At 39.6% G+C, this 53,692-nt stretch overlaps 1 protein-coding gene across 3 annotated transcripts; it reads right to left on the reverse strand.

Moving 5' to 3' along the window:
* Positions 1-4,382: 4,382 nt before the first annotated feature.
* On the reverse strand, positions 4,383-29,250 carry ACTR2 (actin related protein 2). Of its 3 annotated transcripts, XM_050893252.1 has the most exons (10): positions 29,194-29,250; positions 22,751-22,861; positions 19,187-19,201; positions 16,976-17,191; positions 12,808-12,880; positions 10,318-10,454; positions 9,359-9,508; positions 8,497-8,642; positions 7,953-8,085; positions 4,383-6,697 (listed from the first exon to the last, which is right to left on the reverse strand). In XM_050893252.1, the coding sequence occupies exons 1-10, from the start codon at positions 29,239-29,241 to the stop codon at positions 6,527-6,529; spliced, it is 1,200 nt and encodes a 399-aa protein (XP_050749209.1). In that variant the 5' UTR covers positions 29,242-29,250; the 3' UTR covers positions 4,383-6,526. The 3 variants fall into 3 exon arrangements, with proteins under 3 accessions (XP_050749209.1, XP_050749208.1, XP_050749210.1); XM_050893251.1 differs by lacking the exon at positions 19,187-19,201; XM_050893253.1 differs by lacking the exons at positions 19,187-19,201; positions 29,194-29,250 and adding an exon at positions 28,938-28,955.
* Positions 29,251-53,692: the final 24,442 nt, after the last annotated feature.

The following is a 53,692-nucleotide window of genomic DNA, read 5'->3' on the forward strand; positions in this document are numbered from 1 at the left end:
TATAGCCTACAGGCTGCGTTTTGAGAATGCCTACAGTATTGGGTTTCATCGGCAGGACAGGCAGAGGAACACTTCGTTTCCAAATCCCACAGAAGCTTAGCACCGGTTGCTTGCTGGAGCACCACGGTGACACAAGGAGATGTGTGTTGTCCTGCTGATACCTGCTGAGCCACGCTTACTGCCTGCCTTCATCCCACAACAGTGAAGAACAGTAGGTCAGGGGTGTTTGCTCTGCTCTGAAAAGGCTGGCACGTCCCTCGTATTTGGGGGGCCCTGGTTTAAGCAGTGAGGTGCTTGGTATTTTTGCAAGTGGGGCAATAGTGTACAAATGCTGAGAGGCAGGAATGAAGGCTGTGAAGGAAGGCATGTGCCTCAAGATGAGGTAGAACCTGTCTGGTACTTTTTGGAAAGTTAAATTAGAGTCTACGGCACTAATCGCCGGTGGATTCAGCACTGCGGATAAGAGTTTTACAGAAGTCTGCTACCGCTGGTGCAAAAGCTGCAGGGTCTTTAATCACACAAAGGCTGCTGCTTTTTTTTGACAGGCAGCTCTTTTCCTAGGTGGTAACAGCATGCCCCACTATGGGGTAAAACCAAGGCCTGTCCCCAGCACTTTGCATCCACACCAAGGGACCAAGTGCTCCACATATATATTTTTAAAACTCTGCACAAGCAAATCCTTGAATGTAAAAGGTGACCCATACTGCTCTGAAGGCCAGCATCAGCTGCCTTCCTGGATAACCTGGGTCAGTGAATCCTCCTTAATTTTGAGTTACAGCTCAAAAGTTGAGTTGCTTTTGAGTAAGCAGTTTACTGTCCTAAAAGCAAGTTCCCTGCCTCAATAACACCCTACGGCATTCAGAGCATCAGGATGGGGAGCGGTCTGTCCGTCCTGGACTGCCTCATTCACCTTTTGAGGAACACGTGACTTTGTTGACAGTATTGGAACAAGAGCCAAAAGAATGAATATTCCTCATTTCTTTGTTGCCGTTTTAAAAGCGGATAACCATTTAATTAGTTGTTCACCCTCTGGGGCTGTAAGTTCTTGTATAATTAGATAATGAGCAATTATCATTGCAGCATTTTGTTCTCACATGGTACTACATGGATTCCAGGACTGACCACGTTTCAAAGGCTCGTGTTCCCGGTTACTACCCAGTAACACTACGGGAAGCACTAGCACCCCCTTTACAAGAAGACTTTCTTAGAGGGGACAATCTACCAGTATTATAGGTGCTAATATAAATCCCACCTGCTCTTACTGGACTTGCCCCATGGTAGGTTGAAGTAGTGTTGATACCCACTACAATGGGAAAACCCTAAAATATTCCAAGGAGATTATGTGGTTGGGTGCTTCCCGAAATACTGCCTTTCATGTCCTTAATGCCACCCTTGCCTTTTCTGCTTTGGCAGGGAAAGCCAACATCAGGGTTACACGGAGTGGTTTAGAACAGCAAGTTATTGGACAACACAAAGATTTAGATTTGGAGTAGCCCCCAGAAGGGCTGCTGTGCTAAGAAAAGCGCCTGATGCAAGTCAGGACTTACAGGATGTACTTGTGTTGAGGTCAGCAACTGGCAATTAATTAATTCGTTAAAATACCTGGAGAGATTTAAAATGGGCACATGGTAAGAACATGCGTGCAAGAGGAGGATCTTGAAACCACTTAAGCTTTAGGGCAAGCAAAAACCAGATGGGAGATGGGCGCAGTGATGAAAAGGTGTAGGCAAGGGGCCCATATCTGTCATTATTCCTGCAGCTACAATTTAATTACCATTCCTAGGCTTTGGGGAACAGAGATTTAAAAAAAAAAAAAAAAAGGTATGGGAAGGAACACAAGTTCTGCGGTTGGAAGATGCCCCTTAGCATCATCCCAAGTCTCTGTTAAGACTCTTAATATGCTTTACTCATCACTCAGAGTAGAAACTGTTTCCCTAATCTTCAATGTTAAGGAATTGCTTTCAAAGGGGAAAAAAAAAACCCCAACCATAAAATTGAGAAGCAAAGCCCCACGTTTCCTCTCCTCCTTGAACTTCTCCGCCTTGTTTCAGCAGCACCAGAGCAGAACTCGGCACGAGGCACACGGAAGGCAAGAAGCCCTTCTCCAGCTGTCTGGGCGACAAGCAGATGTGCACCGCAACCTTAGTTTGTGCAGTTGTTAGTTGGGACAATAAGCTGCCACAACAGGTTACAGAAAGGTAAGTTATTTACCTGGAGGATGTTACTTAAAGCTGATCTTAATGTTGTAATGCAGTGAAGGTAAGAGGCAAAATTAGCAGCCCACTCTGAATGGAAGATTTTTTTTTTTCTTGAGGCCTATAATGGCAAAGTGAAAGTGACTTATACCACCAGGACAACAAACCAACCCATTAGAGAGGAAGAAGTATCACATGGCAGGGCTCAAATAAAGCAAAATTTTAGTTTAGACTTTAATACTTGTTGAAAAGGTCCAAATCAATTTTTTCTAACACCATTCTCCTGGTTGCTAGAACACAGGAAGATATATATTTGGATTTAAAAAAAAAAAAAAACAACAAAACCAAAACAACAAACAACAAAAAAAACCCCAAAACTTGATTTTTCACAGTATTGAAATAGCTAATGAAGCTTGTTTGTGGAAAATAGATGAAGTGCCTGCAGGGAGGAATTCACTATTGAAAAAGTTGACTAGCAAATGTCGACTGAGCTGTATTTAGTCCTTTCCACACAAAAGCCATGTCAGCCAAAGCAAGCCAAAGGGGAGGAGTAGGGAACATGAATTATTACTGAGCAGAGGTAAAGCCTGATTTATTTATTTTTTCCCCAAGAATGCAGTGATGGAATAAAGATTTGAGTTTGGGGGGCTTTTTTTTTTTTTTCCTAGTAAAATCCTGTCTGCCTGTATCTAAGATGGCATGTGTTTGACCTAGCCACTGAGACAGATGGACCCAGAGCCAAACCGCACATACTGGTTCACTCTAAGAAAACGAAAGCCATTATCCTACTGGGGACACGATGCCTGGGGAACATGCATACAGAACAGCATGTACAATGAGCTGGGGTGAAGAGGCTGGTTGAGCTCGCTTCAAAAGCCGGATAAATGCATCGTGATGAATGGGCCAGCCACTAACCCACACAGCAAGCTGAGAACTACAAAATTTCGGGTGCAAGAGCTGCTTGAAACCAGTGCATCTTTCTAAATGCTACATGTTAACCCCTGATACAGTTCTTCTATCAGTTAAAATGAGGGATGCAGGTGAAGTAGCACATGAGGTCACAATGCCAAGGAGATTCTTCCTAAACAGAGCATCATTATGTGGCTTCTGAGCTTAGCGAGAGATGCTGAAGTCAATACAAGTTGAGGGCTCTTCCCATTTTGCAGTACCGAGCATAGAGCTTGAACTAGAAAAGATTCCAAGGATAAGGATTTTATTTTCTTTTTAAAGAAACTAGGGTGGAAGGAGTGGAGTCTTGGCTAGAGAATAGAGCAGGGATGCTTTTCTCACTCTACGACAGCAATCAATAGGGAATGTGTTATTTTGTCATGTCAGATTTCCTCAGCATAAGCAGCTCATGATAGTTTTGTGATGGAAGTTAGAAAAAAACTGACAGAACTGTGATTTCCCAAAGGAAACAAAGCAAACATAATCTACTTTGAAAAAAATCTGATTTTATTTTTGTATTGAAAAGACCTGTCAATTTAAATAGATGTTTATTTCCATTCATGGTCTCAACCAGTGTTGTGTGTTAACATTATTCAGAACTGTATAAAAAGCCATTTGTGTTACATCAGTTAACATCCTAGAACACTGGGGGGGTGAGGTTTGAAGCAGCTTAACATTAAAAATAGGATGTTCCCAAAAAACTTACAACTGATGCGGCATCTTCTATTCTAATTTTATAGGAGCTGAAGCATATTGCAAATACAACTCAAGTTATTTGGTCTTCAAAAAAAAAAAAAAAAAAAAACAACAACTAACTTTAAAACCAAATTGCTTTCATAGCAATATTGAAGCTGTCAGCTGAGAGAACACACACATACGCTCTCGTGTGTGCAAACACACACATGGAGAACCACACTGAGCACAACTGGAACACCCCATTCACTATTTGGATTACGTATGCGTTCTTCTGAATCCATGATAGCTGTAATTTAAAATGCTAGTTGCCCTTTTTTTTTTTTAAATATATACACAGTTTCCATGGAAACCTAAGATTCTGCACAATCAACTGACATTTATTACTCGTGGTGCTGTGAAGTTCTCTAGTGAAAGGGCCACATTCCAAGACCTTTACTCAAAACACGCACATACCTAACCGAAGCCAATGAACAGGGGAGAAGATGGTTTAGAAAAGGGGTTGCAGGGTCAGGGTCTAGATTTGAAAAAAAATCACGTGACAGATTGTCATTCAAAAAAGGTTTTTAAGTCATTCTTTGGTTTATTTCCATGATTCTCAACACTGTCCGAAAAGCCCAGAGACAGTCACATGAGAAACCATAGCTCTAAAGCAAGCCCACAGCATTTTTAAATCTTGTGTATTAAATGTTCAGAAGACTACAGGAATTCAGAGTACCCCTTACATTCATGTCCCCAAAAATCTAGTAACTGCTTAAGTGCATGCACTGAGGCATGACCGGCATGCCTGTAAATTCATATTGTTCAAGTTAAGAGTAAATATAGCTGCAAAAAACCCCACCCACCTATAATTAAATGGTCATTACTAGCAATACTATAGCGACTGTCTTGTTATTAAAGAAACGCAGACACTGTTTCTGCCTGTTTGGCTTGCTCAGCCAAAAGGAAGCTGTCTGCTCGATTTAGAAAGAAAGCAAATTTTAAGAATCCAAAGGAGTTTAATATTTCCATGTTCCTGGGGTCAATTATTAATGTAAAGATGTAGACAAATGGCCAGTATGTGAAAGCATATCTTGTACATTCCAAGGTTTGGAAGTCAAAAGCAGATCTTAACTTCCTTATGCTTAAATGTTATGGTAGGCTTGGAAAACCAGTAAGAAGTGATACAATATTTCCATGAAAAGCAAAGCAGAACTAAGTCTAACTGGCATTCATATGCAAGTAGTTTTTGCTGTGCTTTATGTAAGGCAGATTTTATTGCAAAGATAGTTACCAGTCTGCTAGTAGGAAGAAAATACAGGCAACTATACTCAGAGAAGATGGCTGATAATTACTAGTGACAACTTCTATTTTTCAGAACAACTCAGCTTTAATGTACTTTCTGGAAACAGCATTTTCATCACTGGTTTTCACTTCCTTTCCCATCCCATGTTAAGTATCAAAAATCAAGACTGGACAAAATGAATTGTGGATATTTACCAACTAACAACATCTCATATTCCAATGTTATTTTTAAGTGGAACAAATATAGGTCATTCTTTATAACCTACTGCCAGTGGTTGTTTATAAATATCTGCTTGCTGCAATAAACACTGGTCATTGAAATATTCATTTGCAGTAACTACTTGGCACTAGGTTAATATACTTGTTTAATGGAAGTGCTTCTGACGTACATACAAGCACTTAAAACATCAGACTTTTAAAACTTAGTTTTGGGAGTTTTAATATCTATAGTTACAGTTTTCACAAGCATTTCTGAAAGCATTAAATCTCTTCAGAAGTTTAGAGGCTCCTGTCTCAGCATATCTAAGTTTCTCAACAATTACAGAATAGCTAATTTAACATTCTTGCTCCCCATGCTGAGACAACACGGTACCAAAATTTAGCTATAAAGAGAGGCATTTTTGGTCAGACTGACCCCCGGCTGTCCCTTAACAGAAAAGCAACACAGCTCAAACCTGTCTCCTCCCTCCAGAAAAAGACACCTAAGGCCACAAATTTACATTTGCCAGAAAATCAGGTGTTTCTCCGTTTGTGGCAACTGTGTACATGCCCACTTAGAGAAATACAGTATGAAAGCCCCACCGCCACCTTTAAGGATAAACCACCTCAGAAACCAGTTTAGGCAGCAGTGCGTATGGAACCACATTACATCGAAACAGTGTGTTAAAGCCATTCCAGCTAGTTAAACTAGTTTTTAACAATGTTTAATCAAAATTCCTAATTGCAGGAAAGAAAAAAAATAATCTTAATGTAGAGAGAGGCAAAAAGATGCAAAGATAACCACCACAATGATCCAATAGCAAAAACTCTTGTTTAAAGGTTTTCTTATGCTAAAAAAGGCACACAACCCCTTGTGAACTAGAGACAAAAGCTAGCAGTACTACAGCAATAAACCCAGAAGAAAAAGCCTACCAGAATTACCCAATTGCCTACTGGGAAGGAACAATGAAGTAGACAGGCTGCTCTTGCTCTGTTTTGTTTGCAGGGAAGTGGTCAAATTTAATAGTCAAATTTAGCCACATTAAGAAACATTTAACAAAAGCTACCCCAAGAAACCAGAACAAAACCTGACCTTTGGGTCAAAAGGCCACAGACAGGCCTTTCCATAGCATGTAGCTGAGTGAGTTCAGAGATTGGCAATGAAAGAAAAAAAGCTTTAGACATGTGATGGGAACAAGCTTTGGGATTTATCGAACAGTCACACCAAGCTTCTCCAGCACACGCACTCCCTTTTCTTGGTATTCTTGTCGGGTCATCCAGAAGTTGTCTTTGTCTTTCATGATGTCTGCTAGAACCGCGCCACCCAAAAACACCATGTGCTTTCGACGAGGTGGATCTTCAATTCGGATCTTAAATTTCTAAGAAAAAGAAACGAAACTGTTACTAGGATTCTTGAAACAAAGCCTTTCAAAATAAAATGGTGCTTTCCACCAGAACAATGAAATGGAAACTGTTTAGTGAGAAAAATGCAACCAAAAAACTGAAATGCTAGCACAGGGCACTCTGCGTGAGCTTCCAGCTTGTGCAACCAAAGTAAAATAACTACTTTGCACTGGAAATGAGAGACAGCTATTGACACTTTCCCCAAAATTATACTTTCAGTGTATCCACAAAAAGCCCAGGAGTCAGAATACAAAATTAAAGACCATATTTTTGCATTTCCTGAACACGGTAAAGAGTGAAATACTTCCTAAGCTTTGATGGCTAAAATTATCAGAAGTTACCAGATCATCAAATCACAAAATATTTTAGAATTATACCAAGTTTTAGAAGGGCAGATGGAACAGATTTTAAATTTACCCAATCTAGATCAGCTTAACTAATTAATATTCCCTTAAATTCTTTGATGCTAAAGCTCTAACTTCAAGAGCAAAAATGAGTACAGTCAAAGCTATGTGTGAAATACTGTCTTAGACTTAAAACATTCTGTACAATTGAGTCATTCCATTTAGCTGCAAAAGATCTTTAGAGAACACTGTATTAAGAACCAGGGAAGTTCAATTCAGTTCAACATAAGAAACTCCACTCAAAGGAATTTTCTCTGTAAATATCTCCTCCTTGAAAAGCAGATCGCATTACAATGCAGTGTTACCTCTGTAACGTGTGTGTGGCTGTTGTCTGCTTATCACAGTAACCAACGAACAAGGGAAATTTATTCCACTTGAAGGTGCGTCACAACTCTAGCCTCTTACTTTTGAGTATTTCACTTACAGCATGAACTAAAACTTCACAGATTAAAAAAAAAAATCATTTTTGCTCAATGATGACTTTAAGGCACAAAACCTCATTAGTTTCGTTTAACCTACATTGCAAGTTGTGCCCTAGCATTTATCAGCCCATTTTACACGCAAACTAACCCAAGACTTCAGGAATTACTTGCTATTAGCACGGACTAGAAGGCGGCTTTATTGCAAGCATATACACACAAGCCACCTATACGAAACGCAGAGGTGTGAAGAACCGAGAGGCGTGAAGAACCGAGAGGGAGCAATTTTGCGAGTTGCATGGAGAGCCACCCGCAGCTTCTGTCATTTCTGACTACTTGGTTCCCTCTAGTGGGGATTCAGGATAAACCTCTGCCCCACACAAATAAAGCGGCCACTTGGTACCTACCGAGAGTTTTTCCACGTCTCCTTTCAGAACTCGTTCCAGGTAGAGCTGTTTAAGTTCCCGCTCCAGTCGCGACGGCAGCCCGGGGTACATGGTGGACCCTCCAGACAGCACAATGTGCTTGTAGAATTCAGACCTGACCAAAAAAAATTAGTCTTTCTAGTGTCGTATAGTATACTCTGCAGTACAAGTAGGTACCTGTACGTACAGGGGAGTAAATATAAACCTAAAAAATGGTTACTACACAAAGACAGACTTTGCACGAGTTTGGCAGACTTGCTCACGCTTTTCCAGGCATCCCAGAAAGCAGCAATAAAAAAAATATTGTGCTTTCAAGATTTTATCCTTGCTCATTCATACCAAAATAGTCAAGTTTCCAGACAACCCCTTAAGCTCCAAGATCTCAGACTGAGCCCCACTCCCAGTATACACCCTCCCCCAGCAGTGTATATGTTAGTGTCTAAAGCAAAAGACGTTATTTTGTTTGAATGCAGTTCTCACGTCACCCCTGCACCCTGATGAAGGATTTTAAGTGTTCTGCTCTTACCTGGTATCAATGTCAGCAGCCTGGATGGTGTTAAACAGCAATTCAGCCACACCGACCCCCTCTACATTGATTAAGTGAGGCTGGAAGAGAGCCTCCGGTGCCTCAAACCGTTCTCCACCGACTTTGATAATCCTGCCATCTGGGAGCTAGTGAAGAAAACCCACCATTTAGAAGACTACTTTTAGCCACTTGGATACTAAACAAACCAAGAGGAAATGACCTACATTGTTCCCTAATGTTTTATAACAGGAAATTGTTGATAATTGTCACCACTGCAAGAAGTCATTCAGTACTACTGAAAGAAGATACAAATTCTTCAATCATTATGCAATTCACTTAGAGACATCAGGGACCAGATACATCGATACTGACGTATCAAACACTTCCTTGCAATACAGCTCCTAATATTGATTTAGAAGATGATCTTACAGCAAGAGTAACGCTTTCCTGCAAGTTCTTTTCTTCCGTGTATGATCACAGGAAGTTTCCACTAAAAGCAAATTTACCATTCTTGTCACCAGATATCAGTCTCATACGTGTCACTGCTAGATGGATGAAGCTGAAACAATGTGACATGCTAGAGTAAGTCCACTTTCTCTACAAGTTCCTGTACTGTAATATTCAAATTTCAAGGATCTACAATGACAAAAATGAGTACAAAGTCTTATGGAAAATCTGAAAAGAGAAAAAAAAAAAAAGCTTTTAAAAGTTTTCCCAGAACCAAGTAATCTGATTCTACAGACTCCTATGCCTGGAAGTGAGCTACTGCCAAGAAAAATTTAGAAGGAATAACAAAGCTAAATGCTACCTGAATTTAAACCTATGAAGTTTAGGACAAGAAAAGCTGTCTCAAAACACTCACCGTGTAGGATTCAACTAGTACTGTGGTCTCTAATGCCAGTTTCTGCTCCTGTTCAATGTTGTATCCCACGTAACATAGCTTTTCCTTGATCATGCGAACAGTCTCAAAATCAGCAGAATGGTTGAAAGCATACCCTCGCAGTAAGAGGAGCTAGAGGGAACATATAAGGTTAGCAGTAAATGAGAGGAACAGTCCAGATCTCTTTGTCAGTAGATGGGTACATTCAAACATGTATCTTCAAAAGTCTGTCTCCCTTTTTTAACTGCAAATTTAGTATTAAGTCAAATCTGTCACAGTGTATCCATTATTACCAGAAAAGTAGAATAGCAGCAGCATTACTCCAAGTGGGAAGTTTTCTTCATCATTACAACTTTCAGTACAACCATTACACAGACAAGTGAAAGATAACCAAAATAATTCCTGTATTTAGGACTTCACTTCAGAACACTCCAGTATTCCAGTTTAACCATAAGATTTGTCAATCCAGAATGTTGCTTATATTTAAAAAACCCAACCAAACAAATAGCCTATAAAACATACTGTCTTATTTAATAATCAGGGAAGAATCACTACACTATTTGCCACCCTGTAAGGAAAAGTCTTTCTGAAAACAGATGAGCAGAACTGATACAATACAATTTTGTTTTCATTTTGTGTATCAAGAAAGCCAACTTTTGAGTTTTTCCTTCTCAAATATGGAAGGAAATCCCTTCCTACAAGATTGCCACTAAGAAAATGTGAAGTCTCTGAATACTATCAATAATATCACATCTGATTTAGATGAGGAAACATGATAAGGATAGACTGAAGCAATACAGAGAATACAAGAGTTCTTTATGTAATTAACATCTGAATAATAAAGGGAAAATGTATAGTGGATTCTTGCTATCAAGGGATTTTACCTTGAACCAATGTACCACAGATACCAGCCTCAACCTTAAAAATTCTTTCCAGCTTACCTTAATGAGGTACCTAGTGATATCCCTCCCAGCGATATCTAACCGTCTGGTGAGATGAGGGAGAGAGAAACCTTCATAAACTGGGCAAATATGAGTTACTCCATCTCCAGAGTCCACAACAACACCGGTCAACAAACCTAAAAGAGGGGGGGGGGGGGGAGGTACAACTTCTGTTAGCACCTTCATAAATAGAGCAGAATAGTAGCGAGTTTAAGATAGGATTTTTCATTGTAATCTTAACACAACCTCTGTTCCCCCAGACATCATTCTGGGAAAAGTAGTCACAATTTAAAATTCAGTTATTTCCATTCAGCTGGATTTTAAACTCAAGGTTTTCACAGTAACAAATGCTTTCATATATGTGTTTTAAAAGTATTACCTCTACTTTTTCCTAGATGCTTATAACTACCATTCGCAATTTTACCTGGTGTTTTGACATCTTAAATTGCACTCTAATTAAAGAGAATATCTAAGATCATTAAATGCTTGTTGGGGCACAAATTCCTCCTCAGATTCAGCTGTATATGTGCAACCTTATATTAATTTCTCAAATATGAAGAAACCTAGAGGTATTCAGGCCACAAGTTTACCTTGTTACAATTATCAGGACTTGTTGATTTTGACCGGTATTCAAAAAACAAAACAATGCTTTCATAAGGTAGAAAATATTTGGACTATACAGCACACATCTAATTTTTTTTCCCCCACAGAAACAGCGTTAGGCTGAGTCAGATCCACTTTTATAGACAAAAGAAATGAACTCGGTGAAAAAAGTTTACCATAAAACCATTAAATTCTAAGGTGTACAAAACTGAGATATCATAAGCACGTAGCAACAGAAGTTTCTATACTTAACTAACAAAATAAATAAGAAGCAGAATTAATGGTGAAAGTTGATCAGAAAACAGTTCTATAGTTTCTCACAAGCTACCTAAAGCAAGAAAATATATTTTAAGGGGAGATCTTAAAATAACGAAGGAACATTTAATATGTAATGGCAAGGTGCATTTGTTTGGCTACTGTAATTTGCTCAAGCTTTGTTAACAGAAGGCAAACAAATTGGTTATTTGTCTCAAGTGAACCAAAGAACACACCTTGGTTCAGTTGTGTGATCAGATCTTCGGATTTACTAGTGAACTGGAATAACCGCTATGCAAACACAACAAGTCTTGCAATCGGACACACACAGTAAGGAAGGAAATAGTCAGTCACAAGGGACTACACCTAAGTCTAAAAGGCTGTTGTGAGGAATTGCTAAAGAATTTCCTAATTAGAACTAGGTTTTGATATATAAACCTCTTTGCCTTTAAAAGGCACAGGAGCACACAGAATTCCAGGTAAAAGCAACAATTAGTCTTAAGAGAGTTTTAACAGCAGCAACAGAATGTGGTGCACTGAAATGAGGCATATCTCTGTATGTAATTTTAGCCACTACTTTGATCTTTAACATAATATAAGTAAGTAGGATGTTTTAAAGGGCTTTTTTTTATTTTTCAAAAGCAAATGTTCTGTTTATGTGCCACTTGGTTTTTGTATCTTAGAAGGTCTTCAACTTTGTTTTAGATGATAGTATGTAGAAACACTGTGGACTGCTTTAAGTTGTTTCACATTTTGTTAATCACAAAGTAATTGAGCACTGTATGGTAAAATACATGTATTTTGTACAATTGTACAAATGTACAATTACAGCAGAATTTAAGACTGTATATGTTAGTCAATTACATACTTATAAGGAATCAAACCAAAGAAAAAACAAGGGGGGCGGGGAAGAGTAATAGCACAGATCACAGCAACTAAAATGAATATCCAGGTCTACAAAAGTGGTTTTGGTTGAACTAGTCTTAATGACCTGCATAACAGAAACACCCTTCCAGTACCCCATTACTTTTGCTCTTGGACATAGAAACGATGGTGACATGTTAATGGACAAGGATATTTATGTCCTGCTATGTGACAGCTAAATACACCAAGCCACTAGTAAACAGATGTAAGGAGTCATGTTATTAGAACTGATGTGCTTGAGTAACTTCTGAAAATCCTAGATGGATTGCAGTCAATGGTAGAATTTCTATCGAATTCAGTGAATCTGTAATTTTCTCCTGAGGCTGAGGATCATTTATTCTAGTTTATCTACAGCAAAAGAATCAACTTTTTTTTTTTTAACTGAAAATAGTGCGAAAGTCACCCGGTCATCTTCTTGAAATTCACTTATGGTAATAAATTTTTCCTTTATCAGAAAATCAAAAGCATGTCATTAAGACTTGATGCCAAAGGCTAAATGACTACATGTCTCCACAGTTGGTTCATGAAAATAACACCAACGGTGGTACCTATCACTAGTTCCTCAAAACAAAAAGCAAGCCCATACGTCAGAGCTGAGCTTACTTACAACAGCATTGAATTAAGCCCAAGACCCATTAATACCGTATTAGTACTTTGGCTCAGCAACACATTTATAAACTAAACAGATTTTAAGTTATCTTTGCCTACCTTGAGCATACAAAGTAAGAACAGCCTGAATGGCTACATACACCCCAGAAAACTGGTATGTCTCAAACATAACCTGTAAGATGAAGGCAAAAATTAACATCCAAAACAGGCCAAATACTTAAAAGAAATTGCATAGATGTTTGAAAACTTTATTTCTAGAATTCTGTATTTTTACTAATCAAAACCACTTTGCAAGAAATTTCATCGTACAGATTCTACACAAACACTAGAAACCTACTTGCTTTACGGCAATAAGTAGTTCATTCGGTTCTATACCTTACCTGTTCATACAAGATGAGCCATATGAAATATTCCACATCCGTTTAGGAATGAAAGTGAATACTTCCAAGAAACCCACACACCAATTTCTGCAGCTTTACTAAGCCATTTTCCAAAGTGCTTAATGAGTGGGAGGCAGTACTTGTAGACCAGCCAAGTACTTCATTACTGAAGTGTGACTTGGGAACGAAATGTTTGTTAAAGGTGTATGCTCTAAATCTAATGAAGTTCAGGGGTTTTTTTTCTTCTTCATATCAAGCCCTACAGACTTTGTACAACTGCAGACTATGTCAAGTAAAGACCAAACAGACTGCTACACAAATAGGTCTAGAATCAGTGCGGTGTCACAGGTTGTTCTCTGCATCTGGGCCACCTTCTTCCCTTCTTTAAAGCATAACTGATGACAAACTTCTAGAATTAGTGCAAAAACCACTACAATTGAAATAGTACAGGTAGGGCTAACTCTGTTACTACATACAGAAAACCACAGGTTTGCAGAACTCTTATTGAAACATGAAAAGCAACTGCCTGTCTTGTAGACTAGGCTCCCCTAACCACTAAACTAGTTTCAGTGAAGAAACAGAGTCTAAGATTAAAGGATGTAGAGTTTATAGGATCTTGTCGTCTTTATAAACACAAAAAAGGCCAAGTAAACAAATCATACTGTACAGCAGTTTTCCCCTCAAAATGCTTTACCAGGAAAAAGACGAACTCTGATTATTCCAGCACATACATAAGTTTTGCTTTTGCTATTCTGCAGCCTCCTGAGCACTTCTGCAACTTCTAGGATTAGAAACTGATTAAATCCTAAGTACTCCCACAGCTCAAGTAAAAGATACCTAAATATTTTTAAAGAAAAAAAGCTGATGCCTGACAATTTTAGAATTCTGAACTATTTAAAGAACCTCCCCTGTTAGAATAGCGTGATTTTAAACGGCTAGCCCATATCAAAAACGTGATCCTTGCAAAGTCAAGTTAATTATTTCATAGCTGTATCGAGAACACTGCAAAACCCCTGGGAAGACTGATGTTGCCTTTCTCAGATATTTGCTGTGAGCGCTCAGCATAGCAGAAGTCAAGCAGAAAAGAACACAGAGGGGGTGAGCTGCAGAGCACCCTGCCATGAGAACATCACGCTTCGGGTTTTTATAAACCCCCAATGTGAACTGGGTAATATAAAAGAAAATTCAATACAGTAGTCAGGTGCATGGGCTAAGCACGAGCAAGACGTTTCAAGGCTGGATAGTAACTTCCGTACCGGCCACAATTTAGCACATACGCAACACCTTCAGAAACAAGAAGCAGAAGTGTCTGCCAGAAAAGGAACAGTTGAAAGGGTAGCGACTCAAAAAGAGATCCCGTTTGAGTAGTCATTGTCTAAAACCAGCACTATTCCAGTGGATGACTCTTTCAAACAACCTGAGTGCTTACAAAATGAAAAACTAATTTAAGAAAAATCTAAATTTTTATCTTCATACAACAAAATGAATATTCAAATGGCATTAGTTCCTGCCTTCACACATTGTACTAAACCTTAGAAACCACTGCAAAACCCTTTTATAACCTATATGCAGGCCTTTGGGGGGTTACTCTCTCTTTCAAGACATCTAGGTCTGTTCTATTTGACGTGAAAAATGCCTTGACACGGGACATGTATGTTAACAAATCTTAAGATGTAAACACTGAGCAGGATGTTCTCCTGAAAAGATCCTTCTTGTGACAGCAGCTTTTGGATTACCTACAAAGTGATGTTCTAATTGGGCATAGAAAGGAAAAACTAAAAATTGGGAAAAAAGAATACTAGATTGGGCTTAGGAGAAGTGACTGTGCTAGAGTATCCCTACAGCTACATGATACGCCCTTACAGTCTGGCTGCTCCTGAGGGTACTACAGAATGAGAATGCAGCAGATAACTAGAGACAAACAAACAGCAAACACGCAGTTAAGCTGAGGAGCAACCAGTGTCTTGTACATGCTGTGAAAGAAACAGCACTTTTAAAATATATATTTTATAATATAGCTGTTGTGAACACTTGCTGCTGTCACTATGTAGCTGAGTTTGATGGAGCGATGGGGTGAGGAGAGAGAATTACTGGAAGTAGAATGAAGTACAGCGCATATAATTATCCATCATCTTGATATGGTCCAGATGACTAAGCTTTTCTTTTAAAATGCTACTGCACTGTATCACAAAATGCAGAGACATTATTATATTTACTGCAGGCTTTAGGAAAAAATGTTAATTCAGTCCTCTGCTTCATACTGGACTAGCATCCCTGAAAAGGAGGAGTCCGTGTCAAGAACGGAAGGAGTATAAATATGTTGTAGTTAAAAGCTAAATATTGCTAGTCTTCATAACACTGTGATCCATTCAAAATATTAATAGAAACAATGAGCTTCTGTTTAACTCAAATTTAAATTTACAAAAATTGATTCTAGGTCTTTCTAATCCTCTGGATCATGATTAAGTATCTACAGTCTCTGGAGTGGTTTAAAAAAAAGCAAATGGAGCAATACAAACATTTTATCAGACTTCAGAAGCCATACAAGACTTTTCAATTTATGGTATAAAATTACTCAGTCCCAGAATAACTAAAACCCAGCCTTTTGTGTTTAGCAGGAAAACAGAAACAAGAACACTATTGTAGAGAGCTGAAAAGCAAAGAAGCCTAAACAGGAAATTCAACCATTCCTGCTACATGGAGGCCACCCAGAATAATCTGCTATGTCTATCACACCACAGCTGACTGATATACAATAGACTAATGTTGCATTACATAATACTTAGGTAATAGGTCCCTAATGTCCACAATTGCTAAGAAATGCTGAATTTAGATTGTACAGTTTGATTTTTTTCACTTAGGTTTTTCCAACTTTGCTATACTTCACTTGCTCTCGAGTCACTGAAAGAAAAGATTAGCGCATATATATTCACTGCCACATTGCAGAAAGCACTACTGTAGCTGTGACAACAAAAGGATTTTAAAGGAAAGGTCAACAGGTAATGATAAAGGTAAATTCTTAGACTAAGCAACGGATTTGGAAAAAAAATATACACACAAGCTTTCATATTTGAAGTTCTGATAAATGGATAAGGTTTCAGACTTAGAACCCACTTTTCCTGTCCTATCGGCTACCCTAACAACAAATTTCTTTAATGACATTTTTGTTACAGTGAATACTTCCATTAATTGAAAATATCTATGATGCTTGAGAAAAAAACCAAAATGGGAAACTAAACTTTTTGTTCTCGTTAAACATTACTGCTCTTCAAAGTCGAGTCTTTATCACGTGGTACTACAGCTAAACAATATACATCTGACAACGTACATTAATGCAAGGTTCAGATGGAGCTTAGGTCGCCCAGAGCAGCACTGTGAGATCGAGGATCCAAGAACCAGGCTTTCCTTCCTAGAAGGCTTTCATTGATAATCCCTAGCATTAATCAAAGATCAGTGAATTGGTTGTCATCACACCTTTGTCTCAGCTACCTCCAACAACACTGGTCCATCTGGTAAGCATCACCTTGCTCAAGCCTGAATCTCCTCTGAAGCATTACTGGCTTACAGAAGTCTAAGCCATTTAAAGTAATTAACATTCATCCAATAGCTAGTAATCAATATATCTTGGATACATGAAGATAAACATGTATTTCCAATTCTGTGTCTTACTGGCAATATGACTTGAGACAAGAAGCCTGCATCAGCTTTTGAATGAGGTCGGCTTGTTTGAATTTAACCACAGTAGCCTTCATGACTATGGCTGAGGACAAGTTTTGGTTAGAAAACAACTGCTTTGCCTCAGACAGTTACCAAGTGTTCCAAGAAGTTAAAATCTCTTAGCGATGCTTCAATGACAGTATATATCAGTTTCTACTAGACAGACATACCTCCACGATCTTCTCCCTATTTTTAGTTGGATTCATGGGAGGTTCTGTGAGTAGTATTTTACAATTTTTTGTGTCAATATTAAGTTTTTCTGGTCCAAACGTGTAATCCCAGAGGTGCTTCATATCATCCCAGTTCCGAACTATGCCATTCTCCATTGGATAATTCACTTCCAGCATTGAGCGTAATTCACTTGCTTCATCACCAACCATGAGATCCTGTAAAATTTTAATATAGAAACACGTCAGTCCTTGCAAAGTTTTCCAAACACCAAAATCCTCAAGAATGACAGTGAACTGCTCCAGCCTGTGTCCAACTGTGTTCTTAAACAATGCCCACATTTTAGAATCATTTTCAGGTACTTAGGAGAAAAGTAGAATATATTTCATGTAGTATTTAAATTTGGTTGTTACCCATCCCAAACCTTTTCCAAAATAAACTTTGTTAATTCCATTCTCCAATTAACCTTAAACAAACCAATAAACCCTGCTACAGCTAGATACCGCAAAGACCTTTGTAAGTACAGATGTTTCTCCACTGACACCTCCAAAATTCTTTTATCAAATACTAATTTCAAAAGGCTGAGATGCAAAATAGCACATAAGGGTAGTAGGTGGGATTGGCAGAATATTTTTCCATGCATGTTGCAAATTTCTGTGCACAATACCAAAACAGGAGTAATGAGTGGTGAATAAGCATACCGAACAGTAGCAAAAGCAAATAAGAGATTAGTTCCACACTAGACATTAAAAGAAACAATGGTTTACATATTGCCTATGTCAGTAGGGTGTGATGAGACACATCTAAATATAAAATATACCCTCGTCTGTTCCATGCCAAAAGTCCCAAGCCAAAAACCCCAGTAATGCATTCTTACACAAATACAACCAACTAATGCATAGTTTGTATAGTCATTTCAAACTGATTAAGCAATCTGTTCATTATAGTTAGTTATGCAAACATTGCACATTCAAATTAGTAGCATATCTTCTCCTTTCCCACGTATTTCCCAGAGGAAGTATGCACAGTAACATGTTACCTTTGCTCCCTATTATATCCCATACTTTTCTAAAGAAGCCTCAGCTGACTTGCTCGTATTTAGCCTATAAAAACACATTTCTAGGTACCAATAGCACTGTTTCCATACTAGTATTATATTCATTTCATTGCAAAAAACCCAGCTGCTTCATACAAAAATATGCCACCGCAGTTTGCAGTTACTGTGGCACAGAAAGCTTCGAAGTGAGGGCTACTCAACCTACTATTCAATGCTAGGGAAAAAAGATGCACAATGAAAAATCCAGCGTCCGGTTTATAATGCCTTTTTTAAGCAGCAACCTAAACAGTTACTGTTGACTATGTAAAAAGGAAGTTAATTGAAAATACTTTAAATCAAACCATTCCTCTTCCAACCCCTCTCCCTGACAAGGCGTTTTGTTTTCCCTTGCACAGTAGATCACTGTACAGAAGACAGAAATCAAGGCTCTAACATTTTAAATCAAATGTACTCTAGTGAAACCCTACTATGAAAACTCCACCGCGCAGCCACGTTAGTCCTGAGAATTTAAGACGACAGAAACTCCACCAGTTAGAAGAACCAGAAGCCTTTTTTGTGCATTGTTCTGTGAAGCTCTATGCTGCCGAACAGGACATAGCCCAGGAAAAGCCGCTATTCAAATGTTCAACGAAAGTTGCACAAAACTTTCACATCCTTTTAAAACAAAGGGCAGAACAATTGTTCTCAAGAGCACGCTAACAAACATGCGCACTTGGTAGGTGAAGAGGAAGAAGGACAGCACAACTGAATTTGCAGAGAGGAACCCGCATCATGACATTCAATGTTTCCACCAGTTTGGTACTCAGTAATATTTGTCTAATTGAAATCTGAAAGTTTTTTCAAGCTCTTGGTTTGTAATGTTAAATATAGCAATTTCTACTGTTAAAGATGCTGAGCTCATGTTGATCTTTAAGAGTTATTCTTACATCTTGCAAAACTACAGCTTAGGTAGCATTTAGAAGCAATACATAAAATATTCTCATGAATTAGTTGCTAGTAAACCAAAGCAATGAACAACGTCCAAAATAAGTATGTATTCAAATGTAAAATGTAGGACAAGACAAAACAATGAATAGCATCAAAAAAATAACATAACAGCTACCAGGTCCCATCAAGCAAAAATGGTAAACAAACAGCACAGGGGCACCTCACTTACCATCTTTTTGTTATTCTACTTCAACAGGTCAAGAAAGGTGAAGAAAGAAGGTAGAAGCAAGAAAGTCAGAAAAGGCCTAAATGAAATTCTCAAATTATTTTAAGTACACAGTAGAAATAGGCTGAAAAGAGATGCATGTACAGCAGGAAATGATCTGAGTTAGTTTAGTTAGGGCCAAACGAACATTCTCAGGATCTCAGATTAAAATGTCTCTTTAAAGGAAGCTATTGCTACATGTCAGCGGCATGTCATGTTTGCGCATCTTACATTGCAAACAAGATCAGTATATCTGCCTATTTCTCATAAATAGGATTCTGTGCATAAATATTCTGTAACACTGGAGTTTTACCCTGGGCAAGGCGTTTATCTGAACTAGACAAGACTCTGCACAAGGCATCTGACCATCACTAGTTCTGACAAATGCTAAATTTAAATTTTGTTTTAAAAATTCCGCTTTAAATACCAAAGAACTGAAAACCGTAACATAAAAGCATTCACCTATAAGCAGGCTAATCTGTTCATATATCATGGAACAAATACCCAAAGAATCAAATAAGAGATATTTACTTAAATTATGGCATCTACTCTCAGAATGGAAATAAGCAATCATGAAGTGCAGTAGTAAGAGCAGTGTCTCAAAGCTCCTTCCCTACAGCAAGCTATGGAGGTAGGAAGATAAGATAATTAAAGCAGCCAGGAAGCACTATGAGATATTTGAAGTGTATGTGCACAAACATTGTCCAAAATTATACTAAAGCCATTTCCATGATTATTGAGATTTTTCCTCCTTCGATTAAATTCACTTTGAGTCACCTAAGCTGTCAAAAGCCATAGGATAACTATCATTAGGGCAAATCTACTTATTCTGCAAATTGTGTCAAAGGAAAAGTGCGTAGCGTTTCTGGCAGCTGCCTTTGCACAGGCAGCACCAAAGAGGCTGGTCAGAGCGTGGCCCTCTTCCTCACTTCAAATCCAGAGAATGACCTTCTCCAGGCTGTCTTTGGCAGAAACCTAGCAGAACTGTAGGACACGGACTAAGGCTCTGCAGGTCACTGGGTCTGACCTGCCCTAAAATCCTAATTGTTTTAACTAATCAAAGCTACTCATCAGTCCTGCCTTCCTAAGAAGGTTATTAACCCCCAAACCTGCTGCAAAGATTAGTAAGTCAGTAAAAGCTAAGAGCAGCATCTATGCTTCTGGTTTTAGAGTTTTCAGGTTGCAATTTTAAGCAAAATAATCCCAGTAATAACCGAATTTTTGTGTTTATGTCCTGAACTGGGGACGCTGAGTAGGCAAAAAAGTTATATCCCTGCTGCTGGCTGAAATAAGAATCCAGAAGGAAAATATGAACAAAGCAACTTGAAATTGGTAACTCAATAGATAGATGATGACCACTGTTTTGATCAGCTTCCAGACTCTTTTCACAGAGTTTCTGAATTTCACAGGAATGACAGCTTTTCTGAATAGTTTTGAAAAGTTAAACTGATAATCTTCTTGCCAGCTTCCTTTACTCACTTTTAAACTTATCCCATAAGAACTTGCAGTGAATGGCTAGAATTAAATTTTGGCATAAACCTCATCTGCTAAAATACATTTTTTTAGGAAATCTGCAAGAATCTCACAAAGAAAAACGGCACTCACACTTAACAAGTCTTCCTATTGTATTATCCTACTGGGATACCCAAAGTATCTGTGGCAGGGATTTCTTCTCTTGATACACTGTTTCCTTAAGAAAGAGTGACAAGCTATTACAGGCAGATGCTATAAAACTTCTAGGAAGAATCTAGACACAGTTTACACTCTCTAAAATACACCCATGTGATCCACGCTCAAGCAGAAGATGGGCAATGCATGCGAAATTATAGTTTACTGGTTCTTTTGCACTGATCTCACAGCAATTACCCACTTCTACCTCCTATCTTTCCAATTCAACACCGTCATCTGTAATGATATTAAACTAAGTTATCAGATAATCAGAGGATACCAAAACTGGCAGGACAGGCTGCATCAGGTCAGCTGGAAAGAAAATATGACTTCTACAATGAGATTTCATGCAAGAGAATTTTTCTTGGACTTAAGACTTGTAAATCACTGCATAATTTTCATAAAACTTTACCAGGACCTCCTTGAAGAAATTGTCACATAAGTTCAAGCAGATATCCGAAGAAATACCTCTCCCCAAGTCTTGCAAGAGAAAGGAAGACGTTTTCCCTCTCCTTACAAAACTCATCCACTGTGAAAGGGAAAGATCTCCGTCCTTTCAACCAAATTGTCCTAGCTAACACAAGGTAAGCAGTATTGCAATATTTAAAAAAAAAGCATTTTGGAAAGGTCTGATGTCTTTCATCCTCTTGACTTCCTAGCATGGCCTTCTGCTGATACTACTAACTTTTTACAGGCAGCAGCAGAAATCAGACAACTGAAGTTCTCCTTGTTGCCCATAGGGTTCTGAAAATAAGGAACAAGACCGGGCAGATTTTTTTTTTTCCTTTTACTAAGCTGCTGCTCAGAAGCAACAGGGAAAGCAAAATTGAAAGCCTGTACATGTGTGGTTCTAGTTGACCTTCACTGGCCTAAGTGAGGGCTTCTACAGTTCTGCGTTGCCTCCCGCTTCTCCCTCAAGTTCCTGCTTCTGCCTTGCTCTCAACCTGGAGCTTGCACAATTGTTCAGCGAGGCAGTCAAAACTTTACCTGACAAAGAAATCACTCTTTTTCAGCTCGATCAGCTCACTAAAGTGGCTCACCACATGACTGCACAAGCAGTACGATCAGCACAAGGTGAGAATGCGTGGCTAGAAGCAAGAAGGGAGGATGTGACCACAGCAGGGCCAAGACATTTACCGAAGCCTGTATTGCAGAAGCAACTACTAACATTTGAAGCGTTACTCTGTAATTACAAAATAAAGTGAGAAATGATAGCTCCCCACACTTCAGAAAAAAATTCTCAAACAGCGGTTCCCCCACCATTCCAAACTTGGAATAACATCCCAAGACAAAGTAGCCTGAACACAGCCTCTCCATCTCTAACTGGTGTGGAGTACCTACGTCTACCAATAGCAAAAAGAAAAGAAAATGAAAACAATAGGAACAATGAAATGCAAACACAACCAAAGTTAAACATCTCATACAAGATCACAGATGATCAACTGTGAGTAGAAAGCAAACAGTATAGAAAGACCTGGAAGCCCCAGAAGTTCTTCAGCATTGTCTCAGAATCCCACAGTACAACTCAGTGACAAACATCAACCACTTCTGTCTGATTTCTGCCTTCTAATCTTGACATCATTTACATATTGGCATTTGAAGCCCCTTTTTGCGGAGAACCACTTGAGCCCTACCTGCTGCCTCCTCAGTTGTACTATCTGAAGGCCTCCAGTGCTTTAGATTACCCTCTTAACTTTGTAGTTTGTAACAGGCTAAAACCCAATACAGAAATGAATCAAGAGATACTTAAACAGCATAAAGGGGAATTAAGGAAAAAGCCTTTCCAAACATTACGTAAGTCAAAAGCTACCCTAAATATTTTTGTCTGTCAGAAAGGAATAATAATGAAAAAAAATTTACCTTGATTTCAATGTTTCCCACTTTAGCAGTTGATCTTATAATGGGTCTTCCAACCAAAGCTGGAAAAATGTGCTCCGGAAAATTTGAGCCTGCATAGCCACATTTCACAAACTGAAAAGGAATAAATAATTTTATTAGAATATGCATTACTTCTGTTTACCAACAGAAACCTGGTCTGGGGTAAAAAAATTAAAAGCCCAAATTTAAGAGCATGTGTCCCACTGGAAACCAATTGGATTTATACTTGCAAATCAATTTTACACATTTCAGATGATGCGTAGATCTGTAAAACTGAATTAAAGTATTTTCCAGAATGTTTTCTGAATCAGACTGTCAGATTTTTGAGAAACAGTATTAAAACAACTAAGTACGTTGGGAGGTGTAAGAGAGTCCAGTGTTTGAATTTGGATTTCCTGCCACTCTATAAAACAGTTCTCTAGCAACCTGAAATCCATCATTTTGTAATGGATCACCTTATGAGTACTCAGTGAGACCAAATTAAATCGCCTCTCCAATTAGAGCACACAGTAGCATAACGAATTACACATCAGAAAAAAACAAAACCATGTGAATTCAGGTGTTACGCTGTTATAAAAAGTGCTTAACAGTGAAGTAGCAGATAGTCTGTGCAATTCAGATGGACTTCTCAGAGTTTCATAATTTTCAGGGTTTCTTTTAAGCATAAAGATATGAGTTTGTAGGAAGCACTTCTAAAATCAACAGCACAACCAAAACCTCAGCTGATGGTAGTTCACACCAAACAGGATACTCTGAAAGAGTGTTTGTTTGTTACCCAAATGTATGAAAGGAAGCTTTGTATCACTGGATCCCAAGATAGTATATACGCAAAGAAAACAGTGAGGATTAACAGAGCATTAAAAAAAAAGTAAAAAAAAAAAAATACAATCACTAGAGGAAGCTCAGTTGTCAAACAAGAACTTTAAATGTGCCAGCCAGAAGTTACAATTTTAGCTCATGTGGATCAGCAAATCGTGCTCTTCGGCTATCCTACTCTGATGTTGATATATCATACTCTGATGTTCTGCCTGCAGTTCATATAGAGCAGGTTTCTCTTTTTTTGATGCATACTTTGCGTACTGCGCTGTATCAGCATGCCAGAACAAAATCCTGCAGTCCCAAACTAAACATTAGGCATTTTCATCTGCAAAATTACTCAACCATCTAGGTGTAACAGCGCTAACACAGCATTGCGGGATGATTCAGGTTGGAGGGAACCTCAGGAGCTGTCTCGTCCAACATTGGGCTCAAAGCAGTCAACACAGAATTCAGACCAGGTTGCTTAGGGCTTTGACCAGTTGTTCGAAGCCTCCAAGGACAGATAATTCACAGCCTCCTTGGGACCCTGTCCCAAAGCTTAATTATCCCTTTCAGGTTGCATTAAAAGCCATCTGCTAGAATTTCCAAAACATTCACCTAGTTTTTTTGAAGTGAGGTCTGAAGACTGCCACTGAAACAATTATCACAGCAAAGAGTACAGCTAATTGCAGCTGAGGGGAATTCTGCCATTACATGAACGGTAACATGGAAAGTCACTTTCTGTTGCTCTAGATTACTCGCCTTACTTCAGTAAAAAGGGCACTTGTTTTGGAAAGAAATTTATAAAGACAGTTACGGAAAGAACCAAGAGATATTTTAATTAAAGTTGTGCTAATATAGGGGGGAAGGGAATTTTTTTGCTTTTTATGACCCTAGTTTCTTTCACCCATTCAGTGCTTGCTGTCTCCAAAGGCAGAGCTGTTTGGAATACCTGAGGAATGACACTGTGTATACAACTCATTTTGCTCATTCTACTTCAATCCATGTTCTCTGAAAAGGCAAGTACTTATCAACTCTTTTGCTTATATTAAGGCCAGAAGTACCTAGGAGTTACATAGATCTTATCTGTGCATTCAAGACTGCAGTGCTGCTATGAGAAAGCAAAGAGTAGCCACAAGCATTTTTGGATCACACTACTTGAATACACCAGAAGACTTTACCAGAAGTTTTATACCAAAGGAAACATATGAGACATTTTGAAGGACTGAGCTGAGTCCAAATAATGGTGTCCAAATTTTTTTAAAAAATAAGCTCCCTTTCAGACTTTGCAAAAATTACTGCATTCAGGGCAATCACACAATTTTTGTTGCTACTACAATATTTAGGTATGTTTGTTATAAATTTCACTGTGCAGGACCTGGTCAAGCTAGAAGGACGTTCCATAAAACAGCCCATACAATCCCATCCTCCAGCTCAGGGTTTCATAAATTGTTCTCAGTACAACCATAAGCACCTCCAGGCAGCCCATGCACCTTTACAGCCACATATTTGCTTACGGCTTTTCCTCCTTTTCTTTCCCCCAGCATGAAGCAACTTCCCTACCAGTCATCACCAACAGCGTTGGTCAACAGAAGTAACAGGACCAGTAACACCTAAATGAATCTTTGCAACTCAAGCTACTGAAGCACCTCTCAAGAAGCCCCGCTACCCACACTTTTAAATCCCGCCAATGGGGCAAATAAACCCTGAGGTTTACATAGCAACCACTGAGATACACGACCAAAACGACTACTGCACAAAATCAGTAAGTGCCTCTTGGCCAACCTTAAAAATAACTCTTGAAATCACATACAATGATCCTGACCTAGAAAATGTCAACCTACAAAAATACTATTCTAAGTTTTTACTATTTGAACTGTAATAGTTACTTCCAGCCCCTTTCCACATTAAGACCTTGACACACCTTCCCAGGTAGTTAACAATGTTGGCAATTAATAGATCCTAGATTTTAAAAGCAGACTGTCATTTCTCCAACCAGCCTAAAACACAATCAAAACCAGATTTAATCTATGTGAACTACAATGAGCAAGATTAAGCTTGGACATTCACAGTCTGTTCCCCGCCTCTTTCAGGCCAGAATAGAGAGCCTTAAAAAATGACATTTTTACAAAGTTTGGTAAACTCAGCAGTAGGTAGAAGGGGCAGAATTTTAACTCTGTCTCCTCCCCTTCAAATATGAAATTTCCCCTGCAGGCTCCATGAAAATCTGGTGAAGATGAGAACAAGTCAGCCTTGTACGTCAGCTTCCCCATCAATGAGAGCATCCTCACTGCAGTATTCTCCCTGACACGATATTGAATATTCAGCTGGTTTGGTAGGTTTGTGATGATGTAACATTGGATAGTATGGCTGAAGAACCAGACTCAGTAAAACTACCAACAGGTAAATGCACCTAAGAAACACAGATGTATATAATAATAGATCCTGCACAGTTTTAGATTTTTTGAAGGGGTACAAAAAACATAAGATACTTCTCCCTCCCATCCCTTACAGGAGATCCTCCAAAATCAATTAAACATTATGAACTGCAATAGTTTGGAATATAATCAGCTTCTCTCTTCTAGTGCCAGACATTAAATACTCACTGTTCCTGCCATTCTCAATTTGAAACTCTCTAGTAAAATTTAAGTATTGTGCACTTGTTTCTCTTCCACCTCTTATTGTGCACACCCCTTGGAACAATAATCATATAATACCAGTACAATGCTCAGTATACATCATGTCTCGAACAAGAACACCAACACTCAATGAATGTATGCATCTCTGTAAGGAAGCCAAGAGTTCATCACAATCCATTTTTGCATGCATTTGCTATACATTCAGAATGTTTTAAGAATAGCTACTTAGCTTGCCTGCGTGCAAGACCACGTATGTAAGAAGTTTTACCATATATAGTTTCTTCTCCATTTCACTGTGGTTTATACCGACTCTTTCACTTCCTACTGAGTCATCAAACAGTAAGTACTTGTATGTATAAGTATTCTTTCAAACGAAAAGAATGAGGAAGCTCACAAACAGGTCACGTGACAAGTTTTAAAATGAATACTAATACTCTTATCAGGTGTCTGTGCTTGATTCTTTCCACTGATGCAACTCTCCGACAAAAACCCTAAACACAATTAGAGCAATTTTACAGGCCACTAAGTAACTTACTGTTCGTCCTACACCAATAAGAACATCCATCTCCAATGCTTTAGACCTCTGAGGTGCCATTGCCTGCCTCTCCCCTACACTATGTGTTGCAAGAACTTCCTTCTAGTCACCTCTTCCTCAAAGATTGGTTGCAGCCAGATACACTAGAAGTCCTACTGTGGCATAACAAGAACGGTAAATTTCAAAGACAAGCCTAAAGTTAAAATTGCATTTGATTTTTCTAAAGATATTCTCCATTTTTACATAATATTTCTGGCACCTGGCAAGAGATTTAATTTCAATCATGGTTTTAAGTATGACATATCACAGTGTATCAGAAATTACTCTGACATAAAGCATCTCTTCTTTGTCATACAGAAAAAATATTATTGTAAAAATACTGGTTTGACAATATAGGACTACTCAATAATCTCAATATGCAGCTGAGGCTCAAAAGATCTACCGAATAGAATTTTTTTCAAATTTCCTTATCCCAATTCTAGTTCAATTATCCCAATTCAACCTAAATATTTTGAGTTTACTGATTTAACAATTATTTCTTGTTACTTTGCTCTCCCACACAGTGAACTCTGTGGCCAAGGTACTTCCATACGCATGTTGTTCTGCTTAGAGGCCGAACACAACCCAAAGCAACACAAGCTGAAATGACACAGGCCCCTCCTCCCGGCACCACAACGGCACTATAAAGGCACCTTCCACTGTTACAGTTATTTATATCCTGCTGGTGCAACTCACAGAGGAAAAAAATGTCTCATTCCAAGATGCCTCTTGATTTAAAAGCACACACAGATATGTGACACTGTACAAAATCTGTTTTGCAAACCCAGCTTGGGAAATTGGGTAAAAATAATGGCTTCTACCCCAGGCCTCACACCTGACTGAGATCGGCCAAAGCACAACACTGCTGTCACTACCGATATACTAAACATTTTACAACTCAATGATTTATTGCTATGTAAAGGACCACACTAAAGGATGAAGCTCTCAATTTTTTTTTTATATGGGCCTGACAATAAGAGTATTAAACAATGAAAAAAAAAAAAACCAACAAAAAAGCTTCCATGTCCCTTTGTAAGACAAAAATGGTAAGCGCCTTCTTTTTTTCTTTCCTTTTTCTAAATGATAGTGTAAAAAGTGCCCAAAGGCTCCAGATCCCAGCCCTATTAAAGATAATTTTTGCTATAGGAGGAAAACCAAGACAACATCATAACTGTCAAACCCCAGAACTGACAAATATGATGTTGTTCTTCCTGAACCATTCTAATCATTTCAGATGCTAACTGGAAACCCCTCCAATTCAGGATGCTGAATCTCTAACAACGACATCCTTTGTCTCAACTATTCCCTCTTTGGCTTTAAAAAAAAAATAAAAAATCTTCTTTATTCCAAGTGTTTATAAAAAAAAATAAAAATAACTTCCTTTTTTTTTTTTTGCCATTCAAGAGATCTTTACCTGCTGTCAGCTGCATTAACTCTCCACATAACATTTCTTTACTGGGGGAAATCCTAGATTGCTAAACAAAACTACCGAGAGGAAATAACCACCTATAGCATCTTAACTTTTTGCTTTAAAATGGTATCTTTTTCACTTCCTGTCGAGGCGCCTCAAAGCCTGCATATCACTGACAAAAGGGTGAATTTCTAGTGGGTGCCTGCACGCTCAAGGAGGGCAGAAAAGGTGAAAGGATGGGGAGAAAAACCTTTGAGGCTTTCTCGATTAAAAAAATGCCAGTTTTGAGTATGCTGCAGATCAGGAAGGTATTAACGAAAGGATGACGCTCCATTTTGACCAGTAGCTGCAAAAAAACCCCCAAACCACCAAACCAAAAGCATTTCCCTAAAACTAATAATCCTGCATACAGAGGACACATCTCTGGTTGCTCAATGTAGAATGCTCTCATTCAGGATTTTTAAAAAAATCGGTATTTTTGGTTAAATGCTCGTTGCTACAGAGAGACTTGTTCAGGTCATGTAGAGAAATGAGATATTCACGGTAAAACAGCAAAATGCCGGGGGCGGGGAGCAGGGGGGGGGGGCCCAGCACAATATCCGCGCACCAGACACAGCACCGAAGACCCCCGACGGTAGATTTTGCTCAGCCGGTTTAGAAACACGGGAACAACCGGCAAACCGCCGGGAACGGCGTTTTTCCGCGCCGAGCTCCCCCCGCCCATTCATTCCGCGGGCCCGCACCGACCTCCCGTGCTGCGGCGGCTGCCCGCGGGCCGGGGCTGGCGGAGGGCGGCGCGGCCCTCACCGGCCCCGAGCAGCGCCTTGGCGCGGGAGAAGAAGGCGGCCGGGCCCGGTAGCGGCGGCGGCAGCAGCAGCAGGCCGGGCGCGGCCCGCGGGCGTGCCGGCAGGAAGCCGGGCCGGGTCGGGGGGGAGTCGCCTTGCTTCCCCTTCCCCCCCCCCACCCCCGCGGCAGGGCGGGTCCCGGGGCCGGAGCGACTCACCCCGGTGCCGTTGTCGCACACCACCACCTTCCTGCCCAGCGTGTCCATCGCTGCGCGCCGCCGCCCCGCACCGACACAGACCCGGCCGCTGCCACCGCCCCAACCTCCGCCGCCGCCGGTCCGCCGCCGGGCCCCCCCGCCCGCGCGCCCGCCCTGCCCGCCCGCCGCGCGCGCACGCCGGAAGCCGTCAGCGCCCGCCGCCGCCCAATCAGCGCGGCGACGCCCCCTCCTCCGCCGCCCGCCTCTCCCCCCCACCCCCACCCCGCCCGGCCCGCCCCCGTTGCCATGGCGGCGGCGGCGGCCCCGCTCCCCGCGGCCTTCCCCGTCCCCACAGGCCGCCCCGCTCTCCGGGCCCGCCGCCGGGGCGCTTACGGACAGGAAAGCGGCCCGAAAATCGAGCCAAATAACCGGATTTAGTTTTTCTTTTCGCGTTTCACCGATGCCGAGACGGGGACGGTGCCTCGGCGGGGGGGGGGGGGTCACCGAGCTCCCCTCGGCTGCTTGTGCTGTCGTGACAGACAGACGGACACTTCCTCTACCGCCGCAGGAGCGCATGCACGAGGTGCCCGGGGCAGCCGTGGCAGGGAGCCGGGCCGGAGCAGCGTCCCCCGCCTCTTGAGGAGAGCAGGCCGCAGGCCCGGGGGCTGCCTGCCTGCCTGCGGGGTGAGGGGCTGCCCGCCCGCCACTCTCACATCTTCCCCTCCCCAGCGGCCTGCACCTCAGTGGGTTTATCTGCCAGCTCTCCTTGCACAGAGCGAAATTAGGCAGCTGTTAAAGAACTATTTATCATTAATACTGTGTTCTTTCATAGCTCGACGTCCCAGAAGAGCTTTTACTCTCCTTAAGAGGTTTTGCCCAGGTCTGCTTGGCAAACAGTTTGCATTTGTCTGGTGGACTCCAAATAAAAGAAAGAATAAGCCTGGCAGCCCAGTATTTTTTCCTTGTGTTGCCCAAAATTCCACTGACTTCCATGAGACTCAAGAAGTCAGGAACAAACCCCCCCTTTTTACTTCTATGCCGTGACCTATCTCAATCCACTATGAACAACGGCCTGTTACAATTAGGCATAGCAGAAATTATGTAAGCGCAAGGCTTTTTGTATAGTTATATGAGTTACATATAAATAATGGTGGTTTTAGTGGTTTTTTCTGCCTTGAATTTTACAGACTAGTGGGAACAATCAGAAATTTTAAAAATACCAGACTATAGGCCATAATATCTTACTTTTTTTTTTTTTACTTTAATCACATCCAGATATTGAGAATGAGGAAAAGACAGGGCATTACCTAGTAGGATGAAGAGGCTATGCAAACAAACACGGACTAATCCAGTGCCATGCAGCTATAATGGAAGGACATCCTGGTCACTCTGGAGCAGTAGCAGCTTTACCTGGGTATGAATTGCTTTCTAATATAGATATGTTTAACATTCATATTTTAATCTGTTTTTCAGGGCATGATGTTTTGATATTTATACAAGTAAAGGGTTTACTTTGCTGTTTGAAGCCAGATGCATAAAGCAATTGCCTGAAAAGCCTGCTCTTTGTCCAGAAAAATTAGTTAATCTGTATATCTGAAATCACTCAGCTTGTTGAACCCAGCATAGAGGGCTCAGACAGGGGAACTACACCCTATTTACTGCTCTGCTGTTAGACTTGCTGGGTAATTCTGGACACATTACTTAACCTGCCTATGCCTTAGTTTCAATAAGCTGGATATGGTACCGTGCCACATCGTACTAATGCTCATGAATAAAGCATCTGCAATCTCTGGATGAGAAATGTTTCATTTGGGGTTCAAGTCATCTGTTGATTTGTCAGACAGAATGCTTCAGCTATGCCTCCTCATGTACAGTGACGGCAAAATTTACTCTGCTCTGAGGCGAACTATGTTTTAATTTGGCAGACCTGAAGAAAAAAAGAGCAAACTAAAGAGCAAACTGCCTTCACTAACTTTTCTGAGATTAGATATTTACTAGATCCTTATATATGTTTAAGATTTTAATTTTATTATATTAATATACATCCCCTGTAACTTTTATCACGAGCCTTTTCCTACCAGGGATTTAGACTAGTTTGAGAACTGCAGTCAGAAATTACAGTGTAATTAAAGTCACTCAAGAAATACTGACATTGAAGTCTGCCAGTCACTGCAAAATATATGGTTAATCTGCTGCTTTTAGCACAGCATATAGGATTACATATCAAAGGGATGCAAGTTCTGTACCGGAAGTAGGCCTATTAAGGAGGAACTTATGTACTGCATGGTATAGTCAGTAAATCCATCGCTGTTCTTGGTACCAACTATTGCTGTCAGTTGTTGGATAGCCTTAAAAGATTTTGGTGTTTTATTAAAGGTCATGTACAATGCGGGAGAGGAAATATTATGTGGTTGAAACGGAAATCTATTTTAAAACTTATTTTACTGGTTTAGGTGAACTGAAATATTACTTCTTGTTCTAAAGAAAAAAAAAAGCAGTGTCTGTAGGAAGAAAGTTGCAGAGCATGGTAGCAACCTTGTTCGTAAGAGGGAGGGAACTTTTGTCGTGGTCTGTACTTGTCAGTGTCATTTGCTGTCAACAGGGTAACAGAGAATGTCTTCTTCATGCCAGTGCATCCACTGGTGTGTCAGCGGAGAAGGAGCTCCGTTGTCTGCATGAGTGGCGTTGAGGAACAGCGTAACACCCTAGAGATCCTGCGGAGTGTCAGTATTTGTGAAGTACTTGAACTGTGCTAATAATACAGTGTACTTCTAAATAAATCATAGCTGCAGAGATTTAATTTAACTACACCCAAAATCCACAGGAATTGGTATTTCTTTCGTAGGTCAGGTATATGATGCAAAGAAGTCTTGAAGTGGAAAAGCTTAAAAATCAGTGAATTGATGGGTGAAAATATAGGGTACCATATACATTTGAATTATCTTCTTTGTGTATATATTGCACATATTCCATTCTGTGTATAGTCTAGTTAGTGCAACTTGCTTAGAAAGTTGTAAAGAAATAAGCAAACAGAAGAAAATAATGTATTTTTTTTCTATTTTCAGAGTAATTTTGTATATATACTTCATAACTTAGGGTTTTTGCAGTAAGTTGAAAAGTAACCTTTGCATAATATTGTGTAAATAGAATATTTCTCTTCCAAAAAGCTAGTGTCCACTCGCTGCTGCTCTAAAGCCATGGAGAGAACTACCCACAGTTTCCTAGTAGGAGAAGGTGTGGTGACTTGCTGTGACTTTTGCGAGAGAGCAAGTCTTCGTGACAGAAGATAATAAAAGTATGATGACTAAGCAGAGTGCTGAAGCTTATCAGATAAAGTACTACAACTATCCTATACTGAGTTTAATAGATTTTTATGAACTTGCCGATTCAGTGCTCCGTGCTCATCCTAATGTGCAGGCATAGAGAAACCATACGAACAGAGGCAGGAAATACTCAGAACAGAAAGGGAAAATGAGTTACTGGGACAGCTATCCCACAGCTCTGCTCAGTATAGCAGAGAAAGGAGGGTCTAGGAGGAACAGATGACATCTCACACACAGCACAGCAAACAGTGTGTTTCTTAGTCCCACTTTCACTTCCTACGGAGACCTCTCTCTCAGCGTAGGTGTATAGGATTTGCACATGCCAGCTCTGTGCTGGCTGGGGAAACTGAGGCCAGTTCCTATGTTGATGAGGCCGGTTCCAATGTTGTTTTGGCAGAGCAGGGGAAAGACATTCTACCTAAGTATTAGTATTAATCTTTTCTCTTCATTGATCTGTTTTGTTTCTCATTGAGGCATTTTACCTTTGTCTCAGAATTATTTCATTACTTTACCAAAAATAGAAGTTTAGAAATATTCACAGAAAGCATCCCTTAGAATTGACTAAACACTGGGTATCATTTGCTGGATTTATGGAACAGTGGATATGGTAAGTTAAAAACATTCAGGAAGTCTGAATACTTCTAAATAGATCATGGTTTAAAGGACAGATAAGCCCTCAACAGACACGCCTCCAACATTGTATGACTACCTCATTAGCATTAAGGGACTCTGACCTTTAACAAATCTTGAATATCTAACTTTCCTGGTTATCAAAACCAAACTCGCTCAGGTGCCAGAAGCAGGGTGGTCACGGTAGCCTATGCAGGATAATTTTCCTGCTCAGAAAAGACAACTCTGGTGTCGAACTGCGTCGGGCAAGAGTCTTCAGCAGGCCTGGATTTCTGTGAAGGACAAAAGGGTCTGGATTCTCCTCCCTATAAGCACCACCCATTCTGAGTCATCTGAGCTGGAAGTACTGGCATAATTGCAAAACATCTTCACACAGATGGTATGATCCAGTTTAGGTTACACTAGGATTCTTGAGTGAAATATTTGGCCGTTTAATTAAAGTATGATGAGGACAGGTTTCTGCTGTCGGGGATTTTTCAATAACATTTCTTCACGAGGTGGAGAAAGTGTTTTTCCTCTTTAGTGTCTCAGGGTTACAGAGTATGAACTCTTATTTTTGTTGACTCGTTTCCAGGTAAACGTAAGAACACATTGTAAAGGTCTCTTAGTTTTTTAAATTCAGCTCAAATTCAGTTCAATGTAGCATCTCTAGCGTGTATTGCATCTGCCATTCAAAATTTTTAAAACACAACTTCAAACTAAGTTATCCTATAGAGTTCAGACATTGCAAATCATAATGAATTTTGATCACTGTATATGTGATGATGCTTTGTCACAAAGGTCCAGATCCTTGCAGGGCATATACTTAATGTTGATTTCACTGAAAGTCAGGGGCCACTAATAGTTTTATGGTAAAGAAAATCTGCCTTTTCAGCTATGGCTTCTTATTTGAAACATTTCAATTTCTGATGACCTAAGCTGAAGCACTGAAATGTGCAGATGAGGTGTGTTGGACATTGGACACCTCACTCATGGCAAGCCTCTGGATGCTCTGGACCCTGCTCTCCATTGCCCTAAATGTTTTGTGGTTGTTTAGGCATGTGCAGTAGATGCAAAGTATTAATAAATCTGAATTCTCCACTTATGTCACTGGTAACATTTTGTGGACACTTTGCAGAGATATAAATGCAACCAATGGAAATTCAGAGTTTCAGGAATCTGATTTCCAGAGATTTTGAGTTCTTTTTATACCAGCTGAAGTCAATGAAACCATTTTCTGAAAATTGGTTTCCAGATATTAAAGTCTGGCAGGCAAAGCTGGGTTATCCAAAATTAAATGCCACCTCTGAAAAGATAATTGTAAGTGATTATCTCATAGGGGAAGTCTGAGACAGAGCCAAGACTAGAATCTAAATCATCTGATACCCAGTCCTGTGCATTAACCACAACACTGATTTTTTAATACTGTGAGCTTGAATACTGACTTGTTAAAAAATAAATGCAGTTTTCAAAACTCATCCACAGCATATGCAAAATAGTGTTTTGACGTAAGTTGCTGATGGTAGAATTCTGATAGCTGAAGTCTGTTTGCACCTCAAATTTTCAAAGAATGTGGTTTCAAATCAATTCATCCTTCGTTGCTGTGAAGTTAAGCCCCATACGAGTGAATGTTACTTTTAACAAATCGATTAATGGCTGTTTTTTACCATTCTTTATCTGTTTTCTGCATTTTCAAATTCAGTTTTTACAGAATACTTTTACATGGGTATATGCTTGGTTGCTGTAAAAACACAACGATGGAATGCTGTTGTTTAGAAAGAAAATATTGTTACGTGCTATTGGATTTTAAGAATAGCCCTTATTATATTCTTTTTCATAGGAATACTTAGAAAAGAAAAAAAGTTCCAGAGAACATGACACCTGAGGTAACAGTAATTTATGTGTATTATTTAACTAGTCTGTATTTACTTGCAGTAATGACTTTGTGATAAAGTATGACCTGAACAAAATGAAGTCACTGGTAATCGAGCTAGCTTGCATTTGTGTACATGTATATGTGAGAATAGGGATACTGAATTTGTGATCAAAAGTTATTGTCAGCACCCCATTGTGATAGATTGATCTGTAACAATTATTATGTACTTAATTGCTCATGTATAGTTTTCATAGAGATGACATCCTGCAATGTTTCACAGATATAAGTGATTCAAGATCCAGCGTATATTTTAGGACGTATGCAGGACTGTGTGGAGTATAGCTACACATGAGGATGAGTTATGGGGAGACTAAATGAAAGGTAGAGTTGAAGTATGTTATAAGGATCTATTATTTTAATTCATTTGAGGAAAAAAATATGTTCTGTACATACTAGAAACTAGAAAGCAGTGAGTTTTTCCATTTCTCCTATGAAGAAAGGCTGAGAGAGTTGGGATTGTTCAGCCTGGAGAAGAGAAGGCTCCAGGGAGACCTTATTACAACCTTTCAATATATAAAGGGGGCTTATAAGAAAGGTGGACAAAGACTTTTTACCAAGGCCTGTAGTGACAGGACAAGGGGCAATGGTTTTAAACTGAAAGAGAGTAGGTTTACATTGGACATAAGGAAGACATTTTTTATGATGAGGGTGATGAGACACTGGAACAGGTTGCCCAGAGAAGTTGTGGATGCCCCATCACTGGAAGTGTTCAAGGTCGGGTTGGATGGGGCTTTGAGCGACCCGATCTAGTGAAAGATGTCCCTGCGCATGGCAGGGGGTTGGATTAAATGATCTTTGCAGGTCCCTTCCAACCCAAACCGTTCTGTGATTCTATGAGTTGCAGTGACTGAAGGAAGATAAGGTGTGGCCAGAAATTTCAGAGCAGAGTGCACCATGGAAGCAGGACATGTGGGCTTAGTAAATAGGCCATGTGCCAGGATATTGGAGAGGTTCAATCCTGATTGATGCAAGCATGCAGCATGCAAGAGGTTAGGAGATGGAAACATCTGTACCTTGGTTTCCTGGTCTATGGGATGCAGGAAAGCCTACTATGCTGCCGTGCTGCAGGGTTTTTCAAGCTCTCCTGCCTGACAATGCTGGTCCTGCAATGCTTGGAGAGCTCTATATAATACTTTGAAGACCAGGGAGGTTTGACTAAATGAGAGACATTTCAGAACGAAGTGCAACATCTTTCATTAAGTAGCTTTTCCAGAAGGCATAAGAATTGTCAATACATGATATTGCTGCATGGTTTGAATTGCACCTCTCACTTTTTTTCAAAAGACTTGTTTATTATAAAGCCTTTTGTTTTTAACAAAGACCAAATGGATTTCTCAGAAATGGACATTTGCAAAGTCGATTGATTTACGTGCAGTGCAGATGCTCAGCACGACTACTTTTTTACCATACTCCATTTAGTGATAAGAACTTTATTATAAGAAAGCAACCCAAGACCTGCTTCAAAAATTATGTGCTTTCTTTTTTTGCCTTTTTTTTTTTTCTTCCTACTGCCATGGCACACGAGAAATAATACGTTCCATGTTGAAGTGACAACTAGTGAGTACTGCCCTTGAAATTCCTAACTGCAAATAAGGCAAAACAGAAAGAAAAGGAAAGGAAAGGAAGTAAAGGGGTTTTTTTTTGTAAATTGCAGATGAAGATTAAGTGTAGTCAAAACTTTTGTATGAGAATTTTTATGCTTCTTTACAAGGAGGATATTGAGGTCTCAAACTAGATAATAACACAGGAATGTGCATTTACTTGGATTCCAGTAGCCAGACTCATGAAGAGAAAGTCTCAGATGGGAATAAAAGACTGCAAGGTTGTCACCTAATTGATCAGCAGCAAAGAACTGTCAGACATCTGAAGTGTGCGATGCATAAGACTGTCCTCCAATTTCTCAATTTTGGCAGTTTTGATGCCACTTGAACTTAAAGTTAGTATTCATCATTGGGGAAAAAATGCAACCTTTCTCCCTGTAATCTTTCTCCCTTTAATCAACAGTTTATAAATGCAGTAGCACATTTCAGATGTCAGTAATGTATTTTTATCTGTCAGTTGATTAATGTGCATAATAAAATGGATGGGCCTGTGTGTTGAAACACGCAACAGTAAGACACAGCATAGTGCTGTTTGGGAAGGAAATACTCTCTTTTTTGGTTTTTCATTAGGTCTAATAGCTTTGGATATCCATGGAAATGTAACTGTTCGTAAGACGGATACAACACATTGCATAGTTGCTCTACTTCCTGTGACTTATGTAAATATTTGTGTCCGATTATTTTTGAAGAAACATCTTTTCTACATAGAATTAGCTTTACAAGCAAAGGGAGTATTAGGAGAAGCACCCTGATCAGGTTACTAATCAGCCAGTAAGTGACTAGGGATTTAAGACAGGAGGTGGCAGTCTTGAGTAGCAACTCGCTGCTGTCTCTGCTTAGTTAAGCTCGGATCCGAACTGGAGTCAGAGCTGGGCACAAATAACTCAGGATCTGAGCCCTTTTTCTTAAACATCGCAATGACAAGCAGCTTAGATATTGAAGATGGCAACAACTAGCTTTGTCCTTTGTGCCTGATAATTAAAAATGTAGCTAAGTTATTTAATAATTTTAATGTGAGGTTGTATGAGATTTCCTAGATTTTTTAATATTTGGATCAGTAGTTGTAGAGGGAAAGACTGCAGCACAGTGGAGAGGCAGAATTTAATCTGTCTCATTCTCATCTGGGTTTGTTTCTTCTAACTAGGAAAATCATGTTGCAAACAAGAATAACTCCCAATAAAATATTGTATTGTTTTATTCAAATAAGAGGTGTGTCTAATTCTGGTCCTCCTTTTAAGTATCCTGGAAGGTTGGGTGATCCTTCGTCCCCTGACTGTGGTCTACAAGCAGGTCATGAGGTACTTCTACCTCCCTCATGAACTACCACAAAGTAATGGCAAGAGAATCTACTTTTATTAATAGTATCACTGACTGAAGTTTTCTAATCAACAAATTGGCACAAAACCTTGCAATTACCCAGTCTCAGCAGAGAGGGGAACTTGATGGCGTCATTGTTTTTCCCCTGTGAAAATGCTTAGTTGGAAAGAGACAAAAAAAGATTAAATGAATCACAGTAGCTACATGCGACATCCCACTTCTAATCTTTTTGAAGAATGTGAACAGTACCATTCACTGGGATGATCAAAATGTGATCAAGAGAGTTCTGCAGCGTTGCTTATTTCCGCTGGGTATTCATAGTAGGAATTTTACTTGTAAATTTTATTGTAAATTGTGTGTATCTATTGATTGGTTTTCCCTATAGCCCCACATTTTAAAAATATGTATTTTGGACCAAATCTCAATTTACAATTTTTTCATTCAGATGCACATGAAAAGTCTTCCTTTAAAAGTTTGCAAAGCAACAAGTCCTTCAAATAGAATAAGTTGCAACTCTGCTCTACCTAGAAAGTATACATGCATGTAAGCCCTGATCCATAACAGAATTAATTTTCTAAGCTTGTTTTTTGTCACAGCCTGTAGACAAAAAATACAGTCTTTTCTTTTTTCCCTGTGGCTTGAATCCTTCAGTTAGCTGGTGCATGCACAAATCTGTCTGCTCCACAGAGACACAACAGTCTACCTGGATGGATCTGAATGCAAGATCAGGTTTTCTGTAACAGTCCAGTCCTGTTAGACACAGCAGACATTGTCATGAAACCTTTTGTTTAATCTTTTTATTAAACAAACATTTTCCTAAGTTTCCATAGGCAGTCGCCCAGCCATGGCTTCCACACAGTCCTTTAATAACTAGCAGGGTGTGGTGATTAAATTTCCTCAGAGGCTTTTCTTCCATCTGACTACCAAAGAGTAATTTATTCCTCAGTTAACATCATCGCTTACTTGCTTTGTTTCTTCACCTGCTTCGTCTGTTGGAGATAGATCAGTGAGTTAATAGCTGTCTTTTTAGTGCAAAAAGGGGGTGGGGGATGGTTCTTTGAGCCTGATTCCCTAAAGAAATAAGGCTTATGTGATCATACTCTGTCTGTTCCAACATTCAGCACTAATAACATGGAACCCCATTGGCCATTTCACTTCATATGGAAGAGAGACAGAGGACTCCAGTCTTCCAGCTTCCTAGCGATTTTATGAAAATGGATGGCTGGGAGGAGGAAAGAGATCTTACTACTACCTTCTAGTAAGGGAAAGCTTGCAGTGTGAACTCATTTCTTACTAGACAACTGAAAATTCATTCAAGCTCTCCTTTGAGGCACAGATGTCCGACGCGCTAGTCTTCACTAGTTGCATTGCTGAGAGTTTATTCACATGGGGACAGCTCTCACTTCAGTGGACACTAGCAAACACAAGGCACAGGCAGTATTTGTACTTTGGATTTATGGAAGTTCTACAGTGAGATGATAGCTATCACAACGTGAACGCATGCCTCTCCTTTGTGGTGAATATGAGGCTGTGCCTCTTATGTGTCGATAGGGTACCTGGGTATGGTTGTCGTGGTGCTCATTCAGATAATGCTGTCTTTAAAAATTCCTGTATCCTGAAGGTGGAATGTACTGTACTTGATGCTGAAGAGGTATCAAATGCACATCATTTTTGAGTGTCTGCAACAAAACAAGGTATTTGTTCATTTAGAAGATACATGCTAAGTTTCAAATGTCAAAATGATGCAATTTTAGATTTATTTGGGGTCAAGATGAGCACCTGTCTTTTTGTGTGTGTGTGTTTTTTAAATAAGGCCACTGAAACTGTGAAAGAATGTGCAAAACTTGCTTCATACAGCTGATCAGTACTGATCAGTACTCTTAGGTTGAAGGCTGAGTCTTAACAGTTGTTCTGTGTATTAGTTTAATTTCCACTCCTTCACAGTTATGTTTATGGGATTGGAGAATGTGCCAAAAGGTACTTTGCTCTATGAAAAAGTGCAATAAACTTGGGCCTTATAATGTCTGTGTTGCTGGAGAAATATGGTTTTCTTTTTTTAAGTAGGTGTTTTTGGAGTCTTAAAGACTCTGTTTCTTGGTTTTCTTGGGACAACAGTAGCTGCAGCCTTGGCTAGTTTAGAACATGCACAGATGTTTTGTTCCAGATCCAGATGTGCAGAGGAAAGAGATTTTCCATCCACAGCCACATGGGACCTTCTAGCTGCTACATGCTGACCTGTCGCAGAGCAGGTTTTGTGAGTTCTCCCTAATTCATACTAAGTACAATTAGGTAGATTATTTTAAGCAGTTTAAAATCCTGGTCTGAGATATGGCAGCTGGCTTTGCTTCACCCGAGTTAGCAGTACTCCCATAAACTCTTCTGTTAGCACATCTGAAGAGTGGTGAAGAACTTCTGCGGTTGTTAATCCTATCCACTGGCATTGCTAGAGGTAGAAGAAATCATCTGTACATAACCTGAAGCCCTGTTGATAATGCACAACCATATGGCATCATGGGCAAGACTTCTGCCTACACAAAAGATAAATGAATACCATTTGGGGACTTGAATATTGAAGCTCAACAAACAGAAAGAAAAAGACTGACTTTTACAAACTAATGCCAGTGAGCAGAATCACATTTTAAATAAGGCCACACGTGAAAATGGTTTCTTATACTGAGAAAAATTGTAAATAGGTGGAAATAGGGTATTTGAAGAACTGTTTAGTGGTTTGGGGCACTAAGGAGATCTATTCGGAGTGTGGAAAAAAGTCCTCATTAAATATACATTGGAGTTTTTAAGAAGAAGATGTAGTTGAAGTGTAACTTGGACTGTGAATGGCATGAGCAGATATTTAGGGAACCCTAGCTCTCTGCGTGGTAGGAAAGTCTAAGAGAAATGAGCAAGTAGGTCCATGAGCAATGGAATCAGTGAAGCCTGGTTTCCAATGGGTTTGTGTCTCATGCAAGTTTTTCCGCTGGCCTGGATGGTCTTTGTGTCTGTCCTAGATAGATCGTCTGATGTCTGATAAGAATGGGGCTTTTGCTACATCCTTTTCCATGGCTGGAGGCACCATTTGGATCTCCTCTTCTTCCTAGCTGGCTGCCTACTTCCACTAAGCTTGTGACGACTTTGTATCTTGAAACCTGTGATTCACTTTCAAATTTAGTTGAAAAGCAGACACTGGATTCAAAAGTTACTCAAAGAGGAAGTGAAGACAGCGGAATAGGCACTCATACACAAAATACGATGACAAAGGCCTTTTTTCCTTAGGAAATCAGAACAGTTGGAGAAGGCACTTCCTCCAGATTTGGTGATTTCCAGCACTGGCAAGGTCATTTCAAATTGGGGCATAGAAAGGGTAAATGGAAGCAGCATTAAAACCTGCTTTCACGTTGCAGCCCTTTAAGCTGTTTTGTAGAGAGCTGGGATACAAGTTTACAACACTGTACTCTTCTGGTGGGTTTGCTGGCATTTATTTAGAACTTGGTTATTTATTCGGTGAAAATATGTATAGTTAGAATTCCAGGTGTTGGTCTAAATCTATATGTAGATTACATTTTTTTAAGTATTTGTTAGGCAGGTGTTACTGATATGATTAATTTTGCTTAACCTGTTAGTCATTCCGAAGTAATATATATATTTTTTATTTTTATTTTTTCCCCCCCTAGGTGGCAGCTGTAGTGGGTATGAATGAGAAGACAAAATCCAGTAACAGATGCATAAAACAATCTACCTGAACATGTATCTAGATCGATTTTAAGAGGCACATTTTGTGAACCAGAACAATTTTCTGTAGTTCTTATCAACATTATTATCAAATCTTCATCCCAGTAGGTCAGAACTCCATTGTTTTGCTAATGCTTTGGTTGACTTGAAAAATAACCCTCCTTTGATTATTTGAGAACCTGTAGCGGAAATATGTGGTAGTGGCAGGCTGTGCTTTTGTCCTAGGAAAAAAAAAATGCTTAAATGGAAAATGAAAGAGGAAACTATCAGAAGAACTGTTCAGGATAAACAACTGTATGTTTTTCCCCTCTGTCTCTGAATACTTCATTTAGCTCCAGGCATGGGTTTGGATAAGCTACCTCATGTTTCCTAACACCAGCTAAAAAATTATTCTATACAGAGCAATGTATACCTTGTATCAGACTTAGTAAGAAAAAAAGCAGGTTTCATGTAGATTATGTCATTGCATGTTAAAAAAAATACGTCTTGACTGCACAAAATGCTTTATCTAGGTGCTTATCCAAGTGCAAAAGTTTTTCCACCAAATAAAAAATATCTGTTGAGATAACTGGGACGGGAGAATCTGTGTAGATAGGTGTGATAAAAAGACTTCTTTGCCTCAATGAAATTCTCAGTAAGAATGTACCGGCCACTAGGGCTTGTAACAGAATAATATTTCAGTTAAACAGACTGTAACTTAAGCTTCTAGAAAGTAGTAATGCTTCTACAAGAACTATATGTAGACTAGACCCTAGGATGTGTTGTCTAACAACACAGCTCTTATCCAGGGATAAGTTCTTTTTAAATCTGAGGAAGTTAATTTCTATTCCCTGCTTATATATCATTTCATGTATTACTCTATGAGATAGTAGGCTTATGTATTCAGTTCCTGCCTTCCAAGCCTTACTTTTTCAATTCTAATAAGCAGTCAGCTTGCAGGGTATGACCCCTACTTTCAACAGTTGCAGTTTATAATATTGAACAATACTGAGGTAGTTAGACTAGGATTCCTCTCTTCAAGGAATTCACAGTGGTGTCAAACCTGCCAGATGATGCTTTCACAACACTCTGATACAGGTGGCATGACTGGTGTGTTCAAATGACTCCTGCCTGAGCAGTGCTGGGGGGTTGTTGTAAACTAGCACAAGTAGCTTGACGGTTCAGATCTATGCTTGCATAAGCTTAGCCAACATCTGAAGCAACTCCAGGGCCAAGAAGGGTAGTAGTGGTGGGTGTTCAGGCTCCTTAGACCATTTTCCTGCATTGAACATAATGTTTGCCAGCAGGTTAGAACTGAGCCTTGGGTATCTTCTATGAGTTTGCTGGGTATGTATGGTAAACAAGAGTTGTCTTCCAATTTGAGGCCTCCTTTAGATATCACGAAGGTTAAGTGTCCTCTTTCTGTTTATATCAACACTTTATGTACTACGTGAATCTAAATGAATAGTTTGGGGTGCTCTTTTGTACTTGGCGCAGTGTGCGAACAAAATGGTTCTCATGCTTCGGTGAGTGGAAGAGGTCTTTTTGTGTGGCCTTGGCAGCAGACATGGGTACGTGTTCACGGCTGCAGGAGGGACAAATGGTTATGGAAGCTGGAGACGGGGAGAGTACTTCTGAGAAGTATCACTACATGTTTACCCTAGCCTGAATAGTCTTTCTTTTATGCTATGTATTGGAAGTGTCTGTATGATGGAAAACAAGATTTAACCACAAAGGCTATGTAGAGTGTGACCCTGGTGCCTGAGAGCATAGACCATACCCATAGCAGCCATGGTCTTCCTCTTAACATGCTCAGTGTCATTCACAGCATGTCAGATCACATTTTGCAGTACCACTTTCAGTGTTCCTTGGGTAGTATTTTGAATATTGTCAGCTTGAAAATTAACTGTTGCTCAAGAATATTTCACTGATTTCATTGGCGAATATCTAAGAAAATCTGAAAGCTACAGCTCATGAACAGAACAGTCTTTCATTTAATTTCTTTTTCTTTCCTCCTCCCCATTTTTTTTTCTCCTTGAAGCTGGCAAAGCCTTGCATATAGGGATTTTTACTCTCTGGTCTCATGCCCTGAAATATGACCTCATCATTCCAGACCAATTTGTGGTAGTCATTTATCTGCTAGATATGGGGATATTAAAGTTAACAAAAAGCATGTAGTTTAACTTCTAGAACCCAGGCTAAAAATTTAGTGCCAAAGCATGGAAAGTCTGGGTTTTTTCCTGATGAAAATGAATAGACTGAATTATTGAGACAATAAAGATGGAGTCCCATGATGGTATTGTACACAGCTTTGCTTTTCTTATTGAAGAGAGCTCAGAAGTAATTGACAAAGTAAAATGAATCACACCCTAAATTCCAGCCAGCTTCTCTCAGCAAATGGTCAATAGTCAATAAAGAGAAACAGGCAATTCAGAAAATGATTCCTTCCCTCTGTCTTTGATACCCATTTCAGGATAGAGGAACCCATCCTTCAGAAGGAGAAGGGATGCTGTCTTGTATGTGCAGCTATCATTGCTTAGCTTTCAAATTAATTCCACTCTAGCCTATCCAACCTGTTTTTATTACTGGAAAAAAAATGAAAATGCAGTCAGTGTTTGCAAATGCAAAGTTCTGCAGAAATATAAGTCATCCTGCTATATTTCACCCTGCTCCACAGAGCAACAGAGAAGATTTTTTAATTTACCCACTAAGAACAAAGTGCTGATTTGGCTCTGTGGTTCTTGGAAACCATCTTTGCTCTGCTATTTCCTGTTATTTTCTCAAGCTGTGTATTTCAGATGTGAACGGGGACCTACTCAAAATCTCTTTATGTTTGTAGTGGTATGACATGATTCCTTGGACAGATGTAGATGGGTGTTCCTTGCCAGTAAAAAGGGAGTGGAAAGCGAAAGCATGGCAAAAAGTTTTCTGATTTTAGTTCTGAGGATTTGATGCTCACCGCCAACACACCATGGTTAACAGCCTTCCCCAATGCTGACCTTGCTTGACATGTTCAGCAGAGGCTGCATGCTAAATCTCATTTCCTAGGACTTTCAGCACTTTGCATGATTGTTGCTCTTTTCATCTTGAGACACACTTTACATGGCCACACAGCGAGACGGTCCGTGCTCGCTTTTGCAGCGTTGGCAGCGGCGCTTAGCAGCTCCTTTCACACAGCTCTGCTGCAGTCTGACATTGTCAAGTTGTCTGCAGGCCAGACAGTGCCGCAGGAGCAGCAGACACTTTTGAACAAAATTTCTGGCTGCATTAACAGATGATTAAAGACAAGGCACTGCCACTGTGTTCGTTTGAATGATTGTGGTGCTTCAGTGTATGCTAGTGTTTGCTGACATATGTAATTTATAGAATTTTGTTCGTGTGTGTTGGGAGGGGGGGAATATATCACTGCAGTGATCTGACACCTCACCTACGTTGGTGGCCTTATTTCAAACCTTCCTGTATGCCAAACTGAATAACGTGCTTTCAGAATCTGTGGATGACCTGGCGGGAACTGAATGATTGTCCTTAAAACCATTTGTACTTTCTGTTTTGTGACCTTGGCAGATCAGTGATTGGGAAAGTTGTTCACATGCCATCTGCACCTGCTAGCTTTGCCATGCAGCAATAGGTCATTTCCTTTCCAAACATGACTGGGTTCTGATACCAGTGGGAAATTGGCAGCTCTTACATGAAAGCAGTAGATTCCAGTTTCCTCTTTTGGCTTTTCACTGAGATAGGAAAGGAGCTGCTACTGTTACGGTCCCAGTGCTCTGTGTCAGAGCTCTCTTCCCCACATAACTGCTTTTTCAGTCATTCAAAAACAGTTTGTCAATAGTATACGGCATCATATCTTGTACTGTGTATGAGATTGCCCCGAGATAACTTTTTCCCAGTATCACGGGCTTAATTCTAAACAGAACTGCACAACCTACAGTGAAAATATTTCCCTCTTCTTTTGTCTCTTGGTCTTTCTTCCTCATTTCTGTGAAAGAATAAGAGGGTGCAGAATAAAGTGGCTATCTGGTGGTAGGGCTTAAGAAACAACATAGTGGAATTGAAGTGTACTTTTCTCCCTATTTCTTTGTCATATCAAAAAGACATGGTGAAGTGGCGTTCATTGTTCTTTCAGTTCTCTTCTCCAGAAATGATGGAAAGCTGTTGCGACTTCTTTGTAAGGGGCATTTAAATCAGCAGGTGGGGAATCAGTCGTGTTGGGCAGCACGCAGGCAATTGCCTCATCTCCAGCCTGAAGTATCATCTTTGCAGAGAACTCCAAAGGAGCTATGTTGCTGACAGCAAGGTGGTAAATTTTGTTCCACTCTTAACAGCATAAAGCAGCTGCATTGGCTTTACAAGCGACTCAAAGATTTGCTCTCCCTGAAAGTCAGGGTAAATTGTTTGTTGCATCCAATGTGTGTCTTTATAAATGTGCGCTGTCTTTTTCTTCCTGTCAGTTACTGGAGATGGAGATAGAATCATGTGGTTTTGTCTGTGCTTTCATGTAGCATTACTAATGAAACAGGTAATCCTGTTTGTCTTAAAATCAAGGCAAATATCTCTTGTGTTCTGTCCATCTGTTCCAGACACCAACAGCATGCTCATCACCATGGTATTGGAACAGTCTGGTACACAAACAGCAATCAGCAGTTATTAACATAATATTATTACTTGGTCCATAAAGCTAATATTGGCAGAGATACTAGACATCATACACTGTGAGACAGTTTCTCAGCTGATGTACTTTGTTCTGCCAGAATATGATAATATTCTGTATAAAAATCAGTAAAAGGATATGTTTTTTATTATTTCATGCAAGCAGCATAAATTGCCAGTATAATAGATATCAAAATTTTCTCCTTACATCCAGTAATTTACAATCCATTGTATCTTGTTGTAGAACAGCATTCTTTAGAAAACAAAGGAGTTTTTTACATGCATTAGATCAAACTACTCAAAGTTCCCTTTTTCCCTCCTTTCTCCCCCAGCTGTTGATATAGACTGATACAGGAGTGGCTTTTTACATGCAGAAGGCCATTTATCTCAAACTTGAACTAGACAAGTTAAGGTTTATTCAGCATGTGATCTCCTTCTGTAGTGTTGGAGGGGTGGCATGTGATTGCAGCCCGCCAGGAAACTGTAAGTCACTCTCTGCACACAGTAAAGCAGTTGCTTCAGTACCTTTTGAAAAGAGTAAAACTCGCTCTCTGCTTTTCTAGCCTGTGGAAGGAACGTGGACCTTGCAGACCAACTTTTTTCAGGACTTAGCTTACCAAGGAAGCAGACTACAGTCCCCCAAAAGATCCTGAACACCCTACAAAATTTGGAGGTTCCCTACCTGTTCTTATTCCCCTTCATACATCTCATTTACACATGTTCAAAACTCCAGCTTCAAATGTCTCCTTTTTGTTTGGTCACTTTTCGTATGATATAATGTAAAGATTTTTTTCAGAGTTGAACAGCCACACTTTTAAAATCTCTGGTATTTAAATTGCTGGTTAAAATGAGTAGATTCCTCTCAGGTGGCATATTTGTGCCGATCTGGTTAAATGAATAGCCCATCTATATATCATTTTTCTTCCCTTCTTAATCAGAATATGTTCCTGGGAGACCTATTTTGCAAGCTTGTCTATAGAGACTTCTATACAGAAGCAAGATGGAGCCTTTTCAGATTGCAGCTTCACAGTTGCAGTGTTCTAACTATGAAACAAAAGTGAAACCAAGGCATTATAGTTCCTAGTTTTTGTATACAACAACTTTTGCTTGCTTTAGATGGCAAATTGCTGCTAAACTAACATTTCTGTAAGCATTACAGTGTCCATGCAAGTGCTGCTATAATGAAAGGGAATGTCTTTATCTGAGCTGGTTGTGATTCTGTCGGTAGGCACAAGCAGATTGCATCAGCCATTATTACTCTTTCAGTCAACATGAAACTTACTGGTTGTGATATTGGTTCAGTCTCCATTTTTGTATCAATAGCTTTTTTTAAAAAAAAGTTAACTACAATAATTAAGCTTTACAATAAACTAATTAAAAACGTAAATGGATTGTTAAGAACACTGTTGCCAAATGGGCTGTATATGTGTGGAGCCTAACTGAAATGGATGGAAAGGCCAACAGGAATCTTCTTATAAAAACGGAGGAAGTTCAGCTGTGCCTTGAACACGTAGCTTTTGGCTCAACTGTGGGAAGGAGTCTAAAGTACTGGGTGACTTTGATACATGTCTAGATACAATGAAGGGCGAAGTGCAGCATTTTTATCCATCGTTCCTTTTTATCGATCTCAGTTATTAAGCAAGTGGTGGATATTAAGATTTAACCTTGCCTTAAACATTTAATAGACATTTCTTATTAGACAAACTACATGTGTCCCATTATATTTCTTTCAGGGCCTGTCTCTCATTGGATGCATGCCAGACTGTCCTTCAGGATACAGTCCAGCGAGTAGGAGAAGAAATGTGTTTGAACTTGGCATAATTGCAATGAACATAAAGGTATGGTTGGAACTTGCTTGGAACACTCTCTTCTGTCTTGCTGTCATAGGCCAGTATCTTGGTTCTCTGCAGTCAATTGCTTTGGAGCAGTGTTATTGAGAAGAATGAGTCATTTCTGGCTCAGTTTAATGGGTTTATTGGGACTGAAAAAGCTATAGCTGGACTAAATGCCATATCCACAGTTCATTTTATGTAGCTCTTTTTATCATGTACAGTGACTGCCCACCAAAAGAAAATGAAGATGCATCGCTTCAGCTTTTATAAGAAAGATCTGTAACAGATTTTGCGTATCCATGAATAGAAAGTGGTTACAGAGGTCGTTAGCTTTCTCTGCTCCCGTGGTTGCAGTGTACATCGCAACATTACATGTTGCCACTGCACAGTTTCCCCTTGTCCTCTTAATTTTAGATAGACTGCATCCTCCTCAGTAATCTTTCAGGTTTATGACATGGAGCATAAAATGTAACCACTAAAATAGGGTGCATGATTATTTTGCACAATTTTGAATGACTACTCAAAGTAGGACTTGGGAAAGAGTATGGCCTCATAGTTTTGTAGAACTGAGTGCCTCCCAAAATAGCTGCTCTGAGTGGGGTGGTCATTCAGTTTGCCAAGTGTTAAATTAGTACATGGGCATACTCTAGAAAAGATCAGGTGGACTGTTTTGAATTAATGAGGGAGGCTGGGATCTCTGATATTGTTAATTACGTGTTGATGGAAAGCACAGTAGTCCATTGCCCTTTCTGAACTATAGTATTAGAACAAAAAGCAATGAAAAGTCATCACAGTGGAAGCTGTCACCCTTGTTCCCATGTCTGCTATATCTCTTCTATGGGGATCTCTTGTGGACACCAAATAGGAAAGCAAATGCAGTTGTCCTGATTATTTTTTTTCTTCAAGTGCTATCTCACATAGTAAGCCTCTGTGGCTTTCTGCCCCACCCCACTTTTTGATGCTCTTGATTTAGATATGATATTACTATGTCTTTTGAACCATGTATTTTAGCAGATTTTGTATTTGGACGTAAAACCCCAGCTATGGAATGAATATTACATGGGGCAATATTGTCTTAGATAACAGCCGAATTTGAATAGTTAATCTCATGTATTCAAAATGTGACCTTTTTTTGCATGGTACAAAAAGAATCTCATTAGTTAATGAACATAGGCAATGCATGCAGTGTGTAAGGAGTGATTGCATTTAACTATGAATTACTTGATCTTTAAATAGCTTTTTTTTCATAAGGTACAAGCAACAAATAATTTCAGTACCCTATCTTGAATAACGTTCTTTGTAATTATTTTTCGCCACAATAGCCAGTGGAATGTAAATAGTTTTTTTAATTTCTTAGTGGTGAATTTATAGCTCCTGAAATTATATATCTGTTCTGTCTCCTTTTGTTTGCTTTTAGGGAGAAACTGGAGCTGCTTCATCAGTGCCATTTCCATACTGTGGTTGGTCTCAGGAAAAGGATTGCATTGATGAATTAGTGCAACAACCCTCCCAGACATGGAAGAATACATCTTACAAGAAAATCCATAGGTGACTAATAGGCCAGATTGGTCATCCCTCACCCACAGTGGTAAGCAGTCTTTTGAGATCTGGGAGAAACATTTTGGTATACCTGGAAATCAGTCTAGATCTAAATTAAATTAAATTAAGCATCTAAATACAGAATTCGGAATTTAACATGATGTGCCATATGAACAAAACACAAAAAAAGAAAAGTGAATTTCCACTGTAGATATTTTAGTCTTGAATCATGCTTTTCTACCACATTTCAGCAATGTGTCTTGTATCTTAATACCTTTTCTTTCATGTTTGTTTGTTTTTTAAGTTTGTCAGTCATTACACAATGTCATTTAGAATCAAGGTAGCACCCTTCCATTGTGTTGAGTGGTTCCAGTGAATAATGATTGCAGGATTAGCCTGCTAGTAATTAAATGTTGCTGCCTCTTAGCTTGAAAATGAAACACCTCTATGGAATGTAAGAGTTTCTTGCTTTATTTAGGTTATGTGTCTAAATAGTATGGATAGGTGTACCAGGTCAGTGCAGACACAGTGCAACCTTAAAAAAAAAAATTAAAAAAGCAAAAAGAAAAGAGGGAGGGAGGGAGGGAGGAAGAAGAGAGCAAGAAAGTGAGAGAAGGAAAACAAATTCACCCAATCATTAAAACTTTGAATTGCATGGAAAATTTTCCACACTTAGCTGAATCCTGAGTGTAATTTCCTAATTTTGCCTTTGTACAATCCAGATAAAGGGTTCGTGTCTATACTCATTTTCACTCACAGATGGGTCTTCAAAATTTGCAAGTGATAAGTTGTGTAAAATAGGACATCCTATTTGCCTATTTGTTGAAGCCTATAGGTGTACCTATTTCAATAAAGCAGAAGCTAGGTTCCTTACCATTTGTGGACTAAAGAACCCATTGAATGCTTGCTTCTCATATTGGCTTTACTACTATGCAGAGTTTTACCACTTGAATACACTGATTAATGTTTTAAGCAGAATGAAGCCTTTATTAATATTATTTTTTCAAAATCTGCTACCAAAAATCACAGTATTTCACCGTTCAAAGACAGTTCTTTGCTTCTTCAAAGACTTTATTAAACTGATCTGTACCATCCTCCTCACAGGACTGTAGTGGTGTACCCTCCTATGATACAAATGATACAAATGGTGAGCTTCTGTCTGAAATAACAGGGATGATACCTAATCCTGAACTGACATCTGAAGGATTTTAAATAAACGTTATCAATGACAGGTCTGTAAGCTAGCCTCAGTTAGTTCTGTCTGTCCTGTGTTAGGATGAAGATGAAGGTACTTGGCTCTCTTAACAGATCCAGAGCCTGAGCTTTTTTCCTTGAGCTTTTGTTACATTTAAGGATTCATGCTGAATAACAATAATAAAAGATGAATCCCGTCTGGTTTCCTGTTGATTGTTAGTTTAATTTAGTGTATGACTACTCAAAGTTTAGTCTGCCAGCCAAGGAAGGTATGCAGTTATCAACATTACTGATAGGATAAACCAATTATGTAAGCTTATTTTCAAATCTCTCCAAATCCCATAATAATTAACAAAGTAAAACTCTTGAGTTGAAATGCACCTGTTTACAGAAAGATACAGCATCAAAGAGAGGTTTCATTTAGAGCTTTGGGTAGACTAAGTGGCCTTGTTGACTGATTCTTTGCCTGTTGCCGGTTTTAGGCATGAAATATAGCAGGAAACTGAAAAGAAAATATGGGTAAGAAAAACACAGAGTTGTAAGAAAGACTTTTGAGAGTTGTCAGAAAGGCTGCCATGCTTAGAAGGCTGTGGAGGCCCAAGCACTGAAAAGATGAGTATGTGCTGTGTGTTGGGGGTCTAGTTAGTGCTGCATCTTTGAGCTGTAACAGTATTTCTCAAACTGTGCGTCCAACCATTGCCTTGGCAGGACTCCAGATTAATCCTGTGTGGGGAGAGGAAAGTGCCCATGGGGCTTGGCAGAAGTTGCTTGTCGTTTCCTCGTGAAGATATGCATTTGTTCCTGGCTATTGTGGGAGGTGGCTCCTTTCTCTCTGCATTTGTAGCCACCATGAAAACAGATAATTCCAGAAGACAGTCTAATATGCAATTGCAGACCCAAATGTCATTGTAGAGGTCTGAGACTCTCTCTCCTGACACACAGCTAAATTGTACATGCATGTGCAAGCGGTTTCACAAGCCTGCTAATGAATGCCCCAAACCAAGTTAGATGGAGCTTACAAGGGATGAGCAGGGAGAAAACAAAACGCCAAGGGGCAAGAAAGACAAAAAAGCACAAAGAACAGTGAGAAAGAAAATCAAGATGTAGATCGTAGAAAGTGTAAACTGATGTCATCAATGTCAGGCCATGAAACAAGGGGGGCATTCTGTTGTTGAATCACCATGTTGCAGGCCCCCGTAAGTGTGCAACACACAAAGTATGGAAGATGCTGTGCAAGGCAGGTATGTAAAAAGGGTGAGCAAACAGAGGAGGATCGTGAACAAAGAAAAATTGAGAAGAAAGTTTTTAAAAAAGGAAGAGGTCAGAAGAGAGAATAATGGCAGAAAAGCTGGTATTGAAGAAAAGGAGTGAGACAGTAGAAGGAAAGATGAAAGAAAGTACAGTGATTTGATTTGCTGTTTTTCTTTAGAAATGTATCCTTTTGCCACTTCTGGATGCCATACACATATATAAGAAAACACAAGCTTTTCAGCTTAACAGGGTGAAACTCCCTTCCGGAACCCTGGCATCAAAACCACCCGCAAAACCCTATAAAACAACCTTTAGTATTAAATCGATGTCAGCATTAAATAACATCTTGCGCCAGGCAGGGAGATGCCAGCTCAGCTGGATGAATACATGCCAGACCATTTAGATGACAACTGGTATGATGAATGGAACTCTTAAGCAAATAGATACCTAGGCAAAGAGCAGAGCGACCAAATTCCACGGTGCACTACCCTGCTCTCTCCGCTGGGTTGCAAAATGTATGAGTCAGAGGTAGAAGATAGCCCTTGGCAGTATCTGTGGAGAGTACTATGGTCCCCACTTAAGCAAAGCTGTGCATTCTTACTTCCTGATGTTTCTGGGCCCTTTTCAAGGTGCTTTCTAGCAGTATTCTGCCCCAGTGTCTATGTGGCAGTCAACCAAGGTCTGCATCAGTAAGAAAGGGTTCGTTTACTAGAAGGAAACAAGTGCCGCAAGCAGGACATCAGGTGCTCAGGAGATGGCAACCTCAGGGTCCAACCTCCTGTTGCGCAGTTGTGGTCCAGAGTCTGAGTTGCCATTATAAAAACAACAAACAGGCCAGATCCTCAGCTGGCATAGAGCCACAGAAGCTCGGCATATTAGCTTGAGCTCTGTCTTCTTTATCTCTTGTGGCACTGAAGATTATGATTAAAAAGATGCCCAGGATACAACAGAGGAAGTAGAGTGTACTGAATTCACCAGCAACCTTAAGTAAAAGCCTAAGCTGCCTAATTTATCCTTGGAATCATTTTACCACTGAGCTTTTTTGACCTTTCCTGTGGGTGCTGTCATAAATGGCCTGTGGGAACTGTGGAATTGTCATTTCTGGACGTTTTCAAGAACATCACTATTGGGATTGAAATAGATGCAACTGAAGCAGAGGAACCGACTAGATCATCTCTTGGTGTCTCTTCCAACCTAATTTTTTTCTATGATTTTAGCAAATGCATGCAGTTACTGTCCTAAGCTTGCAGTGTTACACTGCTTCCACTAGGCTTGTGTAACAAAAGCACCAACTACCAAACCCCTCTGCTTCCTCCATGGCTACTCATGCAATACAAAATGTGGTATTGTCAGTTTTGCAGAAGGTTGGGAAATCAAGATCTGAACTGTGGCGACAGTGCAAAGTAAAAAGTAAAGAAAGATATCAAAGTTAGTAGGTACCCAGCTTACTACAGTGTTTTGTGTCCTGCTCAAAATAATTTTCTACTTCAAATTCAGGTGACGGTTGCCACAAAAGCTCCCACATGCTCACAACAGTACTGAAGCGAACTGGGCCTGGAT

Source organism: Gymnogyps californianus, chromosome 3, assembly GCF_018139145.2.
Source record: "Gymnogyps californianus isolate 813 chromosome 3, ASM1813914v2, whole genome shotgun sequence".
NCBI lineage: Eukaryota > Metazoa > Chordata > Aves > Accipitriformes > Cathartidae > Gymnogyps > Gymnogyps californianus.

Excerpts from the sequence above, each read along its gene's own strand:
- ACTR2 (XM_050893252.1), bottom strand. The coding sequence starts at position 29,241 with ATGGACACGCTGGGCAGGAAGGTGGTGGTGTGCGACAACGGCACCGGG. Across the intron at positions 12,881-16,975 it reads ATAGGGAGAAGATCGTGGAG|GTTATGTTTGAGACATACCA; the intron begins GTATGTCTGTCT and ends TTCATCTTACAG. Across the intron at positions 10,455-12,807 it reads TCTTACTTTGTATGCTCAAG|GTTTGTTGACCGGTGTTGTT; the intron begins GTAGGCAAAGAT and ends CCCCTCTTTTAG.